At 37.6% G+C, this 63,489-nt stretch overlaps 2 protein-coding genes and 1 pseudogene across 6 annotated transcripts; 2 read left to right on the forward strand and 1 right to left on the reverse strand.

Annotated features, from left to right (window-relative positions):
• Positions 1–12,840: 12,840 nt before the first annotated feature.
• Positions 12,841–12,958, forward strand: LOC120611593 (uncharacterized; annotated as a pseudogene).
• Positions 12,959–26,971: 14,013 nt separating this feature from the next.
• Positions 26,972–31,542, forward strand: ARMCX2 (armadillo repeat containing X-linked 2). Of its 2 annotated transcripts, none has more exons than XM_039873980.1 (4): positions 26,972–27,120; positions 28,361–28,424; positions 28,747–28,823; positions 29,180–31,542. In XM_039873980.1, the coding sequence occupies exon 4, from the start codon at positions 29,308–29,310 to the stop codon at positions 31,135–31,137; it is 1,830 nt and encodes a 609-aa protein (XP_039729914.1). In that variant the 5' UTR covers positions 26,972–27,120; positions 28,361–28,424; positions 28,747–28,823; positions 29,180–29,307; the 3' UTR covers positions 31,138–31,542. The 2 variants fall into 2 exon arrangements, with proteins under 2 accessions (XP_039729914.1, XP_039729913.1); XM_039873979.1 differs by having other exon boundaries at positions 28,747–28,819.
• A 21,797-nt stretch (positions 31,543–53,339) lies between these two features.
• ARMCX3 (armadillo repeat containing X-linked 3) lies at positions 53,340–58,092 on the reverse strand. Of its 4 annotated transcripts, none has more exons than XM_039873990.1 (4): positions 57,925–58,092; positions 57,324–57,411; positions 56,955–57,016; positions 53,340–56,352 (listed from the first exon to the last, which is right to left on the reverse strand). In XM_039873990.1, exon 4 carries the CDS (start codon positions 56,208–56,210, stop codon positions 55,071–55,073), a length of 1,140 nt encoding a protein of 379 aa, XP_039729924.1. In that variant the 5' UTR covers positions 56,211–56,352; positions 56,955–57,016; positions 57,324–57,411; positions 57,925–58,092; the 3' UTR covers positions 53,340–55,070. The 4 variants fall into 4 exon arrangements, with proteins under 4 accessions (XP_039729924.1, XP_039729923.1, XP_039729922.1 ...); XM_039873989.1 differs by having other exon boundaries at positions 57,324–57,431; positions 57,771–58,092; XM_039873988.1 differs by having other exon boundaries at positions 57,324–57,431; positions 57,925–58,091.
• Positions 58,093–63,489: the final 5,397 nt, after the last annotated feature.

The raw sequence follows: 63,489 nt of genomic DNA on the forward strand, positions 1-63,489 counted from the left end.
CAAAAAAAAAAATCTCCAAAAGTTAGGGGTAGAGGGGGAAATTTGATACAGAGCATCTACGAAAGATTACAGATAATGCTGTTCTTGATGATAAAACACTGAATACGTTTTTCCCTAGGAGCAAGGTCAGGAGCAAGGCTAATATTTCTGCTCTTAACACTCTTATTCAACATAGTGCTAGAAGTTCTAACCATTGAGATAAGGTAAGAAAAGGAAATAAAAGCATGCAGATCAGAAAGAAAAAAAAACTCACTATTTGTAGGTGATATGATTGCCTATGTAGAAAATTTAAAGGAAATTTTGTTATCCTTCACTCTTACTTGAATTTGCTAAGTGTATTTGAAAGAAGAATATATATATGAAAATAAGACAAGAATATTATTTGCTAATGTATAAAGAATTCCTCTACTGTATACAAATGTGTTATCAGACTACTTATGAAATGTTAAGAGGCTTGGTTGTCTTGACTCTGCACCAGGATATAGTCTCAAAGAAGTTCACGTTAAGCTAAGGAAAAATTGAGATGACCAGGAGAAATCACCCTATCTCATCAAGTTGTGCACCCAGGACTACAGAAGACTGTCACACTCTTTGCCCACCAGGGAACATCGTAAGGGTTGAGAGTGCATGTCTAGGGGTCATATGGTCTGGGTTTGCGTCCTAACTTTACCACTCATAATTAGCTGGTGCTGCAGACAAACCCTTTAGCTTCTATTTTCTCTTTGGTAAAACAGGCATTATTGTGGTACTTACCTCATAGGTTTGTGGTGAGGATTAGATGATGCAAATAGATTGAGCACTAAACACAATCCCTGTCACATAGTAAAGGGTATTGACAATGAAGGTTACTTACAAAACCTATACAAAATGAGAAACGTTTAGGTAGATAATGACAAAAATATGCAGAGGCAGAGACAAGGAAATTTGCTCTTATGCCAAATGGCAAGAAGATCCATGGTTCTGTGAGTAAAGCCAGAGCCAGCAGTGATTCAATTCCAAAAAGTGATGGTAATGATCTACATGATTTCCCTTTTAGCATGTTCTCTGTTCTTTTCTTTCTGAGGAGTACAGACATCAACTGAGTTTGAGACTTTCTCCTTAGAGAGGCTCCATCTCCTGGAGTAAAGTCGTCTGAAGTTATTTCCAAATTTGAAAGGCCACGCGTAATGCTAATGTGATGAGCAGAAGAGAGGACTTACTACAACATGAAACAGTAATAAGGAATGATTTCTGACCAGCCACCCATTGCGATGGACAGATTTTTCACTCAAAGAAGGCCTTCCCTTCCCTCTGCCAACAGCAAAGAGTTCATCATTTTGAAGCATTGTAAGAGGAGCCTTCCCACAGCCAGGTTGTGATCTCCTCTTTCACTCAGTTCAGAGTGATGGATGATTTGGGCCAGAGATTTAAAGGGAATATGAGCAGAGGAGCTCAATGTCTGTTGACCTGGCAACAAGGTGGCTTCATTATTTCTTGCCTCTTTTGTTCCCTGTGGAACCCGAATTATTAACTTAGCTTTCAGAGATGCTCTTCAGACTTGGTTTCCGGTTCAGCCTTAGGTGGAGGAGCACTGCTAGTTTTCCTAAGATCCTTATTCACTGGCTGATTTATTTGATGTTCCACATTTCATACTGGAAAACAATTCGGGATTCTTTTCCGCCAGAGCATCAGGAGGAAAGAGAAATGCTGCAGCTTTCTTTTAAAGCATCTTGCCACTGCTTTACCACATGTGGTTTTCTCCTGGATTTTGCCTGCAAATCCTTACTCTTGCTTTGGGCAGGTTATACTGGACGTGGAGTTCCTCTTTCCCCAGAGTCCTTGAGGAGAGGCCTCATCCAAGTCCCCTCTTTCCATTCTCTTCCCCAGTTAGTCTGAGGTAATGGGGTTATTTCTCAGAAGCCTTTTGCCTGGCCTCCAACAGAGGCAGCTCTCACTCACTTTTCCAGGACGCCCAAATTAATTCCTTTAAAATAATTTTCTCCATGTACTACCTTGTTCTATGATTAAATCTCTCTGTATAAAACTGCTGAACTGAACAGAACCTGTGAGTTTCAATTCTTGTCTGGAAACAGTCTTCTCCCCGAGGATCCTGCCACCTCCCTGCTCTCTTGGACTGATCTGACAGGCTCAGAAAGATGCTTGTCAGGGGGCATTCCATGCCCTGAGAGTGCAGGATTGTCCAGTCACTGTCTGACTTAGGGCCTAGGCTCTGTTCCCTTCCAGCCTCAGGGGGCCTGTGAAGACAGGCTGAACAGTGCATTCAAAGAGAAAAGGAAAAGAGACTCGCACTTATTAAGGACAGATCTGCCAGAGAGTCAGGAATCAGGTGGAACTTTACCCCAGTAGTTAGTGGAGGGGCCCTGGGGTGTCGGGTGAAGATGCGAATATATCTGAGGGGCAGCACAATCTGGAGAGCATGTGGAGAGGAAAACGAAAACACATATATTTCTGTTTTGACTGAGTTAATACCATTTCTATGAGTGGTGGAATGAGTGCTCTGTGGAGCTGGGGGAAAGGAAGAAAGATATTATACCAGTTCTGTTCAACTGAGTCATGTACCCTATGAATGGTGTTTGAGGTTAGGAAATGAAGTCACCACAAGCCCTATTCCCCTCATTTCCCTATCCTCTTATCTTATCCCCCTGTTTTATATGAGAGAAGAGTGTTTCTTTTAGGTCCTGATGAGTGAGCTCAAAGTCCACACCACAAAACAGACACTGTAGAAAAGGCAATGGATCTCAAACTTAGAAATGTAAGAGTGGGTAGAGGAGGTGGTACATGGAACCAAATCCACGAATATAATATTGCCACAAAGACAACATCTTCTTGCCCTTAGCTAGTTCTCCAGCATCTCCCAAATAGGAACAGGCAGTCAGCACTGCACTTTTTATGCACCTACTTTCAAGAAAATCTTCACCATCTCCACACTGTCACAATTTAATGATGAATGTGTATAATGTGATCCAATTAAAAAAATTTAAAGAACAAAATCCATATATAGGAAATACTATAAAAATAAACAGCAATTTGTAAACTCTGGAGGATAAGGTCAGGGAGTTCAGAGAGAGATTCGATTTTTATTATAAAAGTGTTCCAATATATTTGTTATAACAGCAGAGAATTTTCTAAGTTTCTTTTATGCCATTTCTTCATTGTATGACATTTTTATAAAGCATGTGATGCAAAGGTATTTCTTCTAGAAAGGAAGAAAAAACCTAGAATTACAAAATTAAAGAAACATCAGTTAAATATATGAAAACTTTTAAGCTTTATCTTTTTATTTTATATAACTATATTCTATTTTAACTAGATTTTGTTAGGAACTGCCTGAAATAGTTTCCTTTCACATATTTTGCTTAATTGAAAGGATATTGATTTTTTATGGCATGCATTTTAAAGCCAATCCATATGTGATTCGGAATTTTTTTTTAAAGGCATTGTACTAAACAAGTTAACAAAAATATGCTCAAATCCACCAGCCATCAGAAATATAAATTTAAACAATGTGATGCTGGTTTTCTATCTGATAGGTAATGTAAAAGGCAGAAAAAAAGGAAAATATTTGCAACACATGCATCAGAGTTAATATTTTTAGTATACACATAAAAAAAAAACTTTACAAAGAGAAAAAGAAAATAACACCCCATAGGCAATACACAGAAGTGGAAATGCAAAAGCCAATAAACATGGGGGGAAATGCTAAACTTCACTAATAATCAACAAACAAAATAATCTTTTTTTTTGCCTATAGATTAGCTAAGATGAAAAAGAAAAATAATACTGCACTTTGATAAGAGTGTGAGAAATAGGTTCTCTCATTTTCTGTTGATTTAAGTGTCAATGCATACAGCTTCTGGAGGTAATTTGAGATTATGTATCAAAATTATAAATATACTTATACTTTGATATTTTGATAAATAAAATTGATCCAGCAAATTTATTGCTAAGAAATGATCCAGTGGGCACCCCAATGTATGTACAAGATGTTTATCTAAGAGTTTCTTGTAGTAAGGAAAAATGGGAAAAATCTAAAATATTGTAGATAATAGTTATGATGCAGGACTGATGGGGGAGAAGATTGGAGAGGTCAGCTCAAGTGACTACTATGACCCTGCCTTCTCTCCTATTATGAGTTCCCACCAGAGAGGGCAGGGAATGAGTAAAAGGCAAAGGAGCCAAAAGGAAGAGACAGAAGACCTTTTGGGGCTTACCTGTCCTGTTGAAGCCAAAAGGTTGCTACTCAGTCTTAATTTGGAGTCCAGGTGGGGTGGTTCCTCAGCAGACCTCTGCAATTCCAATGGAGGCATCAAATTTCAGGGAACTTAGAAGAAGAGAAGTGGGAAAAACAGACAGGACCTATGGACTCCTGCTCAGTCAGAGGACTGGCCTCTACCAGTCCTCTAGAACGGTGTGCACTGTTGTCTAAGGCCAACTGATCCGCACAGCTAGGGACAATATCCTAACCACCCTCTAAAATAAAGGAGCCATGGCAACTTGGGTAAATAGAATTTATATTTTTTCATCTCTTTGTGGTTGGCCAGGAAAGATGATGCAGAACAGGGCAAATCCTCCTAAAGGGAGATTCAAGTCTTGCACTGAGAGAAAGTCTTTGACTACATGCAGGAAAGAATTCAAGTGCATGCCAGAGTTAGAGTCAAAAGGAAAGTTTATTAAAGAAGGGATAACACTCCATAGATTGAGACAAAGAATGAGAGAGCCAAGAGGGACAGAGAGACAAAGAGAAAAGACAATGAGAAGGACCAAGACAAAGACTCCAACTCTTCGGGGAATTCAGTTTATATATATCATTCTTAGTTTCTATGAATTACAGTTTAAAGACTTTGTTTACCTATTTTCCTCTGATGGTATAGGTATACAGTGTGAAAGATAAAGAGTATGTAGCTTGAAAGGCATGCTACCCTTTGATACATAGATTCCCTGTGGTTTTACCTGTGGTTTCAGCTATAGGGAATGAATGATTGTGTTTATTTTGTGTAGTGCATGGCTTAAAGACTGTTTCCTTGTTTTCTCTTCCTGGTATGGGTAAATGATTTGTTAGTATTCCCAGAAGGAATCTTACTCTGTTCTGCAGGTTTTCCATGGTCTAGCAGCAACATGATTCAGCCTCTGAATATATCTTGATTTAACATTTGATTCTCTTGTCCCCTCCCTATATTAGTTAGAAATATTATGGCATATTCATACAATGGAATACTGTAAAGTCATGTAAAAGGACTGTTTAAACCTATAGCCATAAACACGATAAATGTTTACAATGTAATATTACATGAGTAAAGGATTACAAAACTACAAATATTACACATTAATTTTGTTTCAATTAAATTTTAAATGTTATTAGTATTGCTAAATATGCACAAAAAAACTTGAAAATTATACACCAAACTGGTTATCTATGGCTGTAGAGAATTATGAAGATCTTTCACTTTATACTTCTGTGTTTAATTTTTTATATTAGTTTAAAAAACTTTTAAACAAAAATAGTAAAGCTATTGCCCATGTGAAAAAATAGATTATGTAAATGTGAAATAATACAGTTACAAGTTTCTTTATTGCAGAAGAATTTATAATGACAAAAAGATTGAACACAGTCTAAAAGAACAAGTATAGATTGGGTTATTGCAAACAGTGATATACTGTTGACAATAACATTTAAGTACATTGCTGACATAATATATTGTTTTTAGAAATCAAAGAAAAATACTGTATCAATATGATCTCAGTTTGACGAAAAATATGTGTGGCAGAAGAATGTATTGAGAAATAAATTCACTATTTTGATTTTTTCACTATATTTTTTCTTTTCTTTCAACCCTCATCCCCAATTCCAAAAAGAGAATCAGGCCCATTGTACCCCTTTACCCTGGGGAAGTTGGTGGTATAGGGCAGAAAACAGAAGTTTTCTGCCAACAACCTCCCTTCCTGGCTTTTGTTTTCTGGAAGCCTAAATGCCTAGGGAGGATTGTGCTGGAGTTGGGTGGGGGAGGTAATTGAGAGGGAGAAAAAAAGCAGCCAGATACAAAGTTTCCCAAGACTGGAAAGAGGGTTAGAAGTCTACAGATCCTTTATTAGGTGGAAACTCTACTCCCAAGTAGTGCCCAAAGGAGATAGATAGCAGGAGCTCAGCAAAGAACATTCTATGATACAGTTAAGAAGGTTGGATCCCAAACATAAAAAATTAGTTTCAACAAAGAGTCCTGGGACCAACCTTGGCACAGAAGCAGTCCAGCTCCTTGCTCTCTAGAAATAGTCCAGGCTTGGACAGTAAACATATCAGCAGCAACCATAGTACCTAATTTTCTGGGAGCTCTTGGATTGTGGTGAGACCTTAGGGAGGGTGAACTCCACCCCACCACCACCCCCAACAAAATAATCAACTGCAGTTGTATTTCTAGTAGTCAAAAGGAATGGAAGTTTGAAGTCAGATTTAATTTGATATTTAGAAAATAAAAATGTGGAATTTATTTAACACACACTTTCGTGAAGTAAGATTCATATCAGCTACACATGTAAATATGACAGAAATTATTCTGGATGGTTAAACACAAAAATGATAATAATGGCAATCTCTGGGTAATGAGATTATGGATGTCTATATGTTTTCCATGTTTTCTAGTTTTTCTGTAACAGATAATATTAACTACTGTTAAAGTTTTATATTCAAATATGCAGAAAATCAAGTTTAGCAAAATCATGCTTATATCTTTTTTAACATTTAATATTTATATTCATTCTCAAAAGGGAAACATCTCTGAGTTTCATACATAACTTCATAACTTACTATCTGTCTCAGTTTGTATTTCCCAGAAGCAAACCTGAGATAAGAATTTATTTATTAGGGAAAAACTCTCAGCAGAAAGCAGTAAGGGAATGGGTGACACAGGACAAGGAAGGGAAAGAAGCCAAGCAAGGGTAAGATTTCAAAGTGGAAGGGAGCCTCAACTGGATCCTGAAGGGGCTCTAAAGTGTAAATTGTGCCCCAATTTGTCCTGCCTTAAGGCAAGGGAGCTGTGCTTTGCTATCTCCAAACCAGTCAGTTACTGCCTTTAAGGCATAGGAAACATAAACTCCCAGGATTTCCAGCATTCTGTACAGCCAAATGGAGCAACTACACTTAGCCCGAAGGCAGAAGAGTCATAGGTGTCAATCTTTAGAAGCAGAGTACACAGAAGTTAAGAGACAAATGCACAGAAACAATAAAAGAGATAAAAGGAGATCCAGGTGTAGCAATGACAATTTCCCTTACACTATTTCTGTTTTTGCCCTGTCCGTTGCTTTTATCAGAAATCTTTCCTCACCTAGATATCAGCATGGCTCAATCCTTCTCCTCTAAATATGTGCCTAAATGTCACTTTCTCAATGAGTTCTATTCACTTCTTTCTTTTTTGGGGGTGGGTGGATAATTTATTAAGAGTATATTATCATTATCAGTGTTATTTTTTATTAAATTTATTGGGGTGACATTGGTTGATAAAATCATATAAGTTTCAAGTGTACAATTCAATAATACATCATATGTATATTGCATTATGTATTCACTATCCAAAGTTAAATTTTCTTCCATCAACATATATTTGATCCCCTTTATCCTTATCTATCTCTCCTCCTCCTTTTTCATCTGGTAACCACTAAACTGTTGTCTGTGTCTATGAATTTTGATTTATTTGTCTTGTTCGTTTGTTGCTTTCAGTTTTATATCCCACATGAGTGAAATCACATGGTTCTCAACTCTTTCTGTCTGATTTATTTCACTTAGCATGATAATCTCAAGATTCATCCATGTTGTCTCAAATGACAATATTTCATCTTTTCTTATTGTTAGTAATATACATATTATTAGTAATATACATACATACATATATATGTACATGTATATATATAACATCTTCTTTATCCAATCATCTATCAAAGGGCACTTTGGTTGTTTCATGTCTTGGCCACCATGAATAATGCTGCAAAGAACATCAAGGTGCATATATCTTTACAGAAAAATGTTTTCAAATTTAGGGGATAGATTATCAGAAAAGGGATTGCTGGGTCATATGGTAATTCTATTCTTAATTTTTGAGGAACCTCCATACTAGTTTCCATAGTGGCTGTACCAATTTGCAGTCCCACCAACAGTGTATGAGGGTTCCTTTTTCCCCACAATCTCTCCAATACTTGTTATTACTTGTATTGATGGTAGCCATTCTAACAGGTGTGAAGTGGTATCTCATTGTGGTTTTGATTTGCATTTCCCTAATAGATACTGAAGTTGAGCATCTTTTCATATATCTGCTGGCCATTTGCATGTCTTCTTGGGAGAAGTGTTTGTTCAGGTCCTCTGCCCATTTTTTAAATTGGATTGTTTGTTTTTTGTTGTTGAATTTTATGAATTCTTTATATTTTTTGGATATTAGCCCATCATTGGAGGTGTTATTTACAAATATCTTCTCCCATTCAGTTGATTCGTGGATTGGAAGAATCGACATACTTAAAATGGCCATATTACCTGAAGCAATATACAGATTTAATACAGTCCTTATTAAAATCCCATCGGCATTTTTTAGAGACAAGGAAGAACCCAGTAATGGTACTTCTGGGTATTTATATGAAGAAACCCTAAATACCACTTTGAAAAGACATGTGCATCCATATGTTCTTTGCAATATTATTTACACTAGCCAAGATATGGAGGCAACCTGGGTGTTCATCAATAGATGAATGGGTAAAGAAGAAATAACAATAAGCTGAACATCTAAAACTCAACAAAAAAAACACCCAAACTGCACACCAGCATGTCTGAACATGGGATCTGCGTATAAGAGCTACCACAGGTCAGAACCCTGGGCGTTGGGCGGTGGACTGGGAGAAATAAAGAAGCTGCCTCTAGAAGCCACTGGAGCTACCTGTAGAGGGAGAGGGAAGGGAAAAGCACAACAAATTCCCTGAACAGCCCTGCCTAGGAGTGCTGTGAGTTCCGCACAGACAGTGGAAGGGCCCAGTCATCAGGGTAGAGAAACAACAGTTGATTTTTATTGGTCATGGTTGCAAAACTGAGGCTGAGCCCCCAACTCCCAAAGTAGAGAGCCCCTCCCCACATACACTCCGAGACCTATCACCGCAGAGCCATAGGGGAATCTGAGCAAACGCTACCAACACTGAAGAGGCCTCTTGCAGCCAGCAGAGTTCCTGCGGGAGGAGGGGGAAGGGAGAAGGTGTGGCGACTTCCCTGAACAACCCTGCCTGGAACAGTTGTGAGTTCTACACAGCAAGTGGAAGGGCCTAGTCATCAGGACAAAAAGCAGAGAAGCAGAACAGGACCACAGAAAAACAACAGTTGATTTTTACTGGTTGTAGTTGCAAAACGGAGGCTGAGCCACAGCCCCCAACTCCCAACGCAGAGGGCTGCTCCCTCCATACCCTCTGAGATCAATCACCTTGGAGACCCAAGGGAATCTGAGCAAATGCTGCCAAGACTGTCAATAAAACTGACAGGGACTGAAACAGGGTAGCAAGCGTGATTAAATATCTACAAGAAAATTAAAAAGGCATTATTAAGGCTTTATATAAAGAAGGGATCCAAGAAGCTTAGACGCCACCTACTGTAAATGAAAAGAAAAGTGCCTTCTTTGCAACGGGCTAAAGAGAGACCTTTATATAATAAATCTTTCTGGAAAAACAGCAGAATACACTTCCATTAATGCCCAGGCAGAGAAATAGTCCATTAAACACCATGAACAACCAAGACGACAAGACATCTCAGAAAGAAAGAGAAAAAACACCAAAAAGCAAACTTAAAAACATAGAAATATGCAACTTAAATGACAAAGAATTCAGGATGATACTTCTGAAAAAACTCAGTGAGTTCTGGAAAGAGTCATATCAAAAATTTCAGGAATTGAAAAAACAACTAGATGAGCAGAGCAAGGAGATTGAAACCCTCAAAAAGAACAGAATAGATCTTCTGGAGATAAACACACACGTACACACACACACACACACACACACACACACTGCAAGAGGTTAGAAAATAAAATGAAATAGCATGTGCTTGGAAATACAGTCTATTTTTTTGTGGAGGAAGGCAGGTAGAAATACCAGGAGAAGAAAACGGTAACTATACAAAGGAAAAGGCCATTCTTAGATTATTCTTGAGCTATAGGGGCTTCCACATGTTTTGGACCTTCCATGTTGAAGGAATGGATCAAAAGGAACCTAAATCATTAAAATATTAAGTGAAAGGAACTACCAGCCTAGAATAATATATCCAACTAAGCTCCCCTTTAGATATGAAGGAGTGATTAAAACATTTCCAGACATACAAAAATTGAGGGAATTCTCCACTATGAGGCCTACACTAAAGGAAATACTGAAAGGGGTCAGCTCACCTAAAACAAAAGGACAAAAAAAAAACATAGTTAAGAGTAAAGTGACTATCAGGCAAATAAAAGAGAAGTGCAATCCTTACTAAGAACAAGGCATTATAAGCTTAAATAATAAGAGAATTGCTATAGCAAGATAATAATGAACGTTCAATATACATAGGGAAAAATGAGATAACAATGACTGAAAAGAGGAGGATTCAAAGATCTAAACTTGCAAAGGAGAATGGAGATAAGGCACACGCAGAAGAAAATGGATAACTGTATACATGTAAAAGTCCTTTACATATTCATAATGGAAACCACATGCCAAAGATTCAGAACAAAAGTATATAACATAAAACAAGAAGGACTAGATGGAAAATCCACAAAAGCCAACCAAAATAAGGAAAACAGAACACAATGACAAGGAAGCAATGGAAACACTGAGCTACCAGAAAGCAAAAGATAAAATGGCGATAAGAAGACCTCATATTTCAATAATCACCCTAAATGTAAATGAACTGAACTCACCAATAAAGGTCACAGAGTTGCAAAATGAATCAAAAACAAACCCCAACCATATGCTGCCTCCAACAGACACAGATCAGCTCCAAAGACAAATATAGATTCAAAGTGAAAGGGTGGAAAATGATACTTCAAGTAAATGGCATTCAGAGAAAATAACGTCCTTAAATGACACATTAGACCAACTGGACATAAGTGACATTTACAGAGCCTTCCATCCCAAAAGAGCTGCTTATACATTCTTCTCTAGTGTACATGAAACATTTTCAAGAATCGACCACATACTGTGACACAGAGATAGCCTCAACAAATATAAGAGGATTGAAATCATACCAAACATATTTTCTGATCATAATGCTCTGAAACTAGAGATAAACTGCAAAAAGAAAGCAGGAAGAACCACAAATACATGGAGATTAAACAACATGCTATTGAAGAATAACTGGGTCAGAGAAGAAATAAAAAGAGAGATCAAGAGATATAGAAACAAATAATTATGATAGGACAACATATCAAAACCTTTGGGACATGGCAAAAGCAATCATACGAAGAAAGTTCATATCATTACAGGCCTATCTCTGAAAATAAGAATGAGCCCAAATAAACAACCTAACGCTTCATCTTAAAAAACTAGAAAAGAAAGAACAAATGAAGCCTAAAGTCAACAGAAGGAAAGAAATCATCAAAATTAGAGCAGAAATAAATGAAAGTAAGAACAAAAAATAACAATAGAAAAAATAAATGCAAAAAAGAGATGGTTCCTTGAGAAGGTTAACAAAATTGACAAATTGCTGGATAGACTCACTAAAGAAAAAGAGAAAGGACACAAACAAAATCAGGGATGAAAGAGGGGAAATTATGACTGACATCGCAGAAATACAAAAGATCATACAAGAATACTATGAAAAAGTATATAACACCAAATTTAATAACCTAGAAGAAATGGACCAATATTTAGAAAAATACAATCTTCCTAGACTGAATCAACAAGAACTAGAAAATCTAAATAAACCTATCAGCAGTATGGAAAGTGAAACAATCATTAAAAACCTACCCAAAAGTGAAAGTCCAGGACCAGATGGCTTCACCAGTGAATTCTACCAAACAGTCAAAGAAAATTTAATACTTATTCTTAGTAAGGATAACACAAAAAAAGAAAACTACAGACCACTATCTCTCATGAAGACAGATGCAAAAATCCTAAATAAGATCTAGCGAACCGAATACAGCAACATATTCAAAAGATTATACACCACGATCAAGTGGGCTTCATCCCGGGGGCATAGGGAGGGTTCAACATATGCAAATCAATTAATGTGATACACCACATAAACAGATTAAAAAATAAGAATCATGTAGTCATATCAATAAATACAGAAAAAGCCTTTGACAAGATACAGCACCCATTAATGATCAAAACACTTAAAAAAATTGGTATAGAAGGAAAGTACCTTAACATAATAAAGGCCATGTATGACAAACACTCAGCCATCATTATACTGAATGGTGAAAATCTGAAAACCTTCCTTCTAAGATCAGGACCAAGGTAAGTCCGTCCACTATCACCACTGTTATTCAATGGAACATTGGAAGTCCTAGCGAGTGCAATCAGACAAGAGAAAGATATAAAAGGCATCCAAATAGGAAATGAAGTCAAACTATCAATATTTGCAGATGACATGATTATCTGTATAGAAAACCCTAAAGACTCCACAAGAATACTACTAGAAACAATATGCAAATACAGTAAAGTTCCAGGATACAAAATCGATGTTCAAAAATCCATAGCATTCCTATACTCTAATAATGAAGTGTCAGAAAAAGAAGTGGAAAAAATAATTCCTTTTGCAATTGTAAAAAAAAGAATAAAATACCTAGGAATAAATTTAATGTAACACGTGAAGGACCTATATAATGAAAACTACAAAACCCTATTAAAAGTAATCGAGTCTACAGCCATGCTACCCTGAACAAGCCTGATCTCCCTGATCTAGGAAGCTAAGCAGGGTCGGGCCTGGTTAGTACTTGGATGGGAGACCACCTAGGAAAATCAGGTGCTGTGGGCATAAAAATTAAAAAAAAATAAGGGATTGTAAGCTGTCAAGGTCCTTGCAATCTGTGATATCAACCAAGGGTTGCCTCACCTAAAATAAAAATTAAAAAAAAATAAAAGAAATCAAAGAAGATACAAAGAAATGGAAGATATTCCATGTTCTTGGATTGGAAGAATCAACATAGTTAAAATGACCACGTTACCTACAGATTTAATGCAATCCCCATCAAAATCTTATCGGCATATTTTAAAGAAATAGAACAAAAAATCATCAGATTTGTATGGAAGCACAAAAGACCCCGAATTGCCAAAGCCATCCTGAGAAAAAAGAGCAAGGCTGGAGGCATCAATCTGCCTGACTTAAATTATACTACAAAGTGACAATAATCAAAACGGCATGGTATTGGCAGAAAATCAGACACACGGACCAGTGGAACAGAATCGAGAGTCCAGAAGGAAACCCATGTTTATATGGACAAATAATTTTCAACAAAAAAGCCAAAAACATGCAGTAGAGAAAGGAAAGCCTCTTCAATCAATGGTGCTGGGAAAACTGGAAAGCCAACTGCAAAAGAATGAAACTAGACTGTTGTCTGTCACCACACACCAAAATTAACTCAAAATGGATTAAGGACCTGAATATAAGACCTGAAACAATAAAATGCATAGAAGAAAACATAAGAACTGAACTCAAGGACTTTGGACTAAAGGGGATTTTATGAATTTGACCTCAAAGGCAAGGGAAGTAATAGCTAAAATAAATGAATAGGATGATGTCAAAGTAAAAAAAACTTCTGCTCAGCAAAAGAAATCATCAACAAGGTGAAGAGCAACCATCCAAATGGGAAAATATATTTGCAAGCAACACCTCTGATAAGGGCCTAATATCCAAAATATACAAAGAATTCATACAACTCAATAACAACAACAACAACAACAAAACAAATGATCCAATTAAAAAATGGATACACGACCTGAAGAGATACTTCTCCCTAGAGGATATACAAATGGCCAACGAATATTTGCAAAGATGCTCAATATTGCTAGCTATTAGGGAAATGCAAATCAAAACCACAATGAGATACCATCTCACACCTGTTAGAATGGCTATAATCAACAGGACAAGTAATAACAAATGCTGGAGAGGATGTGAAGAAAAAGGAACCCTCATACACTGCTAGTGGGACTGCTAATTGGTACAGCCACTATGGAAAACAGTATGGAAGTTCCTCAGAAAACTAAGAATTGATCTACCATATGATCCAGCAATCCCTCTATTTACCCCAAAGAATTGAAATTTTCGAAAAGATATTTGCACACCGATATTCATAGCCGCATTATTCACTGTGGCCAGGATATGGAAGCAACCAGAGTGTTCTCCGATAGAAGATTGGTTAAAGAAGCTGTGGTATATATATACAATGGAATATTACTCAGCCTTAAGAAGAGATGAAATACTGCCATATGTGACAACCTGGATGGACCTCGAGTTAATCATGCTAAGTGAAATAAGCCAGACAGAAAAAGTTGAAAATCACATGATATCACTTATATGTGGGATATAAACCTAAAGTAACAAATGAACAGAACACACAGAGACTCATGGACATGGACTATAGACTAGTGGTACTAGTGGTTAGGGGGTGGGGGAGGAGAGGGGAAGTGCCAGGGTAAAGGGGATCATATATAGGGGATTAGAGGGAGGATGAAGTGGGTAAAGGGGATCAGATATATGGTGGCTGAAGGACAATGGACTTTTGGTGATAAACACACAATAGAATATACAGATGTTAAATTATAATGGACACCTGAAAATTATATAGTTGTATTAACTAATGTTGCCCCAATAAACTTAGAAAAAAGAAAAAAATATTCATAATGCATGTATCTGACAAAAAATTTATATTCAGTATGTATGAAGAATTCTCACAAATCAATAACAAAAAGATAAACAACTCAATTTTTAAAAGATGAGTAAAATATTTGAACAGATGACTCATGAAAGAAGATATATTAATGGCAAATAAACACATGAAAAGGTGCTCAATATCATTAGTCATCAGGGAAATACATAGTAAAATCATAATGTGGTATCATTTAAAATTTTTTCAAATGGCTGAAATTAAAAGCCCCAAATGGTTGTGAGGATGTGGAGCGACTGGGTCTCTCTTACATCACTTGTTGTAAAAATGGTACACTAAAAACTATATGCTGATTTCTCATAAAATTAAATATAGAAATATAGAAATATTTTAAAAAGATAAAAAGAAGTGATATATAAATACAATGGAATATTATTCAGCCATAAAAATAATGAATGAATGAATGAATGAATGAATAAATAAATAAATAAATAAATAAATAAATAAATATATGATTGCCTTCTTTACATCTGCAATAACATGAGTAGACCTAGAGGATATTGTGCTGAATGGAATAAGTCAGATATTTCACTTATATGTGAGATCTAAAGAACAAAATAAGCAAACAAAACAGAAATAAACTCATAGATACAGAGAACATTTGAAGATTACCAGATAGGAGGGTCTGGGGAGGTAGTAAAAAAATGGGGAAGAGATTAAGTAGTACAAATTGGTAGTTACAAAATAGTCATGAGGATGTAAAATATAGCATAAGGAATATAGTCTGTAATATTATAATAACTATGTACAGTATCAGAATGGTACTAGATGTATCGGGGTGATCTCTTTGTATTTTTTGATAAATGTCTAATCACTGCATTGTACTCTTGAAACTAATATAATACCATATGCCAACTGTAATTGAAAAATAAAAATAAATATTATTAGGGAAAAAAGTAATAATTGGAGGATTTGAACTATTTATACTTTCCCAATGGGAAAATCTATGAATGCTATTTATTTATATTTTGATTGAATAAAACTTATCTTTTCACAAATATGGCATTATCATTTTAACCTATATAAATAGTGGTTTCATATGGTTCAATCTAATAGTTTTGAAATGTCAATGTAATTGGAAATTTACCATTTGAATTAGAATTTAGAGAAATTAAAATTTCAATTGAGATAAAATGGTCTTGAAATTTAAGTAACTACTAGTGGCACTAGTGGTGGCTAGATTTGTTTGGAGGGTGAATAAATAAAAACCCTTTCATTTGAGAAAAAATTACTCATTATAACTGGAGGCCAATAGGATAGGTCTTCTATTTGATTATGTCTGATAACCATTTGCTTGAGTACACCTAGTCTCTGTTAATTTGATTTTCACAATAAACTCATTATTAAGAACTTTTTACTATGCTGAGGGTCTTATTATCCTGTATATTAGAATAATTATTTATTACAGGCATGAAAACAAAATGAAAAATTTTAATTTCAAGTTTTTTATATCAGGCCCATAGAGTTAATGAAACAGTTTTATTATTAATTTAATTAATAATGTATGGTTGTGATACTAATCATGTGCTGCCAAATTACTTATGTATGCAGTCCATCATGCAAGAATTGATATGGTATGCTTTGGGCTATGACAACTTTAGAATTTACAAAAGGTGGACTGGGACATTTTACTCAGAGAAACTTCAATGTCTTTTAGACCTTAGTATCTGAGAACACTCCAAATTGCTGTATCTTAGAATGTTCAAGTCTTCTGATTCATACTCTAAATTAGTGGTTTCTAAACGTTTTTTTTTTTAATGGTCCTCTATTGGCAAAAAAATAGTATGCACATCAATGTATGTATATTTATTGACTCATAAGTAATAAACATATAATATTGTCATGATATGTTATATACATTATTAAAAAGAAAACTAATTACTTGAAAGGGCAAAGTAAAAAGTAAAAGCATCTTATACAGCTATTAGGGCATACACACTCCTCTTGGAAGACAGTGGTTCTAAATAAGAGGAGTACATAGAGTTACCCTTGCTTGGGAGCAAGAGACAGGCATGAGTACATGTGGAAAGGGCAACATAAAAATTAATGTCAAATCTTGAAAACAAGAAAAATAAAAAGTAAAGATTTGAAGTCAGTTATCACTAAAGAAATAATACACTTTAATTGGTACAGAAATAAGGGAGGCTTTATATTAATGAGAACATTGCTTTACTAGCTTGTGAAACCAAAATATTCTGTTTAGAGCAATCCAAAATAAATGATATAATCTCAGAAAAAGAATGAATTAACTGGGACTTGACCAGAAAAAGATTTATAAGAGGAATAATTTAACTGGCAGCTAGGGTAAGATAGTGTCAAACTTGCTTAATAAATGTTAAAAACTAAGAGTAAAAAATGAAATATAAAGATTAATTGTGTAATGGCATTCCCAACACAAAGAAAATCAGATTCATAAACAATGCCACCTACTTAGCAGGGTATTTAAGACAGGAAAGAATCCTGTTTGAGTATCTGTAGGAAAGCAAAAAGGAAAGGGATTCAGACATAAAAATAAAACAAAAACTTACTCATAGATGTGATGGCCAAAGACTCTTTAAGAGTAAAACTTTCAGAAAGAACAATGATAGGATCTTGGATAAAAGTCACATCAGTTGGTGAAAGTGGCATCCAGGTTGACAACGTTAATACAATGCAGGCACGAATTATTGGATCATAAAATAGCTTTGGGTATCAATAACGACCAGTAATAAGAAAGTACGCTGGATAATTAAAATAATGCTTGGACTGAAAAAAAATAGCTAAAATCTGCTTTTGGCATTAAATTGTGAAATCATTCTGTCACCTGGTTTGATCAGATAGATAATGCTCCTACAGTCAGTTTTTTGTTTGTTTGTTTTTGTTTTTTTTTTTAAGAATTGAATAGAGTGGTATTATTTTGGTAGATAGGCACTTCAGTGAGGTAAAATGCACAAATAAAGGGCTTGGGAACAAGGTTTTCCTCTGAAAGCTAAATAAGAGGGCTTGGTTGTTTGGACCTATCCCCAGTGCTTTGGGAAGCAGCCATTGAGGCGTTTTAAGCCAGATGTGAAGGAACTCAGATTTGAAGATCTCTTTGACTGCAGAGACCCCTTGGAGGAGGAGGAGGAGAGAGAGGCTACAGTTGGAAGAGGAAGCGGAGAAGCTCAGATTGACGAAAGTTGAGTTTTAGGAACCTGTCAGTTGTCCAAATGGAGCTCTTCAGTGACCAGCTGATCATATGGACCTGGAGTTCGGTACCAGGTCTGCACTGGAAGATAAAGATGTGGGTATCTTCAGTCTACAGACTCCGAGGGTGGATCAGCTGGCTAGAAGGAGCCAGACCATGAAAATAGAGAAGGGAAATGGGAAAAGGGAGAAAACCAGAGGCTCAGGAAGCAGAGGCCAAATCTACATCACATGGTATGGAAAAGAAGGAGGACCTTAGTAACATCCCAAAGCAGTATCATTTCTTTCCTTACTACTTTGGTTTCCTATTTACTGTGTGTCTGTGTTTCTGGAGGTAGGGTGGGCTGGGGTGGGGGTGTCATCCTTTTACTTTCCTTGTATTCTGTGGCCCTTTGGGGGCTCTTGATGTTCTTCCTTTTTTGAGGAAGGCAGTTTTCTTTTTTCTTCTTCCAGGCTGTTGGTGCAGTTCTGTTTGGCTGAGCCTGCTGGCAGGCACTTCCTACACATGTACATTAAGATGCAGCATAAACTAGTGGGGAAAAGCATGGGTCTGAGGAACAGTTCAGATTCTATCTCCACTAATTTCTAGCTGTGTGCACATTAGCAAAGTTGCTTAACTTTTCAGTCTCTATTTCCTCGTCTCTAAACTAATACCTAAACCCAATGAGATTTTATAAAAATCGAAATAGATAATACATAGAAAACTTTCATCACTTTGTACTTCCTAGATGAGGAGGAAGCCACAAAGCTAGTTCGAGCCTGATGGGGGCAGTACTGGGTGATAGCACAAGGTAAGGGTTCCCATTTCCCAAGATACTACCTGATCAAATATGACACGGGAAGGTCTCACCTTGGTTTGGAGTCCCAGAATCCTTATTGATGAGATTTTGATTGTATTGTCAACCAGTAAACCAATTTTAGACTCATCCTTTAAAATAAAACTAAAAAGGTGAAACATATTTTTCTGGACTTCATATGGTGGGGTGGTTCTAGATCCAGGTAACAGAAAGTCATTTCTCTACTCAGGATCGTCCTGGTAACCTAATGGTTCACATGACTCACAACTACACCCTGCTCTACTACAGTAGTATTTGCATTTCAAAGAAACTCACATTTTTCAAAATTCCCTTCTAAAACCATTTGTTTCACTGGGGAAAAAAATGGAATTAAGGTCTAGAAAATTTGAGACTTGCAATAGCAAAGTTGTATTTGCTGCAGAAATTTCAATAATAAAGGTTTATTGGAGCTATAAGTGTATGGCTGTAAAACATAAACTTCAGTGAACAAATTCAAGGTTCGATGACATGGAGCATTTGCTCAGGAGTAATGACTTTCTTTTTCTTATACCAAAAGCTCTATCATTAGCACAAGCTTTTTACTCATTCTTATCAATTTTTATCACTTTTATCACCCACTGTTAGGATAAACAAAGCTTAAAAGGCATCCCAACCTACTTGTTGTGTACTTAAGCTTTAAAAAAAAAATTGCAGGTGATAATAGCTCTGGGTTTTGATGGCATTAATACCAACCACTCTTTACATAATGCTAATTAGATTTCCTAATTTATCTATCACCTTATATCCAATTTTAGTTATGAAAACATGGTTGTGAAAGAAATATTTGCGCTGAATAAAATAGCCCATGATCTGGGGCTTGGGAATCATTGTTATATAGACATTTTTATAGACTCTCATATAATATCCTATAACGTGCTGCAATATTTTATTATTTCACATTAAAAGGTGTAAGTTTTCATTATAAATGAAACTGGTTGAGGAGAGGAGTGGGGAGAAAATTATAGTATAATTTCTCAATATTTAATTATTTTAATTAGATATATGTTTTCAAAATGAGAAAAGACTTATTCAATTACCCATCACTATCTATAGGGCCTTGATTAATTTACTTACTCTCTCCTGACCTCATCAGTCAAGTCGAGCAAGATAACTTGTGGTTTAAAGAGACAAGAATTTCTTCCCAGTCAAAAAACAAAATGATTCTCTTCTGTGAAAGGGTTAGTGAAAATAAAGAAATGAGGGGCTCCTAAACAAGGAAATACCTGTGCCCTGTTCCAACAATATCTCAAAGATGTGGCAAGCCTCAGTTAGGACAGCCATGAAATGCTCAGCAACTCCAGCTTTGACAAAGATTTCTGTGCCTCTAGCATAGAGAAGAAGCACCAAAGCAATCAAGCCTGAAATGAATTTGTGGTCTGAACAATGTGTATCTCAGCTGACCATGTGGATGGGCCTGCCTTTCTGATACTCTGGCTCCCAAATTTTTATACTTAAGGAGTAAGGGAGCCACAAAATAAATGTGGCTGATTTTTCTTCCACTTTAGCAAGATTCGGGCTCAAAGTTAAAATTCCTCCAAGGCAACCTTCTATCCACCAGAGCCCTGGAACACCACATGGATGTCAGATTAATGGACAGCCCATTTCTCAGGCTGGCAAGATCCCTTTGCCTTGACATCCTCCCATCTCTGCTGGGGTCACTTTATATTGTCTAGGTGAACAACACCTACCCTTCCTTTGGCAACTTCTCTGCTAAATTCAAGTAATTCAGATGAGAATTGTATGGCAGTCAATTTAACACCTGCCAAAACCCATTTTAAATGGGCCAGAGCCACACATCGTATGTCTAAATGTCCCTCAGCCTTTGTACCAACCTCTAATATCATTACAGGCAGACACATTTTTCATGAAGTGCTAAACCGTGTGCCACACAGTAGACCTCAAAAATTTGTACGTTGAAAGAAGAGATTTGACTCTGTCAGGTTAGAGAGAGAAATCTAGCCCCTGAGGGAGACTGCTTCTGAGACAACCACTAGGACATTGCTTTGTTTATGAAGAAGGTGGGCATTTCCTGATAAATTGCTCTACAGCTAGTATTGCTAAAGTTAAGGCCTGGTGGGAGGAGCACATGGATAGGAGCACATTTTCATTGCAAGAAAGTAGATTGGTTAGTTACAGTAGAGGTAGTAGATGCTACTGGTACCCTGTCTGGATTCCATTTACTGAGCTAGTACATACATCTCCTAGCTACTCTGAACATCGTTGCTGAATTCATAGTTGCACCCTTGTCAGAGGATACCTGCAAGCTAAAACCCATAGCCTCTCGTGCCACCTCACCCACATACCCTGGCTTGCAGTCAGTGAATATAAAAACCTGGCTCCTTTGCTTCAAAGTTGATCAGTCCTGTAGTGCCTTTCATGTCTCAGAGCTGTCTTGGGCTCAGTCTGAGACTACACTTCAGCTGAACTACATCTATGCCTAGTTTCTGCCTCTGTCCTATGCTACTCTCCTCATCTCCATACAAGTTTCATCTGAGAACACTCTGTCAATAAACCACTTTCACAGGGATCCCCATCTCAGGCTCTGCTTCTAGAGAACTTCGCTTAAGACACCAGGGTATTAATTTACATTTCATTTCTATGTATGCCTGTGTTCTCCACTTTCCTTTCCTCAGTCAAACCAAGTGAGTACTTTCTTGCCTCAGAGAAAATTTGTGACAGAACTTTCCAGATTTTGTTCCCCCAAACCCAAATCCATTGTTAACAATGCAATTTGGTGACAATGGATTTGGGGTAGTGAGGGATTTCTCTCACACTAAAGAGAAATCCCCACTCCCACTGGAGGGAAAAGGTCTCTGAGTTCCTTGAGTAGATGGGACCTCTACCCTGCTCCCTGAGAACCCAGAGAAAAGAGTAGGAACTCAAGGCTGATGGCCATGTGATGCACCTGGGAGGCTGGATCCTATTCAGGGCTCCAAGCCTCACCAAATTCCTGTGCTTTCTAATGTTCACCTCTGTAGTCCTAAAAATATCTGGAAATGGGGGTGGGTAAGGGGAGTCAGCAGAAAGTAAGAATGGGTTTTATTTTCTTGTTACCACTATTCTGTTCCTTTTCTTTTAACACAAATATGCATTCTTTTCCTTATCAGAAAATATGATAGAACGATTTTCATTTAAGAAAAATAGATTCATTTTCTTTTTTAAAAAGCATGTATGCATTCTAACAGGTGTGAGGTGGTATTTCATTGTGGTTTTGATTTGCGTGTCCCTTATAACTAGTGATGCTGAGTAGCTTTTCATATATATGTTGTCCATCCCACCTGTGTCTTTCTTGGAAAAGTATCTATTCAAATGCTCTTTCCATGTTTTATTAGATTCTTTGTTTTTTGTTGTTGTCGTTGAGTTGTATGTTCTTTATGTATTTTGGATATTACTCCTTATAGGAGATATTATTCACAAATATCTTCTCTCATTTGGTTGGTTGCTTTTTTGTTTTGTTGTTTCTTTTGCTGTGCAGAAATTTTTTTTTTAGTTCGATGTAGTCCATTTATTTATTTATTTATTTATTTATTTATTTATTTATTTTACTTCTCTTGCCTTTAGAGTCAAGTTCACAAAAACATCTCTGAGACCAAGGTCTGTAAGCTTAGTGCCTATGTTTTGTTCTATGTATTTTATCACTTCAGGTCTTCTATTCAAGTCTTTAATCCATTTTGAGTTAATTTTTATGTATGATGGCAGATAGCAATCTGGTTTCATTTTTTTTTTTTCTTGAATGCAGCTTTCCAGTTTTCCCAACACCATTTACTGAAGAAATTTTCCTTTCTTCATTTTATGTTTTTGGCTCCTTTGTTGAAAATTAGTTGCCAGGTATGTGCGTGTTTATTTTTGGACTCTCAATTCTGTTCCATTGGTCTGTGTATCTGTTTTTTTCTGCCAATGTGAAATAAGAATAAATAGCAAATGTTTTTTTCTGCCAATGTGAAATAAGACAATAAATAGCAAATGTTGGAGAGAATGTGCAGAAAAGGGAACCCTCATATACTGCTGATGGAACTGTAAATTGATACAGCCACTACGGAAAACAATATGGAGATTCCTCAAAAAATTAAGAATAGAGCTATCACATGAACCAGCAGTCCCTCTTCTGGGTATTTACCCCAAAATTTTGAAAACATTTATTTGTAAGTGTACCCTATGTTCATTGTTCAAAATAGCCAAGACATGGAAACAACCTAAGTGTCTCTCAATAGATAACTGGGTAAAGAATATGCAGTACATATACACATGCCACTCAAGTAATTTTAATGTCTTCTATATCTGGTCACATGACAGGCCCCTGATTTAGCTAATTGCTTATCTGAGAGTTGATAAATCTGCTAATATATGGCATAACCAACTAGGCTTTATTTCTGGAATGCAACAGAATGTTTCATTGTTAGAAAGCCATTCATTCATTTACTCCTCTATTCAATGCATTTACTGAGTACCTAATATATACCATGTTTTGTTCTCCGATGCTGTGGTTACAGCAGTGACTAAAACAGATCTAAATCTCTAATCTCATGGTCTTTACATTGTAGTGAGAGAGCCAAACAATAAACAAGATAAATAAACAAAATATATAGTATATTGTTAGTGATGCATACTAAAAAGAAAAAATAAATAAAGGCAGGAAAATATTTAAAAGGTTGAGATGGGTTGAAATGTTAGATAGAGTGGCCAGAGAAGGAATCACTGGAAAGCTGACCTTTGAGTAAATACCTGAAGTCAGTGAGGGATCTGAGTGTGTTGATATTTGGGGGAACGATATCCCAAGCAGGAGGACAAACAAATGCAAAAGTTCTGAGAAAGCAATGAGCCCAGTATGTTCCAGGAACATCAAGAAGGCCAGGATGGCTGAGCTAGAGGGAGAGCAGTAGAAAATGAGGCAGAGGGGTGATAAGGTTGTAGAGAGTAGGGCTTTGTCAGTTCTAATAAGAACATTTGTATTTACTCTAAACATTATGAGATGTGGGTGGGGAATTTGAATGTGGAGGACGTGTTGAAAATAGACAATAGGGAGACGAAAGTGACAAGGGAGGCTGGTCTATTTACACCATTTATTGCAACAGCAAACTGAGGAAGACAAGAAACCTTACAATCAAAGTATTTATTAAACTTACCCATTCTTAAATTAAAAAAAAAAACTGTTAATAAAATAGGAATAGGAGGAAACTTCATTTATGCAGTAAAGAATTATATATAATTTAATGAATCATTCTTTGTTAAATTAAATTAGATATAAAAGAAAAGTCCTTAATCTTATCAAGAATATATCAGAGACTCTTCTGACCTGGCATACTTCTCACTTCTTGTGGGCTACCAAGACTACAGAAGTTATGACTTGCCTCCACTCACTGACTTTTTTTTGTACCACCTTTTTTTTTTTCTTTGCAGTACTGGTAAACATAAGTCAAATTCTTGAAAAAAGGAAAGGATATATCAAAAACAGCAAAATTTACACTAAATGATGAAACAAAAGAGGCATTCCAACTTTCTTTAAGAACAAGATAAGGAGGCACTAAAACACCACCATTACTCAACATAGTTCTGGAGGTTCCGGTCAATGTAGCACATACAAAAAAGGAAAGAAAAAAATAGTATAAATATTGGAAAGGAAGAAATGAAAAATAAATCATAATTTGCAGATGGTTATATATACATACCTCAAAAATCAAAGGTATCACCTGAAAATTATTGGAATTAATAAGACAGATTACAAAAATTGACAGGTACAAAATAAATATATAATAGTAGAACATTTTCCTTAAACAAAAAATTTATCTATCAGAAATTGTAATTGGAGAAAGGAATAACATTTCGGCAACGAAGACTACTAAATACCTAGGAGAAACCTAACAAGTAATAGGAATTACTTAGCTGAAGAAACTTATGAAATTTGATTAACCAACACAAAAATAAATCTGAGCAAAGTGAAGATATACCTTATTCCTGAAAGGGAAGTTTCAATGTCATGATGTCAATATTCCTCAAATTAATTTGCAGATTTTCTGCAATTACAATACAAATTTGAAATACTTATTACTTTACTGTTACTCAACTTGGAACCTGATTAATTAGCACAAATGCACTTACTAATATGTGCATCAAAAGAAGTGGAAATTATTAGTAGTGGCTGAGAGTGGGAAAGATATTAAAGAGTTCTTTTGCTGTATACTTTATGTATTTCCTTATTGTTTTGAATATTTTAACCACTAATATATATTACTATTATTATCAAAGAAAACCCCAAGACATTCTGAATCTGAACTATTATATATAACACAGACTCTCTAGGCCATTGTATTGGTTCTCATTGTTTAGGGGAGGGGTTACAAACCCCTTGAGAAACTGATAAGTTCAATTACCTCTATTTCCAGAAATAAAATGCTCTTAACTACTCACACACACACACACACACACACACACACACACACACACACACACACGTAGAATTCCTGGTAGACCACAAATGTGGCTGAGAACACCTACTCTAGGTTCATCAGAATGTTCCGTTGGGAGATTCCCTTGGACTGGGGCATACTTTGACTAAGGGGGCACTAAAGTGGACATGGGCTGCAGGCCACAACCCTGCAGCAAGGCTAGGTTCTCTAGGTGTCCTGAGGTAAGGAAGTCAGAGGTGAGAAGATGCTGCACCTCTCAGGCCAGGTAGTAGCACCAGACAGTGTTAGGAGCAATGTTATCTGAGGCACGGTGCATGAGGGCAGAGCAGGCAGACCTGGGTGCTTCCCTCAGCAATCATTTCTCCAGGCTTCATGGAAACCCACAGCTGCAATCCTTTCTATGCATACTTGAGTTAACTCGGTGGGAATTTAGGGAGGGAGGGAGGAAAGAAGCAAAATACATTTACTTAGATTGATCACCTAAATAAAGGTGGCACTTACCACCTTGGTCACTCGTCCATGTATACCTTTGCAGTGAGCAACAGTCAGGTGCCTGACTGCAGGGGATGAGAGGCTCCAGCATATGGGAGAGGGTAAGGGGCAGCACCTCCTCCACACCCTTGACAGACAGGGGGATTTGACCATCTCTGCATCCCTCACATCTGTCATTTCCCTAGGCTGACAGCTCTTCCTTTTGCCCAGAGCTGAATCACAAAACTGGAACTTAATCCAGGACAAGTGTTCAAAACTGTCATGGTTACAGCCATCAAATTATAGGAAGTTCACACAGCAGTTAACAATGGTTTAGGAACATTAAAATAAATGTGTTTCTCTAACAGAACAAGACAGGATCATTTATTTGTCTAACTTAGAAGCTGTCCCAGAAGAAAAAATAGGATATTATTTGGCCAAAATAAATAAAATTGGACAAGTGAACATATCTCCATGGACCAATTTCCAGATCATATGGAAACATGCTTATCTTGTTGGGAAAAAAATTCCACTTTTAGATGTTCAAAAACCTTAACATGTCTTGAAAACTACTTCCTACGTGGCCAATAGGATTCATTTCTATGTGGTAAAAGTTAACCAAAATTAATGGTGCCTTCCAATATTAGCGGAAATTTTTTTTTTATAAAACATGCCTGCTCTTTTTTTTATTGCTACTTCCCACACTAAACTCTTATTTTGTTGCATTTTCTAACTATAATAATAAAGGGTGGTGATAGCTTTAAATATAAAACAGAGGAGTGTTACAGAAGTACAGACCCCACGCCCACCTCTTGTCTCCTTTCTGACACTCTGTCCCTTACCTGTACGAGAGCAGGGGCCCAACTGCAAGGGAAATGATGGGCACTAGTGGATCAGGGATTGGAAGTGGAGCAAGAGGAGAGTGTCCAGTTGCCCAAGAGAGAATGAGACAATTCCCCAACAACAATAAAAAAAAATAAAAGGTAAAAATTGTCAATAACCCAAGAAGATGTATCCCCCTTCACCATAACCAGAGAAAAGCAAATTCTGACACATGGATATGGAGCTACTTTTGGCCTCCAGGACTACAAAGACAAAAATGAGTGACAGGACCTGATGTAGTAGGGTAAAGAGAGAGTGGGGATAAAGGACGGGGCTCGTGCCCTTGGTGGGAGTGGAAATTGAAGACCGAAGCTTACTGGCGATGCGGCCCTCACGTGACCAAGAGCTGACGTGGGCAAAGATACTTAAAGCCTTGACCGCCGTCCGCCGTCCTCCGTCCTCCTCTGGGTACCAACTCTATTGCGCTACACACAGCCGTGCGTTTAACCCAGGCGAGGAGAAGGCAGAGGAGAAAATTTCCCCAGATCCGGGCAGGTGGGTGTGAGGGTGGGCATGGCCTGGCACCCCTGAAAAAGGTAGCCCCGTGATGCGGAAGTCTGAGGCCTGTGAGGCCGCGGGCCCCACCGCCTTGCCCGCTGCTAGCCCGCTTTCCAGACCCCCGCGTTCAGTCGCAGCTAATTTTGGTGGGCGACGGGGAGAGGGGGAAGAAGGGACCTAAAGATTCTGATATACTTGCAGAGAATCGCTTACCTCCTTTCTCACCCAGTGTTTTCTGGTTTTGTTTTTGACACTCCGGCCCTGCACTCCACATCTCGCCCTGTTTTGAGAGGAGGAGGGAAGAGAAATAAACGTGGCAGCGAATATAAGGACACTGGGGAGGCTGGGAAAGGGTGACCGGAGCAGCACGCAATTTGAAAACAATCCGGGCGGTTTACTTCCACCCTCACTTTGCAGATACCTCCCCGGGACCACCATTCCTGCACACTCCCCTCCCCCCTGGCCAGCCTCCTGCCCTTTCAGGGTGCTGGGAAATGGGTGCGCCAGCCTCTGTAGAGGAGATGGCGGGTTTTGCGCTGGCTGGGCTTCACAGGAGGGAGAATCCTGAAAGAATGTTATTAAACCACCATGCTAACTTCCAGGCTGCTTTCCAGACACCTTCGGCCCATACAGCCCTTCACCCCCATTTTTTCAGTCCTGGAAAAAGAGTTTGGGTATGCTGGCAGTAGAAACATGCTATTATATTAACAGGTAATTTAAGTGGGGGGCGGGATGGGTAGGGAGGCGGCGCCCAGAACAGAGAAACAGTGGAAAATCACGACCCTCAAACCGAAACGGCAGACATTGGGGCTCCTGTTCCGTAGGCTAATACTAGGCCTGGGGGCTAGAGACTGAAGGACGAGTGGTCATAAAAGGGTCCACTTAATTGTTTGACAGTAATCCGTCGTCCCACGTCCCATCCCGCTTTCACTGCACCCTACCCCCGCCCCCTCCGTCTTCGGTGCAGGAGAAGGGGTGTGGCTGTGAGTCCCGGAGAAATGGCGGACTGGGGTGGGGGGGCAGCCGGAGGGAAGGAGGGGTGGAATGCCTGGGGAGTCTGCGCAGAAGTGGGGCAGATTGGGGTGGGAAGGGAGGGATGAGAAGAATTGGAATTAAGAGGTGGAACCATTTGTCATTCTGGTATGTGACTGCTAAAAGGCAGTTATTGGGACTCTTGTCCTGGGTTTGTTCCATCCACCAGTCTCCAACGTCTACTGTCTATATTTCTGCCCTTCAGTCTGTGCTTAGGATGAAGACCAAACTGAACTAAAGGAGGGAAAAACAGCCTTGAAACCTTGAAGGTCAGTGTTTGGGGGGCGGGGAGGACTGTCTGGGAACCCCTGTTGTGGGTGTAGCAAAAACCAGAGCAGAGTCTGGGACTATAGGCTACTCTTCCCCCATCTCCCTCTTTGCAAGACATGCTTGCCCTGGACATGTCCCTTTGGGTGCAGGGAAAGGGGTGCGGCTCCACCTTCTTTATTAATGGTTACAGTAGGATAGGATACAGATAGAAAGAAAAGGACTGTGAGGGAGAAACATGACCTACCGGGGTTCAAATCAAGAAAGGACGTGGAATCCATCTACCAAAGGACCCAAAATGCCTTTTCTGGGATCTCTCTGCAGGTCTATCCATCTTACTGGCCCTAAACAGCTACAAGCCTGGTGGAAAAAGGCAAACTGCTCCTACTCCCAGCAGGTTGGTATGTGCATGAACACCATCTGGAGACCCTTGGGGTTGGGGTGGGATGACCAGAACAGAATCCAGGATCTCTGCCATCTTTACTGCTCTACACCAGCTTTCCTGATGTCAGTATTGCCTCTCGTCCCCTACTTAGGTGCTAGGAAATTGTATGTTGGAATTGGGCAGGGCAGTCTAGGGATGAAGGCATGGAAAACACTGGACAACCAGGGTCCTGAATCAGCAACACAGACCTCCACACCTGTGTCTGGGTAGTAGCTAATTCATCAAGATTTATTTCCCTAAACTCACCTCTAAGTAGGCCTGGTTAGACACAAATGATAGAGTTCTAAGCCTCATTTCTATCCTTTCCTCCAGGTCCTGCTTGGCTTGCAGCCTCTGCAGAACTTGTGAGCCTGAGCTGAACTCCCTTGCCCTGACGTGCATGCATCCCACTTAAGCAAGCCAGCTCCACACCTGGATCAGAGAATTATTCCAGCTGCACCATGAGCCGAGTTCGGGATGCTGGCTGTGTAGCTGCTGGGATAGTGATTGGGGCAAGTGCCTGGTACTGTGTCTACAAATATACCAAGAGAACAAACCAGACGAAGAAGAGATTGGCCAAGTCCAAGACCAGGGCTGTGACTGGGACTGTAACCAGGGCTAGAGCTGGACTAAGGGCTGGATTCACAATCAACCTTGGGCCAGGATTCGGTCCCCCAACCCTAGTCCACAGTAGGGCAGAGGACAAGGCCCAGGATGAAGCCTCTGCCCTGGATGGGGCTGGAGCTGAGGCAGAGGCCCCACCTGTATCCAGTGCTGAGGCTCAGAGTGGGTCAGGAAGACAGGCCCAGGAGGCAGAAGGGTCCAGGGTTGGGCCTAAGGCCGAATCAGTAGTTGAGGCAGAAGTGACTTCTACAATGGCGCCACCTCCCAGGGAGGCAGAGGCCCTCATGGCTGCAGAGGCTCTCAAATTGGCAGAAGCCCCTGGCACGGCAGAAGCTCCTGGGGTGCCAGTGGTGCCTCCTGGGATGCCAGTACCTACCGAGGCAGCAGCACCTACCGAGATGGCAGAGACTCCCGTACCGGCAATACCTACTGGGGCATCTTTTGGAGCAGCAGTGCCTTCTGGGGCAGCAGCACCTACTGGGGCTGCAGAAGTTCCTGGGACCTCAGGGTCCCCTAAAACATCGGCAGCTGCCAAGAAAGCAACCCTTGGAGCTCATACTGGGGCTATACCCAAGACTGGGTCAGTAACTGGAGCTGTACCTAAAGGTGGAACCAAGGGTGGAACCAGGTCCCGGACTGGAGGCAAGGGCAAGGGCAAGAAAAACAACAAGGTTGATGTAGATGAATTGGGGCTAGGCTTCCGCCCTGGGGATGGTGCTGCAGCAGCTGCTGCCGCCTCAGCTAATGGGGGACAGGCTTTCCTGGCAGAGGTCCCTGATTCTGAGGAAGGGGAGTCTGGGTGGACTGACACAGAGTCAGAGTCAGACTCTGAGCCTGAGACCCAGCAGAGAGGAAGAGGGAGGAGACCTGTTCCCATGCAGAAGCGCCCCTTTCCTTATGAAATTGATGAGATTCTGGGTGTCCGAGATCTCAGGAAAGTCCTTGCTTTGCTTCAGAAATCGGATGATCCTTTCATCCAACAGGTAGCTTTGCTCACTCTGAGCAACAATGCCAATTATTCTTGCAACCAAGACACAATTCGCAAATTGGGAGGCCTCCCAATTATTGCAAACATGATCAACAAAACCGATCCCCACATTAAGGAAAAAGCCTTAATGGCCATGAATAACCTGAGTGAGAATTACGAAAATCAGGGCCGGCTTCAGGTATATATGAATAAAGTGATGGATGATATTATGGCCTCGAACCTAAACTCAGCAGTACAGGTAGTTGGACTAAAATTTTTAACAAACATGACTATTACTAATGACTACCAGCACCTGCTTGTCAATTCTATTGCAAACTTTTTCCGTTTGTTATCTCAGGGAGGTGGAAAAATCAAAGTTGAGATTTTGAAAATACTTTCGAATTTTGCTGAAAATCCAGATATGTTAAAAAAGTTGCTCAGTACCCAAGTGCCATCATCATTTAGTTCCCTCTTTAATTCTTATGTGGAATCAGAAATTCTTATTAATGCCCTTACTCTATTTGAGATCATCTATGACAATCTCAGAGCAGAAGTATTCAATTACAGAGAATTCAATAAAGGTTCCCTTTTTTACCTATGTACTACATCAGGAGTGTGCGTTAAGAAAATTCGAGCTTTAGCAGATCACCATGACCTCTTGGTGAAAGTGAAAGTTATAAAGCTAGTGGATAAATTCTGATTGGTTATGTGCTCTCAAACGACTTGAAGTAATTTCTTGGTTTTGCAGTCTGGGAGCAATGAAAATTGAAAGTTACTGCTTTTCCACTTGCTCATATTGTAAAGGGATCCTTTGAGCTGCCAGTTTTGAATAATGTATTATCCAGAGTGATGTTATCTGTGACAGTCCCCAGCTTTAAGCTGAACCATTTTATGAATACCAAATAAATAGTCCTCTTATACTGAAAATATTTGTGATTTTAATCATGCTGCTTGAATGGAAATATTTTTACTGGTTCCTCTCTGTAAATTGACAGTGAACCTGTCCATCATGAATAGCCTACACTTCTGTCATTTGTTTTGACTTGAATTTATCCACCAAAGATTTCATTTGTGTATCATCAATAAAGTTGTATGTTTTGACTGACGAAAAAAAAAAATTGTTCTCATGCTTGAATTTAAAATCTAGCCAGAGAGATAAGGTTCATAAATACAAAAGAATTGCTAACAGTACCTGGGCATATACCCATTGTCAAATATATTCTACCTGGTTAAATTAAGCGGAAGTTGCTAGAAAGCTTCAAAGAGGAAGGGCACACTTAAGCTGGGCCCTGGGGGACAGCATGAGAAAGCAGAAGGGCATTCCAAGAGTGGGAAATGGCTTGAAGAAAGGCACAGAGGTGGAAAGTCTGTTCCTGTGATAGGAAGGTAACCAGTTTGCCTGGAATAGAAACCATAGGAAGAGGAGTGATGAGAGCGATAGGTGGAAATGTAGAGTGAGGAAAGTTTCAGAAAGATCCTGACCCCAAGCTGAGATACTGAAATATCCCATCATATTCTGGGAATTACTGGATATTTTTGACAAAAGGAAAACTAATCTGGTGGCAATGTGCAAAATGGATTGGAGCTGGGCCTGGGTTAGGTGTGGAGACTGGAAACAAGACCATTTGTTAGTAACTTAGGGTGAACCAAGTGTGAAATGAAGAATGAAATAACATGATGACTATAGAAACTGTTGGAGAATGATGATAATAAGAGACTCTTTAAAGAAAAGTACCAATATCTGCTTTGGCTGTTGGTCAACAGACAGGGAGGATAGTATGATCTGATGCAGGTCCTGACAGAGAAAGCCCTCTTTCTTGGGCACTTCTGGTGAGCAAGTAATATCAAAGTGAGTTACTATTTCTAATGATGAGAAAATGCAGTGTGACAGATAGAATGACTCTTGGTACAAAGCGTGTTTGTCTTTCCCTAAGGTTGGAGTTCTAGGACTGCCTTCTTTTAGAAGATGAGCAGTGGTGAGACCTTTATGGGACCCCCATCCCCATCTCCTGCATTCGCTTAAAAGCAAATGCATCTTCCTCTCCTCCCCAGCCCACTAAAGTAATGCAAGAAGAAAACAGAAAAGGTCTCAGAGATTTTCCAAACCCAGCCCACTTTCCTGCCACCTCTTACAAAATTCTCAGTTTTGTGTAAGTGTATAGTAGGCTGTGGCAAGGATAGAAATAGAGACTTTGGGGATGTGGGTACATAGAAAAGAGACAGATTGGTATTATGTATTGGTGCAACTTATCTGGAAGGCGATTTGGTAATCTTCTTAAGAAGCTTTAACAATGCATATGCTTTTTAGCCAGGCATTCCATTTGTAGGATTTTTTCTTGAAGAAATAATCAAATAATTGTACACGGAGAAATATATAAGGATATTCATTTGAGTACTGTTTCTAAGAGAGAAAAGAGTAGAAGCTACTAAAATGTCTAACACAATGGAATTGGCTAAAAAATAGGTGGTATGTCCACACAGTAAAATACTATGTAACTATTAAACCTATGTTGTACTTCTATATTATTGACATGAAAGGATATTCACCACATGTAAGAGTCTGTGGCATCAATCAAAGAAAGCTTTCTGCAATTGAAAGTGGATGAAAATTCTTTCAGATATTTATTATGTAATCTCTTGTATTTTTACACAGAATTGGAATCATATTGTACATCAGTGGTTCTCAATGTGCAGTCCACAGACCACTGCAGGTTTCTGAAACTGTAAGGTCAAAATTCTTTTCAAAACAATAATAATATGTTATTTGCTATTTTCATTAGGTTGACATTTGCACTAATGGCACAAAAGCAATAGTGGGTATAACTGCTGGCACCTTAGCATACATCAAGGCAGTGTCCCCAAATTGTAGTGATTGATTTATTTACAGCTACGCACTCAAAACAATTTTTAAATTCAGTTTTATTTCAAATGTCCTTAATGGAGTTCTCATTTTTAATAAAATTATAAATTTTATTAAATCTTGATGCTCGAGTGCATGTTTCTTTAATATTCTGTGCGATAAAATAGGAAGTGTGCACAAAGCACTTATTTGCCTAGGTTAATACAATGGTTGCCTCAAAGAAAAATATTTGCAGTCACTTGAGTTTTGCCCTAAATTAGCTGCTTTTTTCCCCCATGGAACACCATTTTTATTTGAAAGAATGATTGGCAGAAAAACCATGGCTTTTCAGACTTGGATATTGGGTAGACATTATTTTGAAAATGAATGAGGTAAGCCTTCAAGGAAAACAACTGACAATATTTGTCACCAACAATAAAACTTGAGCTTTCTAGCAAAATTACAATTTTGGAAAACTTGCATCCATGACCATAGGCTTGACAGCTTGTAAAGTTAGGGATTTTTCTGAAGCGATCAATGGTGATAATAACGACGATGAAGCTCTTTTTTTTTTCTTTCTTTCTTTTTCTCCTTTTAGGAGAGAAATGATGGAGGACTCTCTGGAATAATTTTGATCTTCTTCAGTTTTACTGTGATCACTGTAGCCGAGATGACATAAAGCCCATGGCCATTTAATAAAGAATATCATTGCTGTGGTAACGAGATGACCCTGGGCAAATCTAGACATAAGATTATTTGAACACTTAAGAAGGAGAATCTATAAAGATACCAATCCTGGAAGAGTAAAGTCTTCTTCTTGGTGAGGTAGAGGTGGTATATGTGATCATATACTGAAGATGGATGCATCAGCATCTCTTGACTTGATCTCTGCTATTTGGGTAATCCAATCAGCTTCTTTTGCTCTGATTAGCAGTGGAAACTTCCCTCTCTTTCATATGAAACCTATTCCCATTCATAGATATGTAGTCTGGCCTTAAGAATGAGCTTAGAATCACACAATAGGTAAATATTTCATTTCTTAAAGTCTGTGTCTTAAATTATATCAAATATAAAAGATCAACAGCGTAGTCCAGATGTTGTAAGATTTAAAAGGGTAGTTCTTTGGAAAGATTTAACTTAGTAAAATAATAACAATAGGCACCAGGAATTAAACACCAGCTATATAGTGTTCTATTATTCCTGAAATGTGACTGTTGAGACATTCCTTAAACATTCTACGCTATAGTTTTTACCTTTTAAATTGTGTGTCCAGGGTATGGATGAAGTGCAACAGTCCTCACAACCATGTTTGCAGTGAATACTCCTGCCTTCCTTGCTTTAAATTATAGGCTTGGTAACCAATTGGATCAAAATGCAATCACGTTCTTTAAAAAAAAAAAAAGAATATGAACTGATAAATGCAAGGACTCATATAACACAGGGCTGTCATTTTAGTGGTAGAGCACAAGAACAAAGTGATATAAACTTTTGCTCTTGAAGTACCTGGAGCTGCACTTGTTCCCACCCTTTATCAGGCCAAGTTATTCAACTTTTCCATTCGTAATATATATCACAATATCTTTCCTTAAATTTCCATTTTGTGCTTAAGCAAAAGAATAGATACTAAGAGAAGACCAGAAATGGTATGGTAAGCAATAGAGTCTCAAGAAAACATGGGATATTTGGGTTGATATGGGCAAAGTGCAAATGAGACTTCCACAATCTAAAGTTGAAAACTAATAACCTACAATTAACTGAGAGTGCTTTCTCTCTTACAATAGTTCTAGATGGCAAGGGAGTTGTTTTCATAGAACAATTTCATGGAGAAGAGGAATTAAGTGGGATCAGATGTTTGTTTCTAAGGACACTGAGCAGCTTCCAGTGAAAACAATAGGTAGACTAAATTATGCAGTATTTGATTCAATGTAAAAGGTAAAATAAAGCCATTAACGGAATCCTGCTGCAAGAATCCCCTCCCACTTAAAGCTGTCTTTAAGACTGAGACAACTTGAAGAATAAGTTTAGAGATTGGTCTTTTCTATTACTTAATTTGAATTCACCACTGTACCAGATTTCTTTAGTAAAACAGAACACTGGTAACCGAAATATGTGATCTGGGAAATCCTGAGCCTTTCTGGGCCTTCTGAAAACAATTCCCACTATGCCCTACTTACAAGGAAAATAAATAACAATTTGCCTCATATGCTCTCACTGAGACTCACACTTTGAAATATGAAAACATCGTAAGTCTGAGAGTGATATTGTACTATCAGAACAAAAAAGAGGAGAATTATAGATTTTGAGTGTGTCTGACTAAGAATGTAAGTTTGTATTAGTCCAAATTAATTGCAATTGGGGCTCTCCCTATAATTTATATGTTAATTAGCTTTACGCTTAAGTTAGATGTGCATGACAAATTTTTAAGAGTGATCACTAAAATAATAAATTGTTTAATGTCTAAGGCATTAAAGAAAAAAATGTACTAAAAATATTAATTCAAAAGAAGAGAAGAAATGTGAAAAGTGGAGCCTAAACAAAACAAAACAAAACAAAACAGACAAATAGAATGCCCATAGTTCACATGTAGAAGTAATAATAAATTAAAATGGGCTAAACTTACTATTTAAAAGATATTGTCAGATTTTAAAACTCCAGCTATGTACATGCTAAAGAATAAGCATGCAGATACTTTGAAAGTAAAAGGATAGAAAAATATACCATGCAAGCATTAACGAAAAGGAAGTTGACATAGCCAAAATAATATGAGACAAAAAAGATTTTAAGACAGAAAGCATTTAGCAACATTTTAAAAACCCATGTATTTGGAAATTTTAAAACATGCTTCCAAATAATTCATAGCTTTAAAAAGAACCCATAATGGAAATTTTAAAATATTGAGAATTGAATAATAATGAAAGTACTAAAGGTCAAAATTTGTGGGACTCAGTAAAGACAGTATTTCAAGGGAAATTTATGGCCTTAAATTTTTATATTATGTGATATGTCAGGAATAGGAAAATCTATAGAGACAGAAAGTAGAATCATGGTTGACAAGGGCTGGAAAGGCAGTGGAGGAGAGATGGCGAGTGATAACTAATGGATACAAGATTTCTTTGGGGAGTGATAGAAATGTTTTAAAATTAATCCTGGTATTGGTTACACAACACTGAATATACTAAAAATATTGAATTGTACAGTTTAAGTAGGTGAATTGTTTAGTATGTGAATTATCTCTCAATAAGGCTGTTATTTTTTAAAATCTTATGTTAGACTAGAAAAAGGCAAAAAAAAAACTAATAAACTAAGCATCTAAATTAAGAATTTAGAAAAAGACCAAAAGAATAAATCTAAAAACAGAAGAATGAAAAAGACAAGAGCAGAAATAGATGAAATAGAAAGTAAAAACACATTAGACAGTATCAACAAAGCCAAAAGTTGGTCCTTCAAATGGTATCATAAAAAAAGCAAACCTTTGGTGAGACTAATCAAGAAGAAAAAGTGTAACTAAATAATATTAGCAATGAACAAAAGGACGTAATAATGAATAAGCAAAGATTTTAAAAGATAAGAGAACACTATGATTAACTTTATAACAATGAATTTGAAAACTTGGATGAGATGGATGGATTCCTTGAAAAATAGAACTTATGAAAACAGACTAAAAAAAATGACCAGAAAACTCAAAGGGTCCTATAAGCACTGAGGAAATTAAATTAGTAGTTTAAAAGTCCCTCTACTCACCGCCAAACAGGCCCAGATTGAATAGACAATTCCAGTCTTATACAAACTCTTCCAGAGAACAGAAAGAAGTAATATTATTCAATGCATTTTATAAGACTAGTACTAACCTTTATATCAAAACCAGACAAAGTCAGTATGAAAAAGGAAAATTATAGATAAGTCTCACTTATAAAGATAGATGTGAAAAATTTAAACAAACTACCAGCAAGTAGAATTCAGAAACATATAGAAAAATATGTTATGATCAATGGTGGAATGCGAAATTGCCTTAATATTAAAAAAATCTATCAAAGCTTGATTGGCATATCTAACACTTATAAGGAAGTATTAAGATTCAAAAAGCTATATTGATTTTTAAAAAATAAGGATAAAGAGGGGAGACTAATTCTACCAGATAATAAGATATATTACAAAACCATATATACTAGTCAAGATAACAATAGGCTATGTTGCAGTAACAAATGAAACCCAAAATCTCAATGAAATAACCAAGTTTTATTTCTTGTTTACATAAAATTTAATGATGGTTGGGCAACTCTTCAGTATTCCATGCAGTTACTCAGTGATTCAGGGTTCTTCCATCTTGTGGCTTCTCCATCTCAATATGTGGCCTTTTAAACTATCTTGACCCAGAATTCATTCACATTACTTTTCCTTATAGTACCTTGTCCAGATCTAGTCATAGGCCCTAATTTAAGTGCAGGACAAGCCAGGGAAGTAGAGAAATACAAAGATCATTTGGTAAATACTAGCTGCCCCTGCCATATCATCGTAATAAAAGTAATGTAGAAGAGATAAATATATAAATGGAAAAGCTTAGATACATACACTTTTCTAAATATAGAAACTTAATATACTATAAAATTGGTACCACAAAGCAATGGAAAGAATGGACTGTTTAGTATACAGTATTGGGAAGGCTGAGTCACTATTTGAAGAAAAATAAAACTGTACTCCAGAGGATGAAAGACCTAAATATGAAAGCTAAAATTATAAAGTTAATAAACAGTAATACAGAAAAATATCTTTGTGGTCTAGAATTGGACAAAAAAATTCTAAACGAAACTTCAGAAGTATATACCTAAGACAAAAAAAGATTAATAGATTTGATTACATAAAAAATAAAATTTTACTGCAAATTGGTACAGCCACCATAGAGAACAGTATGGAGGTTCCTCAAAAAAAAAAACTAAGACTCGATCTACCATATGATCCAGCAATCCTTCTACTGGGTATTTATCCCAAAGACTTGAAAACTAGCATCCGAAAAGATATTTGCACACCAATGTTCACAGCAGCATTATTCACTGTGGCCAGGACATGGAAGCAACCAGAGTGTCCTACGATAGATGATTGGCTAAAGAAGCAGTGGTACATATATGTAATGGAATATTACTCAGCCATAAGAAGAGATGAAATACTGCCATTTGCGACAACGTGAATGGACCTTGAGATGATCATGCTAAGTGAAATAAGCCAGACAGAAAAAGTTGAAAATCACATGATATCACTTATATGTGGGATATAAACCTAAAAGCAACAAATGAACAGAGCAAACAAACAGAGACTCATGGACATGGACTATAGACTTGTGGTTACCAGAGGGGTGGGGGAGGAAGGGAGGAAGATGGCATAAAAGGGGTCAAATGTGTGGTGACAGAAAGATATCTAACTATGAGCAGCGAACACATAATGCAATATATATACATATATATATATATGCCTTACGTTGAATTTTATACCTGAAACTTCTGAATTTCGTTAACCAATGTCACCATAATAAAAATAAATAAAATGAATTAAAAATATATGTAAAATTTTGACTAAATAGAGGACACTATGAATAAAGTTAAGAGATCACAGAAAAAAGATTTGCAATATCTTAAATTAACAAAGGATTAATATCTAGCATATGCAAAGTACTCCTACAAATCCAGAAGGACAGGAACACACCACCTTAAATTAGAAAAATATATAGAAAGTATTCTCAAAGAAGAAAACCAAAATACTTAGAAATACATGAAGAGATGTTCAAATTCATTATTAATCAGATAATTGTTAATTAAAATATAATTATAAATACATTTACACCTATTTGGCCAGCAATTAGAAAGCTAAGACATGCCATTTTTTAGGGTACAAGGATGTAAGAACTCCAACACACACAGTGATTACCTTTTAGACGGAACCAAAAAGCAACCTGACAGTACTTAATCAAATTAATTATACATATGCCCTATGACTCAACAATCCCATTTATTTTATATATATATTCCAGAAAACTTCTCATACAGGTCCATAAGAGGACATGTGTAAGGACTTTCATCACAGTGTTTGAGTTAGTAAGGAGTTGGAAGCAATCTAGATTCCGTTTCTAGGAAAATGAAGTAAATTAGAGTGGATGAACAGTGTGGTATATCATACAGCAGCATCTAGAAACCACAGACTAGATGTACGCAGAGTAACACATAACATTTTTTTGAATGTTATATGATGAATGGGGAAAAAACAGAATGAGAATCATAGCACAATACCACTATCTAAATTAAAAATTCATACCTAAAAATAAAGTAAGTTTAAAAAAAAAACTCAGACAAAAACTTACATATCAAATATATTAGAACAGATGCTTTTGGGGAGAAAATTAGAAGTGTGGAATAGAGAGGAAAGAAAATAAAGTAGTAAATAAATGAATAAAGAAGAAAAGGTTTTGATCAGACCAATGCAGATAGTATGATATGAAGGAAGGAATATGGTTAGTATCATTCTCATCATTGCATATAACAGGCTAAAACTCTTGTAAGATTCAAAAATAGTATAACTTTTTTTAAAAAAATAAATGTCACTCACAAAAGAGTCTCAAGTTAATGTTCCAGGTCAGCAGGGAGGTTCTGCTGCCCATGGCCATTCAGGGTCGCAGGCTCATTCCATCTTGCACTCCACTCTAAGTACTCAAACTTCTCTCCCTTCGGCTGGTGAATGGGAAAAGAGTGAGCACAAATCAGTCATGGAGACAGTTTATGAGGGAAAATCTGGAAGTGATGTATATCAATTCTGCCACAGTTCATTGGCCAGCACTCAGTATTATGGCCATACTCATTCATAAGGGACACTGACCATTGTCATCTAGCTGGATGCTCAGGACAGTATAGATATTGGAGAGCACTAATAGCCTCTGCCACAGCAGGCAAGAGTTTTGTGGGGGAAATTATAAAATATTACTAAAAGATATTAATCATCTAGGATGCTGGTCTCCATACTTGCTTTTCTTGACTGTGAGCATCAATTTTCAAATATTTTCAGCCTCATTAATATTTTTCTCAGGGCTGGCCCCTCCCTCCACGTTTAATCCCACAGGCAGTAATATCTTCCATTTCCCCCACAACCACATCCATAAGTGGGGAGGGCAAGGACTAGGGTAAGAGAGTGGGCAGGGGTCAGGAATAGAGGCTGGGAGTAAACATGGGATTTGTACTTACTTCCTCATATTTTCTGGTACTACTGTAGCCTTAAAAAATTATAAGTATCAGGATTTCCTGCTAAGATGGCAGAGTAGGTAAAGGCTTTGTTTGCTTCTTCTCACGACCACATCAAAATACAACTAAACTACAGAACGATCATCATTGAAAATCACCTGAAGTCTAACTGAACAGAAGTCCTATAACTAAGGACATACAGAAGGGACCACCTCAAGGCTGGATAACATACATTTGAAATGTCAGGGTAATTTTCTTTTTCAAACTCTCAAAGTCACAACTGTTGGACCAGAGAACAAGAACACTAAAGCATAAGACCACAGACCCTTCATTGTTATCCTATTGCCCCTATACCATCTCTATGTACTGTAAATGTTAATTAACTCTCCATACCCACCAATGTAAAAAAAGTATGTGTCTCTCTCTTTTGCTTTTTAACCAATCCTAGAGATTCTCCCACCCCACCCACTTCACTTTCTCCTATCTCCTTAATCTACCACCAATGGATTTCATGTAATCCTCCTTATGTCTTCTCCTTTGATTCTAATGTATAAAATAAGCTGCAAAACTGCCATTCTCCAGAGCATTTTCTTAATCTGTTGAGATCTTGCTTCTGAGCATGTCCTCAGAATTTGGCTCAAATAAACCTTATAAGATTTTTAACGAAAAATAAATAAATCATTTTTACCATCAGAAAAAAGGGAATGAAGATATTTTCACTGAAAAAAATAACAAAGAATACATTTAAGGAAAAATCTATCATAAAAAATATTTCCAACTTAAAAGGAAGGCCTAATTTCATGCAAGTGCTTTCGTCCAATTAAGTTTTACAATTGTGAATTGGACTATATCAAACTAAAAAGCTTCTGCACAACAAAAGAAACCATCAACAAGGCAAAGAGGGAACCGTCCAAATGGGAGAATGTATTTGCAAATACCACCTCTGATAAGGGCCTAATATCCAAAATATACAAAGAACTCATACAACTCAACAATAAAAAAAAAAATCCAATTAAAAAATGGGCAGAGGACTGAACAGACAGTTCTCCCAAGAAAACATACAAATGGCCAACAGACATATGAAAAGATGCTAAACTTCGCTAGCTATTAGGGGAATGCAAATTAAAACCACAATTAGATACCACTTCATACCTGTTAGAATGGTTATCATCAACAGGGCAAGTAATAACAAGTATTGAAGAGGCTGTGGGGAAAAAAGAACCCTCATACACTGCTGGTGGAAATGTAATTTGGTACAACCACTATGGAAAACAGTATGAAGGTTCTTCAAAAAACTGAGAATAGAACTACCATATGACCCAGCAATCCCTCTTCTGGATATTTACCCGCCCCCCAAAACTGAAAACATTTGTCTGCAAAGATATATGCACCCCAGTGTGCATAGCAGCATTATTTATAGTGGCCAGAACATAGACGCAACCAAAGTGTCCTGAAATAAATGATTGGATAAGGAAGATGTGATGCATATATACAATGGAATATTACTCAGCCATAAGAAAAGATGAAATTCTGCCATTTGTGACAATATGGTTGGATTTTGAGAAAATCATGCTAAAAGAAATAAGTAAGACAGAAAAAGTTGAAAATCATATGATTACACTCATATGTGAGCTATAAAACTGAAAGCAACAAACAAACATGACAAACAAATCTAACTTTGGGTGGTGAACACACAATGCTAGATAGATGGATAGAAAGATAGATGATAGATGATAGATAGATAGATAGATAGATAGATAGATAGATGATAGATAGATGACATACTGTTGAATTGTACATTTGAAATTTATTTGATTTTATTAATCAATGTTACCCCAATAATTTTTCATTAAAAAAAAAACAGGAAAAAAAGATAAAAATAAAAGAAGAAAAATAGTTTTACAATTGTATTTTTTTCTGCATTAGAAGTGTTTATAAGCATGCTAAGGTACTTGGTAAGTTTTTAGGCTAAATCCTTCTAAACAATGAGATTCAACTCTGGGCAAAGAGAAGAACTGTGAAGCTGAGGCAGCTGAGAGTATGAGGGATGCAGAGATGGTCTGATTCTTCCTGTCTTGTCAAGAGAGAGAGAAGGTGCTATCTCCTGATCCCCCGCCCATCTTCCAGAGTCTGTCTGTCTTTGTTTTCAGGCACCTGACTCTGTTGCTCCAAAAAACATACACAAACTGGAGACTAAGGTGGTGACCTGAGTAAACGCCTTTGGCCCCTTACATTCATTTTCCCAAATCCCCATAGAGATAACTGAGCTCCAGCATAGATGGAAGTACTGTTCCCACCAATGGAAACCAGCAATGGAAACCATCCCTCCTGGATCCCTGCAGCTGAGGGTTCCTGTGAAGACTGTAGAAGTGATTGCTGGGGCAAGAGCCCTTTAGACCTGCTTTTTCTGTTTTTATTCATGATGCCTGAGTAGAAGCCTCCCTAGATCATGTCTGCTGCCTCCTATCTACTCTGAGGAGTGCAGTCTGGTGGGTCTCTCATCCCCAATCTCCAAGGAACCCAGGAGTAGACTAGCCTGGCTGCAGGGTTGCTGCCTGCCATTCCATCCCCACACTGGTGTCCCCTTAGCTAGGCTTAGGCCAGTGTCCAAGAAACTCTCACCCACCAACTACACTGATTAACCTAGACCAAGTGTTCTTTAGCCAAGTGTATAAATACTTGGAAAGTATGTGTAAAGTTGTTTGTTGGGAGTGAAGGGAGGGTATATGTGGCTTTTTCAGGAAAGAGAGGCTATAATTACCAACACATTCTTAATGGGAAGTGTAACCCTCAAATACATTAGGAATCACTGGCCCAGAAGGTCTATGTTCATATTTGTTTTAAATAGGATGGTTTTTATTATTTTAATAATGAAATTAATAGTCATAGTAAAAATATTCAAACAATCCAGAAATGTATTCATTTATTCATTTAATAAGTCTTTATTGAGTGCTTATGCAAGGTACTGAGAATACAGTGATGAGAAAACAGACTAGGTCTTTGTATTCATGAAGCTCACAGACTAGTGAAGGATATATATTAATTGAATAATCACACAAGTGTATGTATAATTATAAATCCAGTACAAAAAAAAAAAAGAATGGAACACAGGTATACAAGGGAATACAACAGAACATCAAGACACACTGTGAGAGGGTAGATAGAAGACAGGAAAAAATCTCTAAGGAAGTGAAATTTGAGCTGAAATATGGAAAAGTATGGTTAACTAAGAAAAGAAGACAATATAAATGTCTTGTAATCTCACTGCTACAGAATGTCATGGCTAATATATGGTGGCATATCCTTCCAGTTGTTTTACTATCCATATACAAACATGTATGTGTGTATATGTATGTATTTATGTGTAATTAGAATAATCTCAGTCCACAAACTCAAGTGTATAAGGCATTCAACTTATATTTTTCTATAGCAATACTCACAATTTCCATTTTGTCTTTTCTTTCCATGGGAGTGACTGAAACAGTATCAGTCTAAGATCTACTGTTTCCTTCATGGTTATATCTAAGTTAAAGGATGCTTACAGAACACCTTAGAGTTGTTTGAAGGAAGGAGTCCATGTTATTCTACTATCATTGTTCCACATAATTCACCACTCTCATTACTTGCTTGTGGTCCATTCAGACATGTTGGCTCTCTACTTGCTTTTGTGTCATCCTTGAATAATCAAGACTTTCTCTGCTATTTCCCTGTCATTGCTATGCTAAGATACCAAAAGCTTGGTAAGACTCTATACTATCTGGCTGGAAGTAATATAAAGCAGCCGTTCTCCCAGATGTCTCTTAAGAGGCATGACACAAATCACCTACACAACCCAACAAACCTATTTGTGGAACTTGCAGTTAATAGCAGACTGAATTGGCTTGGAAAGTTTTCCCCTTCCACTTGAAACTCACAAAAATGAGAACACACACCCCCCTAGTAATATAGCTCATAATCATGAAATGGAAATCCCTAAGAAACAAAGAAGGAATGAACAACATTCTTTGAGCAGGAGATAAAGACAAACAGATGAATATTGGCTTTAAGGGCTAGGGACCAGTGTTTTAACCTCACATGGAGACAGGGGACAATACCTCTGGGCAGTAGAAGATATGAAGCTGGTACTGAGCTCCTGTCTAAATCCAGACCCCACAGAAACATAACCAGTATATCAAACAATGAGTAGACAGACAACCTTTTCTCACAGCAAAAAATATGTAACAAGAAAGTTTGTCTTTTACTTGAGATAAAGAGCCTTCTGGGAGCAATCAAAACCCAGTCCAGCTTCACCCATAGATGTGGGGTTGAATTCATAGTTCTTACATGTTAGAGAATCCAAGGACATAAACTAACAAAAAACTTAATCTGGAACTGGTGAAACCTGGATACCCCTAGCAGAAGTAAACTCAAAAGCAAGGAGATAAGACATTCAAAAATAGACCTCAAAAATTACCCAGAATGCAGCACAAAAAGGTGAACTGCTACAAAATATGAATGAGAAATTAGAAGACATGGCAGAAAGAATGGACAATATTCTAATGTGCTGGAAAGAAGTTCATAAATAGAGCCTAGAGAGAATGAGGAAAAGGCAATATTTGAAGAGATTGTACATAGAATTTTCAACAACTGAAGCAAGACACAAATCCTCATATTGAATACACTAAATACTGTAACTAAATATGTCTTAGTGTAGACCATCAGCTATACCTATTGTGATACTTTCATGTATTTGGGCTTTGGGAAATCACAAGGCCCTTCTATGAACCTTTCCTGAAGAAAAGAATGGAGAAATAGGAAAGTAAGAAATATTGTGGGAGAGAGGAACAAGAACATATGTTTATATCTAAAACATAATATTCTATCATATATGCATACATGTAAATATGTGTATATGTATAATCTCCAGTGCAATATTAAATCTCTATTTTAAGAATAAATAAGAAACCATCCTTAGAAAATGATATTGCCTTAATGGACCTAGAGGGTATTGTGCTGAATGAAATGGGTCGGATAGAGGAAGACAAATATCGCATGTTTTCACATACTTGTGGAATCTAAAGAACAAAATCAACGATAACAAAAGCAGAAAAAAAAACTCATAGATACAGAGAATATTTAGAGGGATACTAGATTAGAGGGAGGTTGGGAGGGACAAAAAAAGGCAAAGGGATTAAGAGGTACAAATGGACAGTTTTAGAATAGACATGGAGATGTAGAGTGTAGCATGGAGAAGATGGTTAATAATGTAATAAATATGTAAGGGGTAAGAAGGGTACTAGATTTATGGGATGATCACTTTGTGAGTTATGTGGCTCTCTGATCACTATGCTATACAACTGAACCTGGCATATTATTGTATGCAAACTACAAGTAAAAAAAACTCATTGAATTGTACAATGTAAATACAAGCAATTAATGTCTTTTTATTTCAATAAAGATGGGGGGCGGGAGAAACCATCCTCAAGGAAAGGAGGAAGTAACATTCTTTCCAGAATTCCAGTGAGAGACCATATGAAAATATTCAATAGTTTTCATTGTCTGTTTCTCTATTCTTTAGTAAATCATTGTATATTTTCTTCTTCTGACTATTCGGAGGCTACCCTTGGAGACATTAAGTAGGATGAGCCCATTGGGAAACAGTAACAACTGTTGCCCAAGCCACAGTTTCTACACAGCTTATTTATTTGAACCTTGTTTTCTCTTAGATAGTGAATTCTGAACACAGCTTTTTAAAGCTACAACTAAAATAATCAACATACAATACAATAATGGTAGCTGGAACAGTCTAAAAATACTTTCCGAAAAATCTTTAATCTACCACTTAGTTAGGTATCACTAGGTATGTCTAAGAAACAATGTTTGAAGAAAATATGGATATAGTAAAGAATAAACACAAAATCATGAAATCAATTTCAGTAAAATTTCAATCGAATCCCGGTTCTGTCTCCAAGGGATATCTTCCAGAAAACCTTCCTCGTTGTTTTCCATTCTCCAAATTTCTCCAGTTCCTTGTATTATTTCCACAGGTAACTATTCATATCATTGTCTGTGCACTTCAAAATTTATATTATCTCCCACTGAAACAGAACTATTGAAGGAGTCAGATATTATCTTTAGCAAAATAAGTAATAACAGCACTGAAAGAAATATAATTTTAAAAGGAAAAATAATTTCTGGGATTGAAAAACATGATTTTCAAATTTAAAAACTCATATTAAATGAAAGGAGAGAATTTGTAGACACATCTTCTTATCTTAAAATTAAATTAGAAATAAATAATAAAAAATCATCATAAAATATAGCTGCATGGTAATATAGCACTGTTCTCCAAAATAACCCCTGAGTCAAAGAGGAAATTTAAAATAAAATTACGAGCTATAATAAAAACAAAGAAAAGGAGAATATCATATTAAAGTTCATAGGGCATGGCTAAAGCTGTACTCAGAGAAAAATAAATGGTGTTAATTACCATTACTATTCAAGTGGAGCATAAAGGAAATAACATTTTTCTTAAAGAATTAGAAAAGTACGACAAATTCAAAAATAGAAGAAATTAGTAAAGTTAAAATTAATGACCAAGAAAAACAATTATAGAAGTGATAAATAACAAGCTGGTTCTTTGAAAAGACTGGTAAAACAAACAGATTCTTCATGAGCACAACTAAGTAAAACACAATGGATGCAAAAGCATACAAATTATGAAAAAAGTTTAACTATATAAATAAATGTGATTAAAAGAATTATAATTTTACATACAAATCTATGACATTAAATTTTAAAATCTAAAGATAATGGATGATTTCCTAATAAGATAGAAGTTTCCAATATTAACTCATGAGATAGAAAATTTGAGTGGACAAATTACTAGAGATAAAACTGGAAACATGGTTATAGATCCACCACTATAAAAGAATCAAATGGTTTTGCAGTTCACTTCTAAATAAGTTTCAAGGAAGAGATAATACCAATGTTTTTTTAAACTCTACCACAAAAGAGAAAAAAAAAATTGAAAGCTCAGTAATGAATTTTATAAAGGTAGTAAACCTAAGACTAAGAGCTGTTAGAAATTGTGCATAAAAGATAACTGTAAAAATCAAAATAAAATATTAACAAATTATAAAACATATAAACAAATAAAATGCAGAAGTTTGGCAAGAAAAGAAAAACATGACCTAGTAGGGACAGTTCCACAAAGACAAAAATAATCAAAACTAGGAATTCTATCAATATAATTCATTTCATTAAAAAAGGAGAAAAAGTACATTTCTGTCAACAGACATTGAAAAGCCATTAAGAAAAATTCAGCAGTTTCTCCTATGATACCAACAGGAATAGAAAGAGATGACTTAAATATTGAAAGGGTTTTTACCAACAATCAATAACAATCCTTATTCTAACCATGAAATGCTAGTCATTTCCACTAAAACCAGGAACAAATCAGTCATCCACAATCTCTATTTTTATTCCACAGTATTTTTGGAGATTAAAGCTATTGCAATGAGATAAGAAAATAATTAGTGTAAAATTGGGAAAAGTTAAAACTAATTTCTATTTAAAATTGATATGATTGTATTTGTCTAAAACAAAGAACTATTTAAAAATCACAAAGTCAATATGCAAATTAGAAGAGGTGATGACAAATAAGATAAATACAAAAAAAATTAATAGCTCTCTTCTATTCTAGAGAGATTTAGGGGATATTGCACTGTAAAAACTATATACTAACATTCTTTTCTTTTTTTTGCTTAAAAGGACATACATATATTGCTGGTGAAAGGAGTATTATTTATCATACTCATCTATAGAATGTTGTCATCAATTGCTACTTCAAGCAATTATCTCAATCTCAATGTTCTGTTGATGTTTATTTCATTTTTTCCATTATGTTATTTTCTCTATTTGTACTCAAATGTGTTTTATAAATTTAAATCTATATATCTTCCAGGTTTTTGATAACAATATTATTTTATCTTATAAGTGTCCACCAAAATCTTAATTCATAGTGCTCAAGCCTTCTAGATCTGACAGTTCATTTCATGTTTCAAAAAGATCAGTTTCTTAACTTTGTTCCCAAGGTATACATTACAATATACACTAACTCTACTGCTTGGAAGACTGAATTAGCCAGCAGATTCTCAAATACACTGATTAGCTCATTCATTGTCATATGTACCAGAACAATATTAAGATTGCTTTGAGTGAAGTGTTGTTACACTCATGTAAGGCACTTGCTAGACTACCTTTTACAAATTGTGTCATTTTCATAGCCCAAAGTGCATTGTATTTATCCTTTTGATGTTTTAAATATCTTCATAGTAAACCCATAGCACAATGAATTAATATCACAACCCAGTACTATTAATTCCATCTTAAATAAAATGGGTTCCGTGATATAGGACTTCACCAACCCTAAGTGCATCATACCTCAAAAATAGCAAAAAGAACAATAATGTTTCCATTTATAGTGAAGAATAACATTTTGTAAATAACCTATGACTAATAATGTATGAAAAATTCTGGCAAAAAGTGGAAGAAAAGATGGCTTATTCGATGTCTGGGACTGAGAAAAAGAAGTAAAATTACATCTCTTCTTTATACCATGCACAAAAGTATATACCAGGAGGATTATACACACACACACACCACAAACACACACACACACACAGAGAGGGGAGAGAGAGGGGAGAGAGAATGAGAGAAGAGAAGAGAGAGAGAGAGAGAGAGCTATTTTTAAAGCTTAAAGAAAATATAGAACAGTATCTTGAAACCTTGGGGTAGGAAAAGCCTGCCTCAGCATGACCCAAAACCTAAAAGACCTAAAGAGAAAAGCTGAGTGATATGACTACCTAAAAATATAGATCATCTACAGGGAAATATTTCATGCACAAAGTTAAATGAAGTAAAATATACATGGAAAGATACACACGATATATTTTAAGTGAAATAAAAGTTGTAAAACAGAACAATATATGGATTGTGAGTTATTTTTTTCTGACAAAAATGTGAATATGTACAATGTTTGTATATGTATAGAACACATTACACTGGTAATAATAGGTAACTGTAAAGATGATTGAGAAGAGGAAAGTTTTATGTTTTAATTTATATGTTTATCTATTTTACTCTTTAATAGGCACGAATTATTTCTATAGTTTAAGAAAACACAATAAAGAAGATTGAAATAGAGTTCATTGTGAAAAATAACACCTCAGAGTGCTGGTTACTCCCAAATCCCTCTTACTATTTCCCCAATTATAACCATATTCACCTAAACAAATGTGATTATATATGTGTGACATGTATTTATAGACATTCTCAAGATATGACATTTATAATGAAGGTTTAACCTTTATGTAAGAAAAAAATCAACCAGAATCTATTGAATTTTCATAAGTGACATGGTGCAATTTTAATACTTTTAATTTTTGGCTACAGATCACATGGAGCAGCTTAACAAGAGGTTATTGATGAGGTTATATGATAACTGATTATAAAAAATTATTCTCCAAGGCAGTTTGAGTAGATTTATATTTATAAAATATTTTAAATAGTTTGTTTTATTTGTGTTGCTAGATTCCATCTTTTCTAATGTCATAAAGAGAATCCATTTAACTCATTTTAAATGATGGAAGAAAGTAAAAATTAAAAGTTTTGTTTTATGGATCCATTTTGTTATGTCTAGATTTTCATTGCAGCTTATTGAAAGAAAGCCACAAAAATTAGCATGAACATAACTAAATCACATTTTAGTAAATGAAGACTGAAATGAAAATGGAAAAAAAATAACTAAAGAGATAAAAAATTCATTTTGCTCGGGTTTCAAAAAATTTTAATAACAAGTTATTATTATTCATCAAACCAAATAAATTCAGAAAAGTGGGGACTAATCAACATATAGGGGAGAATGCATTGTAAATACTATAGCCTTCCACTGCTGTGAAAATATACATCTCTCAAATTCTGTATGAAAGCTAATTGATAATATATCTTAATAGTCAAAAAATGACCATTCACTGATGCTCGGCCTCTGGCAAAGGGGCATCTAGGCAGACAAATGTGTAATTGTGTCCAGGAAGAAATGTGCTCTAGCTCTTGAATACAAGTATTTTATTTCAGCAACAAGTCAATCCCTGTTGCAGACATAGATGCACCAGGTTCTCCTACTTTGATGGTACTAACATCTAGCTACCTCAGCTTGCCCTGAATTCCCAAGAACTAAATAAACAAAATTCTGATGATAATTTTGTTAAGAAGAGAATGTTCCAAGCAGCCAACACCAAGACTCTGATCTACATGGTAATTATGCTCCTTATGATAACATAAATTATTCTGTTTTTTATGTTCAAAAAGAAATTACACCCATTTGATAGCATGCTATGTGCTCTGGGAACTTAGAAATGCTCAATAAACAGAGGTCTCTATGCCCAAAGATTCTTGTATTACACCTACTCTTTCATTTTTTTAAATATAAATGGTCTACAGGGCCAGAGTTGCACTTAGCCCACTCTCAATGGCAGATCGAATTACAAGTGCATGAACTTATCAGGGTAAAGTTACCCTTCTAATAAGGCTTCTTTCCCTCCCCCTCCCTTCCTTTTCCCCCTAGTCTTATCCTCAAACACATTGTCCAGCCCTTCACACAAGGCCTGAGAGATCCTCAGTAGAGAGGGTCAAGTGTGGAGGTATACCATTCTGAAAGTAAATATCTATTATTCTGCTTAATACCACACGCTCAAAGCAGGGCACATCAGAGGCCAGTATCTTGGTTCTGCACCCCAAGCTGGCAGCAAGATAGTCCTGGTGAAAATGCAAGAAAGAGCCACAGTTTAAACAGAGAAATCAGAGGAAATCTTCAGCCCGGAATGTGATCTAAAATGAGTATAAAGAGATAGCATTGAAAGTAGTCATAATCATTCTTAGAAAAGCCATTCTCAAGGAAACTTAGCAGAAAAATTAACCAGAAGCATATACACAAAATTTGCTTAAATCACGTCAATTTGATTAAACCTACATTTGGGATATATATTTTTTAAAAGGCAAGTAAAATATGAATTTAAAAAACAGTTTACTGAGCCTTGAAATACTATGTTTTGGGCAACAATTTATAAAAGAACTATACTTCACATTTGTAAAATCACCCTTGGACACATTTGACTGAAATAGAACCACTTAAATTCCTAAAACCGCTAGATGAGAACAAAACCAAAACAGTACGATATTCTTTGAGTTTCTAATTTCCTCGGTTTCCCAGGGACTGCTACCTTCTCTAAAGAGAGACATTGCCTCCTCCCTCCTCCCATGAGCTGCCACAATCCTAGAAGTGTGCCCTTCCTAAAATGATTGAGAGTGGCGACCTCCATTGTGAAAACATCAGGACATCATTGTGTGGCCTGGCCGGACTTGTGGCCTGACTAAACCAGGCAGTCACATTATCTGTCTCACACAGCACTTCCCAAAGTCCATGTGATTTGGTTCTAAATAATACCAGATGTGGGACATCAAAAGTTCATGCAGTGCACATAGAGCTGTGCCATACTCAGACTAGTTCCTTCTAGGCCTTTGTTCAACAAGGGTTCCAAAAAAATCTTGGCATTCAGTCACACAAGGGTCACCGTATTACCACAGCAATCACAATTACTATTCTGTATTAAATACCCATTGGTGCATGACCTGGTGTCATGGGAATTAAATGGTCAACCCAAAAGACAGAAACACAAAAGAACTACTACCAATTATCTCCCAGAATGAGGAAATAAAGGTAGAAGTGAGAAGGAAGGAAAAAGAAGAATGGGAAGGAAGGAGGAGAGGAGAAAAGAGACCTGCAAGAGCAGATAACTCTGGTCAGGCCTGTGCCCCTGCCTCATAGTGGCTTTTTATTACTCAAAGTTAACCTCATTTTCACTTCAGGCATAAAAGTCACTCAGCACCCCAAATTCAACATACCTTGATCTAAATATTTCTTGGATGTTCAAGCTACATATCTGGGTCAGGGGACAAGTTTGTCTCATTATCTCTATTTTCTCAAGTATCTCAAATGAATATTATTTAGGAGAAAATAGAAAAAATTTAAATTGGGCTCTGAAATTTTATCTACAATATTGTTCAATTTTATGTACAGAGTATATAGGTATATGGATAGAAAAAGTGTCTGATGTATATATACTGTTTTAATTCTGTGCTTCTCCCCTCAGCTGCCACAGTCCCTTACACAATTCTTTTTGAAACTCTCTCTACTCTCTCTGGAGATCACATCTACTCCCATGTCTTCAAACATCATTCATCCTCTGGTGACTCCCCAATCTTAATCGCAGCCTTATTTTCTCCTGTGAGCACCAGATCAATACATTCAAATGATAATATGGTGTCTCTATTTAGATGTCACACAGGTACCTCAAAATCAATTTTAAATGAATTAGCCTTCCCCTCCCAAATCTTTTTCTCCTATCTAGTAACAGAGCAAGAAAAATGTTAGTTCCTTTTTCCCTCACCTGATGTTTTAAATTGGTGTCAAATGAGTCCCCACGTGTGCATGATTCAGTAGGGTCACCATATCCAACAACTTTAAGTCAACCAGTCCCTGGGTTTTTTGTCTACTATAGAGTACAATAGAGTAAGTATATGGAAGTCTATGGCTAAAACCAGATCATAACTGAGCAGTATTTTACCCTTTCCTGGCCTCATATATAAAGCAGGATAACATCTCCAAACTGACTAGGAATGTTGTGCGGCTGATGAATTCATTTCTGAAGAACACTTTGAGTCCTTAGAAATTTAAAAAAAGCCCTATTCCTTTGAGAAATTATTTTAAAAGTTGCCTTGCAAGAATGATAGCACTCTACACAGTAGCCACTTAAGAAATGCTAACCTTTATTATTATGATTTATTACACTGACACATGGCAGAATGTCCTCAGAAAACAAAGGTCAACCAAAATAACTATCAACCCTGCATTCTAGGGAATTAAGGGTGCTCACTTTTCTTAATTAAGTGCTATGTGCCAGAACATTCTAAGTATTGTGCATGTACTCATTTAATCCTCACGACAAACCTCATCTTCATCACTCATCTATCATGTCAGAGAGGAAACTTCAACCCATCTCACTTTTAATCTAAATATGTTTTCCATTCAGTAAATGTTTCAGTCCGTCACCTGCTTCATTCCCAAAACTTTCCTTTTTCAAATTTTTTTTAAAAAAATCAATATTCATTTTAGATAAATAAAGATACACTGATAAATAAAAAGTAAAAATGTAAAAATCACTCATCATCTTTCCACCCAAAGAAAATCACTGTTACTATTTGGTGTCTGTAATTCAGAGTTTTTAGTATATACTTAAATGTGTTTTATTATTCTAAAAAAATAGAATCATATTATGAATATCATTATCTAACTTACCTTTCTCACTTAACAATGCATGATGAATATCTTTTCCTGGCAATGTGGATTTTAATCAACATATTTATCATACACTGTGTGAGCATTCTTTAATTTATTTAACCAATCCAGTGTGCTAGACACTTAACATTGTTTTCAACTTTTACTATTTTCAATAGTGTTGGGATAAACAGCCTTGTTCAGTCTTGGGCCAATTTTTAATTTTTTTTTTTATAAAGTTTATATATTTTAGGCTTTATGATATGTATTACCAAATGGCCCTCCACAAACCTTGTGCTAGTGTAAACTCATTCCTACCAACAGGGTTTGAAAGGATCCATTTTGCCACACTGCACAGTAGGTGAGAGAGAGAGACTTTACTATAAATTCTAAGTATTCTTTCTAGTCAAAAATATTTAGTGGCTCTTGGTGTTCACTGGAATAATATTCAAACAGCTCTCCACAATCTAGCTTCACCCAGCTTTTCAAATTTATTTCCATTCCCTACACTTTCCACTCTAAGCAGACTAGTCTCCTCAGTGTCATAAGAAGAAAGTTCCTACCTCCACGCCTTTCTCACCAACCTCACTCCCATCTCATGGAATGCCTTAACTACCTACCCTGTCCAGGACTCCTTTTAAATGGCCACTTCTTCCATGAATCTGTAGCTGACTACTGTATCCTGCAGAAGCTTTCATTTCTTCTGTGCTCTGAGAAGGCACATTTGACAATGAGTATAAGCTCCAGATATTCCTAGTTATTTTGTCCGTATGTTTCTTATCTCTCCAAATAGATAGATTATAAACAGAAGGACAAGGGTGGTTTCTTTCTTTTTTCTTTCTTTTTCTTCCCAGCATTAACACACAACTTTATTGATGATACAAAAATGAAGTCAATGCAAGTGACAGGAGGGAGATTACTTGGGACCAATTGGTTCACTGTCACTTATGCAGAAGTAGTAAAAATATTTCAACCTAGGTAATGAAATAAAAAGCAACAAACATGCTTTCAGAACAGGTAGTGATATTCATTCATCCAGCTTAGGCCTGAAGACCAATTCAGATAAATATCAGCGTTGATGATACAATATGATATTCATTACTCGAAACTGGCAGCTGAAAGGATCCCTTTACCATATAAACAAGGTAGAGAATAAAAATAGTTTACAATGTGTGTTATTTCTAACCTACAAAATCAAAAGGTTATTCCTGACTCTTAGGGAACATACACTCAGCCAGTTTGGCCATGAATTTTCCAACTTTTACTTTCACCAGAAAATCATGGTGACTTTCTATCCCCAGAATCTTATCAGCACACACCTGAAATTCTTTTAAAAAGAAAAAAAGTGAACCTTCACTGAATTGATTCTGAGTAGATTCATTTTCTTCCCACTTAAAATTGTCATTTATGTTCTCAAATATGACCAAAAGTTTCAGAATAACTTCTTTGTTCTCCTTTCTATTAAAGAGGGAACCTAGTGAAGATGGTACTTGGGCCCTGAGCAGTTCTCTAGTCATGGCTGGATTTTCAGCCAAATTCAAAAGGAGTTTCAAAACTTGAAATTTGGTTTCCTCATTTCCCGCTGAAAATAAACGAAAAAAGTCTGAAATGGAATTAGCAAGCATGTGCTGATACTCATTAGTAACAGTCATATTCGTAAGCAATCTGAGTCCAGCCAGCTGCACAGATGAGTTCAAGCGAGAAGTAATCGTATCATCACACACTTGATTCATGTATATCTTAAGCCTGCGTTGATTTTCAGCATTCACACTCAAGTTATTCAGGACAATTAAAGCCTTTTCCTTAACGATGGGATCTCGAGTATTGAGAATCTTTGCAACAATTGGGAGACCACCCAGATCACGAATAATATCTCTGTTAAATGCATAAGCAGCGTTGTTACCCAGAGCAATTAAAGCTGCTTCAAGAATATAAGGTTTTTCAGACATCTCAACCAAGCAAAGAACTTTTTGCAGCTCTTGAGGGGACAAAATAGTATCATCTGAGTTGGGGGAAGCTCGTTTCTGAACAGCTCTGCGAGCACGGGTAGCCCTGGCCCTTGCCCTGGCCCTAGCTCTGGTCCCGGCCTCAGTCCCAATCCGGGCCCAAGGTGGGTACCATACTATACCCTTGTTCTCACTGTTGTCATCATCATCATCAGACCAGTCATTGTACCTGGCCCCAGGACAGCCTCCAACATCATCCACATCCCCAGATACGCCCTGAGCCATTTTCTCTTTGTTCTGTTTTCTTCCCCGAGTCAGTCTATAAATGCAATAGCAGGCACCAGCCCCAATCACCAGTCCCGCAGTCACCCAGCCTACTTTCCTGGCGTAGCCCATGCAATCGTCCCTGACAATAGCAGGGACCAAGGAACAGACTAGTCACTCAGGTTACGGGAGAACTATGGTTCTGGGTGCAGGCCTGTGGAGAGTGATGTCTTCAGCCACTTCAAGGTCCCAATAGCTGATACTGGAGGTGAACCTAGAGGTGGAGGAAAGAAATGGGGTTTGAGTTTCTCTTCTCCTTGTATTGCCCCATGCAGGGAGTTGCACAGGAAGATAAGAGAGTAATAAATGAGTACTTGGTAGAAAATGTAGATTGTTAACAAACTCTCTATCCCCATCATTTCACCCTCCACCTACCCTTCCCAGTCCATTCCCTCCCCAAGCCTAGATAAAGGCAATGGAGCCCATTGTCTCTTCTGGGGCCTCAGCCACTCCAACCTCGGGTGTTTCCAGGGAGTGGCACCCTTGCACTAACCTCTTCCAGACAAGCAGTTTGCTTCCTCCCTCCCCTGAAGGTATGCCACGCCCAACAACCCTTCTGATCTGCAGAGACCAGAGCCGGTGAGTACTGAGAGCCTGACGGATTAACTGTTCATTCTTTCCTTTCCCGATTCACCATCTAGGTTGTCGGATTTTTTTAACCTCGCTATGCCATCCGAAACATACACATGCTTGCCCCTTCGCTAGCCTGAAATGGGAGGGATGTTAGGGGAATAAAGTAGAATTGGGTGAGCCTGTCCAATCGCGGCGGATTTCTAACCCCTCCCCCATTCCAGGCAGCCCCACCACCACACCGACCTCTACAGATCCAAGGAAACTTCCTCCCTCGCTTCAGGTGGTGCCACCTGCTAAAAGCAGACCTGCGGGATGACAGATCGAAAATATGGGGACTAAGTACTGTTGAGAGAGAAAGATTATGAACAAACTATCTGATAGGTTTCCCTTCTGTCATCCTCCCGAACTCACATCCCCCCACCCGCGAGACATACACACACACACGCGTGCGCGCTCGCGCGCGCACATACACACATACACTGCACGCCATTTCGCCACAGTCCCAAGAGTGCGACAAACACACTCAGACTCAAATCTAACCTAAATTATTGCCATCTCTGGTTTCTCCCCACACCCATCACCGCCCCTCTTAGGGTCCCCAAATGGTCTTACCCTCAAATCGACCTTCACCGATCCGGGTTAATTTCCTTCCTCTTCACTTGCCTAGTGTAGAGCTGCAAACTACGAAAAGACTGGCAACCTGGGAGAGGTTCGGACCCACTAAACACAGAGCCATGGACAGGAAGACATAGCCACAGTCAGAAAGACGGAAAACCGCCACTACCGAATGCTTGGTGGACGAACCAGTCCCCGGAACATGAAACTTTCCTAATTTGGAGGCCTGGTTGTCAAAGGTCTGCCACCCCTATTACCCCTATCGGGGTTCTGAGGACACATAACGTTGTACCCCTACCCTCCCCCCACGTCCAGGTTTTCCCCGCCGGCACTGTCCTGGAGGACTGGGGGCCAACACCCAGGCCACAGCTCCCTTTCCGTATTAAGGCCTCAGCTCCCAGCAGATTACCACCTCCCGATCTCTGGGCTGCCCTCCCTGCTCACCATTTCGCAGCATCGGAATGGGCTGCAGGCAGGACAGATGTCTTGGAAAGCCGGCAGCGAATGGGAGAGACGACTAAGGCGCCTCAGGACTCGCGACGGTCTCTGCCTTACGCCCTCGAACACCCCCACTTTATGGAATCTCCCAGGCACTGACCTGCAGGGATCCAGGACAGTTTCCTTCTCCTCCTCCTTCCCTGTGCCGCAGGCTTGCTAGCCCTCAGGGCAATGAGGAGCTGGTACTCAGACGGGAACAACGACCTAAACAAGAAGGACTTCTGCACACGTCAGCTCTTGGTCACGTGAGATCTACGTCATCCACCAACTCTGGTCCCCAATTTCCCCTCCCACCAGCAGTGCGGCAGCGTTGGACCCGCCCCCCCTGTACCCACTCCCCCATATCAGGCCTTGTTACTGTTTCTTAGCTAATCTCATCTTCCTGTAGTTGTGTTTACCTTCCTTTGACTACCAGAAAGGGACAGCATCTTCCCCCTGGGACTACTAGCCACTTGCACTTTTTGATAAATTGCGTCTTGCAGTCCCTAGGCTTCTGGGACCGCGACTTTTCTCCTTCCAACTCCTCTCCTCCCAGCTATAAATGTCTACCATTTCCTCTGAAATCTAATCCCAGATCCGAAAGGAAGAAACCATCAGAAAAGAAGACCTGGAGCGTGAGTGTGGCTTTTACTTTCCAAATACATTTTTGTTCTTTTTTGTTCTGCCCTCTCCCGCCTCCAGCCCGCATTCTTTTTTATGAGAGAAAAAAATTAGTATAAAGCTATTTTCATTTGAGAGGAAAAAAAGAGTTGGAATTGGAGAGTGATGTTGAGTTGATGGCCTCCAAAAAACCCACATTTTCTCACTTGTGGGAGTGTCACACACTTCACTCAGAGCATTCTTAATGTCTTTCCGGGCCTAGCAGATCACACAACCCTGAATGAGCTAATCAGTGTGTCTGAGAATGCATAGAACTTCTGACTAGGCCAGTCTTCTAAACAGAAGAGCTACAGACTTCCACTTGCATCAGTTACCAAGGAAGAGACATGCGGTCCTCAGAAGCCATTAACATAGAAAAAGGTTGAGTAGAGACCACACTGCATAATGGATAACTGTTGGATAAAGAGGTATGCACATTGACAAAGTGAGTGGCATTCAAAGAACATTACAAAATATATTTAGGTACAAAGCGAGAATATGATCTTTAAATGAAATAGGTGTTAAAGGAACACTGAGACTAGAACAAAATTGACTGAACTTGCACCTAGCAATTAGTGTGAAACCATTTCACCAACTGGTTTGATGAATTCAATGATTCACCTGTTAGCAATGACTGAACTTTTTATAGTGGGAAAAGTAATAAAATAATGTCAGAACCTGGAGTCTAGAGTGGGACATTCCCTAATAGTTCAGATATAAGGTTATTATCTGAGTATAATTTTTTAAATCCTAAAACATTGTGGAAGTAAATCAAGAGACTTGCAAGTTTGGGAACAGGAAAAAAATCCAGGGAAATTCATATCAATGTAACTTCTGGGAAGCAGTACTAAGAAATGACTGAAATTTAGTAAACAAAAATCAAATCAGCTATATGATTCTGTGTTTAGAGAAACATATGCATTGAAGGGGCTTATTTAAGCAGAGTATATGAGAAAGAGAGTCAGAGGAAAGTGTTGATAGTTCCCACTCAAGCACTGTCTGGAGGAGAGGGAGTCTTGGCTAAGGTGAATGGAACATTTAACTTTCCTTGGCAAAGCCATTCCCATGATGTGTAAGAGTCCTTCAAGCTTCCTTAGCTGAAATCCACTTCTTAAGGTGATCCAACATCCTTGCTCTGATTGCAGGCTCACCAAGCAACTTTCTGAGGTCCAGGTTTCTGAAGTGTAGCTTGCCTGCAGGAGAAGAGTGGACTGGTAAAACTGACAGAAACCTCCAGTACTCCTGACAGATGTATTTCTCAAGGTAAATTATTCAGTTGTAACTCCTGTTCAGACTTAGCTTCCCTTGTGGCCTACTTACAGGGAGAGAATGCAGAGATTCATGGGTTCGGGCATTCAGATCTAGATTTATATATAAGTCTCTATGAATGGGGGTCTTTCCTTGACAGAGGCATCTGCTCTCAGGAAACAGACAAAATCAGGGGTTGCTCATACAGTAAGAGGACAAGATCTTGAATTGTAGATGCAACTCTGTGGAATTCTGGTAGGGAAGCTAAGTAACTTTAGCTTAGAAGACAATCTTATGCATCACTATTTCAGAACTGTACCTCTCTAATGTTCAGTTAATGTAAAAATTACGACTAAGACATACTGTGGCAAATAGGCCCTCAGCACTTTAGTCACAACTGGACAGTGGATTAATATCCAAAGTAATTAAAGGGCTCCTGCAAATCAACAACATCCAAAATGGTTTAGATTTCTAGGAAAAGAAAGGAATTTCATTATACATTTTACATATCCTGTCATTTCTCCCAGCAAAAGAGTGGGCATTGTATTCAAAACAGACCAACTCAATACTCTTTTACTAAAATTTAAATCTTGAACAATGATAAGAAAAAAACCTGAAAATTAATGGAATTATGGCATCCTGATGATATTATCTATCAATTCCTCCCTACCTAGACTCCCAGAGCTGACCCTGATCTTCAGCATCCCTTCACTGTTTAAGTTAAACAGGTTTGGTTTCTGTTGCTTGCTTGCAACCAAGCAAATCAGCTAATACACAATACAAAAACAAATAACAAAATGCAAAAAAATAATACAGCTTTAAAAGATAACATGGTTTATTTTATGGTTTATTTTTCTCACCTTTTACAATTCCATTAGTGTTACCATCTGCTGATTCTTTTTTGTTTTGGATATTTTATAAATTACATATCACATATGACCACATACTGATTTAGGTCAAAAGGTTCCTTTTGACAGTAGCTTCCCTTAGTCTCTTGCATGCTCAGGAACTTTTAACAGCTTTGTCTGAGGAACTGCTTAAGGATTTTCCTTTTCGCTTTTGAAATGGAATGTCAGAAAAAGTTGAAAATCACATAATATCACTCATATGTGGGATACAAACCTAAAAGCAACAAATGAACAGGACAAACAAACAGACTCATGGACATGGACAATGAACTAGTGGTTACCAAAGGGTAGGGGAGAGGGAGGAAGTAGATTGGAGGGGGGGAGTTTAAATCATTTCTTCAATTAAAAAAATAAATTTAAAAAAGATATTAAAGACTAAAAAAAAAGAAATAGTATGTCAGACAAATAACATTCCCTTAAATAAATATTTGTTGGTGAATGTATAATGGAAAGTAAAGTGGATTTTAAATGCTAGTCCCCAGGTTCCTTGGCAGGAATTGTAGATCAAGATGACAAAGAAATAAGATAATTGAAAGGGTTATCATTCCCATGAGGTTTAGAAAGTTTTAAAGAGAGAGTGGATTCAAACAGGGAAGGTCTGGCAGGATGGGAAAATGGTGGTCAGGGGATATACATTGGAATGATTAAAATATATATACCAAAGGGGGAGTTATTTTATACTAATAAGGAGAGGTAAGAGTGGAGTTTTTGTCCTTGCTTTTTGAAGCTTTACATACTACTTAGTTCTGTCTCTTGCATATATTCAAAACAAATAAAAGCCACTTATATAACTATTTAGCAGCCAGAAATCGAATGATGGACAGTTGTATCATCAAGTTCTGGTAGTATGGCTTCATAAATAGATTTCATTTTTCTAGGATAAGAAAATAAAGGTAGAGGAAAAGAACGATATAAGGCAATGATGGTGAAACAAATGAGGTAAGGGTTTAGACAGATGGGGTATGATAGGTGAGTGAGTTTGAACTTCCTGAATCTTCACCATCAAGGCACTCTTGGTTCCCTGGCTCTCCTCCTGACAGGGCCTCCTCTCAACAGGGCCCTCTCATGGGGCAGGGGGAGCTTCCTGCTGGGGTGTCATATTTCAATGTTCTAAGAAAAAGGCTGCCAGAGGTGTCTATATTTAGAGTATGACTCCTCAGTGGGGACAGCTGGATGTCGGGGGACTAACTTCTGCATACTTTGTTCCTGAGTTCTGGGATTATTCTGAGGGGCTTGTATGGGTGGTACAACAGAAGGCAGGGGATGAAAAGGCCTCTTTCTCCTGGCAACTGCTTGGATCCTGTAAACTGTGCTTTTTGTGGGAGAAAAATGACATGGATCTCAGGAGTGTTACAGTGAATTACAAACACCCACAGACCCTCACCATTATCTCCACTGGAAGAAGCTGAACGCTAGCCACTGCTAGAGTGACATAGCACACGGATGACAGATATCGTAGATATCGCCCCAGCGTCATGATTGAATGAAAAGTCCATCCTTTGAGTATCATTTTCATCAATGAGATAATAGGGCATTCTCTAATTTCTGGATGATTTATGGGTTACACCATGCAACTTCAGAATAGATTTTAAATAAAGACCTTTGAATGAAAAACGGGCTGATCTGTGAGGTTACTAATTTAAGTGCATCTGAAGATATATGACTCATCTGAATTTGGGGTCTGCATAAAGCCTGTGCTTTGAAGCCAGAATGAAAGTCATCTAGCAGTCTTCTATGAAGATCTCAGTATTTTGATGCCTAATATTATGAAGTCAGCCAGGAAGAAGAAAGGGATAGCAGTTTACTTATCTAAAATGGTCATAATTAAAACACTGACCACCTCACTATAGACTCATGCTATCCATTAGTTTATAAATCATATCGAAAGCACACTGATTTTATTCGAAAGGATATGTTTTTTTAAATTTTAATATACTGTTCAAAAGCTGCTATTTCCTGTGCAGTCAGAAAAAAAATATTTTCAATACAAATTTTCATTACAAATTAACCTAACTAAATAAATGAGGTCTCCCAATTAACTGGGAAATCTTGTGTACATATGTATTTAACTGGGAAATCATATATATATATATGTATGTATGTATAATTTGGATTATTTTTTCTCCAAGGACATAACTTTATTGTATTTTCTGTTTACAAAATAATGTAGCTTGGGTCAATTAAAAAATGAATGAAGAAATAGAACATAAATGTATCCAAATAAAAACTTCACTACTACTTGGGCTTCCTTTTCTACGCCCCCCCTCCCCACCACCACCACCAATTTTAGTACAGAGACTGGATATGGGAAGGGGTAGAAATTAAGGTGGGGGCAGGAATTTCAGAGCCAAGGAAAGGATAAGACATTTCTCCAAGAAGTATAAGTAAACAGTAGACCCAGAAAAAGAAGCTGCCCCTTCCTGTAATTAAAGAAAGGCAAATTCAAACACCAGAGAGCCATGGCTACTTCTGGTTTCTGCTATTGTTATAGAAGAAAAGAGTGACAGGGCCCAGTGTGATGGGCGGTGTGGGAGGTGCGGGGTACGGGGCAGCCTGGCGCCTGCCGCACTGCTTCTGGGAGTGGAAACTGGGGGCCAGAGCTCACTGGTGACGTGGTCATCACGTGACCAAGAGCTGCCTGGAGCTGAAGTCCTGCTAGTCGCCTCTGTCTGGGTACCAGCCCCCTATTAAGCTTCAGACGTGTGAAGGAAGGAGGAAACTAGCCCCGGACCGGACCGTGCAGGTCGGTGGGAGTGTGGGCTTTGCTTGGGCAGAGATGGGGGTGGGAGAGGACCAAAAGCGCCACCGACCCAAGTCCGGGCCCACTGGGGTTGTGTCCCCTTCTCCCCTACTTTTTAAATACTACTGCC

This window comes from Pteropus medius, unplaced genomic scaffold (genome assembly GCF_902729225.1).
Source record: "Pteropus medius unplaced genomic scaffold, Ma_sr-lr_union100, whole genome shotgun sequence".
NCBI lineage: Eukaryota > Metazoa > Chordata > Mammalia > Chiroptera > Pteropodidae > Pteropus > Pteropus medius.

Excerpts from the sequence above, each read along its gene's own strand:
- ARMCX2 (XM_039873980.1), top strand. The coding sequence starts at position 29,308 with ATGAGCCGAGTTCGGGATGCTGGCTGTGTAGCTGCTGGGATAGTGATT.
- ARMCX3 (XM_039873990.1), bottom strand. The coding sequence starts at position 56,210 with ATGGGCTACGCCAGGAAAGTAGGCTGGGTGACTGCGGGACTGGTGATT.